This window comes from Achroia grisella, unplaced genomic scaffold (genome assembly GCF_030625045.1).
Source record: "Achroia grisella isolate CSIRO2021 unplaced genomic scaffold, CSIRO_AGI_Agris_v1 utg1724, whole genome shotgun sequence".
NCBI classification, from domain to species: Eukaryota; Metazoa; Arthropoda; class Insecta; order Lepidoptera; family Pyralidae; genus Achroia; species Achroia grisella.
In genome coordinates, this window is record NW_026712673.1 from 90,734 (window position 1) to 162,822 (window position 72,089).

General features: G+C 37.9%; 8 protein-coding genes and 2 pseudogenes across 8 annotated transcripts; 4 read left to right on the plus strand and 6 right to left on the minus strand.

Moving 5' to 3' along the window:
- Positions 1–4,982: 4,982 nt before the first annotated feature.
- Positions 4,983–5,709, minus strand: LOC131841467 (uncharacterized; annotated as a pseudogene).
- Positions 5,710–8,331: 2,622 nt separating this feature from the next.
- LOC131841468 (uncharacterized) lies at positions 8,332–9,060 on the minus strand. Its single transcript, XM_059189787.1, has one exon. It carries the CDS (start codon positions 9,058–9,060, stop codon positions 8,332–8,334), a length of 729 nt encoding a protein of 242 aa, XP_059045770.1.
- Positions 9,061–11,752: 2,692 nt separating this feature from the next.
- LOC131841469 (uncharacterized) lies at positions 11,753–12,439 on the minus strand. Its single transcript, XM_059189789.1, has one exon. It carries the CDS (start codon positions 12,437–12,439, stop codon positions 11,753–11,755), a length of 687 nt encoding a protein of 228 aa, XP_059045772.1.
- A 2,675-nt stretch (positions 12,440–15,114) lies between these two features.
- Positions 15,115–15,843, minus strand: LOC131841470 (uncharacterized). Its single transcript, XM_059189790.1, has one exon. It carries the CDS (start codon positions 15,841–15,843, stop codon positions 15,115–15,117), a length of 729 nt encoding a protein of 242 aa, XP_059045773.1.
- Positions 15,844–18,521: 2,678 nt separating this feature from the next.
- LOC131841471 (uncharacterized) lies at positions 18,522–19,208 on the minus strand (annotated as a pseudogene).
- A 1,288-nt stretch (positions 19,209–20,496) lies between these two features.
- On the plus strand, positions 20,497–21,420 carry LOC131841472 (uncharacterized). The gene has a single exon (XM_059189792.1). It carries the CDS (start codon positions 20,497–20,499, stop codon positions 21,418–21,420), a length of 924 nt encoding a protein of 307 aa, XP_059045775.1.
- Positions 21,421–29,965: 8,545 nt separating this feature from the next.
- Positions 29,966–30,956, plus strand: LOC131841473 (uncharacterized). The gene has a single exon (XM_059189793.1). The coding sequence runs from the start codon at positions 30,057–30,059 to the stop codon at positions 30,954–30,956; it is 900 nt and encodes a 299-aa protein (XP_059045776.1). The 5' UTR covers positions 29,966–30,056.
- Positions 30,957–31,600: 644 nt separating this feature from the next.
- On the minus strand, positions 31,601–36,623 carry LOC131841474 (uncharacterized). The gene is made up of 2 exons (XM_059189794.1): positions 33,677–36,623; positions 31,601–33,630 (listed from the first exon to the last, which is right to left on the minus strand). The coding sequence occupies exons 1-2, from the start codon at positions 36,621–36,623 to the stop codon at positions 31,601–31,603; spliced, it is 4,977 nt and encodes a 1,658-aa protein (XP_059045777.1).
- Positions 36,624–43,893: 7,270 nt separating this feature from the next.
- LOC131841475 (uncharacterized) lies at positions 43,894–46,287 on the plus strand. Its single transcript, XM_059189795.1, has 2 exons — positions 43,894–44,733; positions 44,854–46,287. The coding sequence occupies exons 1-2, from the start codon at positions 43,894–43,896 to the stop codon at positions 46,285–46,287; spliced, it is 2,274 nt and encodes a 757-aa protein (XP_059045778.1).
- A 15,713-nt stretch (positions 46,288–62,000) lies between these two features.
- On the plus strand, positions 62,001–64,226 carry LOC131841476 (uncharacterized protein K02A2.6-like). Its single transcript, XM_059189797.1, has one exon. The coding sequence runs from the start codon at positions 62,001–62,003 to the stop codon at positions 64,224–64,226; it is 2,226 nt and encodes a 741-aa protein (XP_059045780.1).
- Positions 64,227–72,089: the final 7,863 nt, after the last annotated feature.

Below are 72,089 nucleotides of genomic sequence, written 5' to 3' on the forward strand. Positions count from 1 at the left end.
AAGGGATGAAACCAACGCAAGAAAAATGGCAAGCAATCGACGAGTACCCTAAACCCACGACAGTCGAAGATTTACGTCATTATTTGGGTATAATGAATTTTTATTGTTACTAAAGTGGATAACGTCTTAAATTTTACAGTTAACTTTTATAATTTTTTTTGTGTGTAATATATATATATATATTTTCTCTCAAGGGGGGAATATCTATGGGACACAGTCACCTAGATACATCAAAATAATAATTGCATTTAATAATGTCTAATAGTAAGACAAATTCAATATTGTCTACTAGGCACTGCTGTATCTAAACTGTGTCACCCCACCTTACATTTTCCTACTTTTATTTAGTATATAAGATCATTATTTCTATGTACACATTGTCAGTTTATTATCATCTGTAATATACATCGTCTCGACCAGCAACATCTTATTATTCACCCGCAACATATATCAACTGTAAGTCGAACATTTATTTTATATCTACACTAATCAGAAACCCCCAAATCTATTAATAATTCAACTACTTGCCGACGGTAAATATTTCTCTTACTTACTTCATCTATTAATTACTTATTTTAAATATTTTATTACTCACACTGAATAACTAGCTGTGTAGTGCTTATTAGATGAATTCTGGGAGGTTCCCAGAAGTAGTGAAGGTGAGTGTTAATGCATTCTAAAAGGGCCCCTTAAACCTACACACGAGTCACAAGTCTCGGGCACCACTTGTGGTTCTCTCCCTGAATCATCAGTGGCCGAGATGAAGGCTAAATCGTCATCATAACTAGTGGGTTTAATAAACATGTACATATAAAAGTATAATTACTAATTAAGCCGGTATCATAATAAGACTATATTGTTTTCTTATTTAATAAAACTACAATGTAATAATATATAAAATAACTATAAATAAGACATGAGATCTTAACATCTCCAGTCATTTCTATCAATCACCCATTGGGTAATCGGAGATTCATATGAACGATCAATTATCAGAATTAATATATAATTTTGAATATATTTGAATACATGACCAACCATATATGTAATAATAGTATTACATTTTTATTCTACAATCAATTCCTATGGAACTTCTGTTCTTTAATAATTAATATATTTATTATTATTCTCCTTGTTCCAGTCAATTCAACAAAATAAAGTTATTTTAAGGTCTTTGGCCTTAATAACGAATACTAATTACTTGAGCGTGAATGCTCAGCTTAATAATATTAGGACTTTTAGTCCTGTAATTTATATATATACATACATATATAAATATAAATACATACACATAATTACATTCATGGACTTCGGTCCTCAATGAAAATATATTTTATGACTTATACATCCATCTTATGGTTAATCATTTTCTCAATTACCAGGCCTTGGCTTTTATATGTAGGACTCCGGTCCTCTATCATATCGACTATCCACCTAGTGGTTGTCCATGCATTACAATAATCCAGGTCACAGACCTCTAACTCTATTATTTGTCTTGCGTTGTGAGGATAGCCGCTTGGGTTTTATATAAAATAATAAAGATGGACGACGACGATTGTATGTTCTTTATTCGAGCACCGGAAACGGACGACAACATTAGGAAAATAATCTAAGCACAGAGTACAACATAATAAAATAACTTTTTCTAAATATTAAGTATTTGGATACTCTAACATCTTCCCTTTTTTAAAAAAAAACTTTTATTTATTACAGTATTAATATTTTGTCTTTTGAGTATGCAATTTACAAATTAAACTTTTATATAGTGACATTTGATAACAAATTTGTATAAACGAAACGCAATCAACGTTCGACTGACGTTTACTGACAGATGATTACAGTTTACTACATGACTGCTTGACTGACAATTGACTGATTAACTGAAAAATCAAAACATTTGTTATCAATGTTTACAAAGATATATTTTACATTACAAGTTACAAAAAATTAATAAATTGAAGACACGTTTTATATTATACAAGACATTAAAATAATTATTCATCATCGAATCTACAAGGTTTCCTGATTCTTCGACCAAAAGATGAGGATTTGACATTTTCTTGTGTTGACGAATTGTTAAGTGTATTTTGTATAACTACTAATATTCTTATTATTTTGCAGGTTTGGAGCTCGTGATGGAGTTGTTAGACTGGACACATCATTTGGAGTAAAACCTCTAGTTTGTTGGTTATATGCGTCAGGTCATTGTTAACTATAGTAATTGCGTCATTAAGTTTGTCTTGTGAAGCCTGATAATATATTTGAAGATCGTCTGCATATAGATGGTAGGAAGAAGTCAGTAATTTAGAGATTGAGTTTATAAAGACTGCAAAAATTAGACGAGATAAAACGCCACCTTGAGGAACGCCGGCAAACGAATCACACCAAGATGAGAAGGTATCATCTATGTGAATCCTCTGCCGACGCCCATATAAATAATTGCGAAACCATTCAACCACAGATGGAGATATGTTAAGAGAGCGCAGTAATTCCACAAGAATATCAAAATCTATGGTATTGAATGCGTTACTGAAATCAAGCAGGGTAAGGACAGTTAACTGGTTATTTTACATACCCGACCTGATATCATCAGTGATTTTTATGAGTGCAGTTGTTGTACTATGACCAGGACGGAAACCAGACTGAAAAGGGTTCATTAGGTTATTTTTGGTAAGGAAGAGGGATAACTGGTTGTGGATTAAACGTTCGAGGACTTTAGAGAGGAAGGGCAGAATACAGATGGGACGAAATTCGGAATAGGTTGTAGGATTGGACTTTTTGGGAAGAGGGATTATTTGTGCATCTTTCCAAAGTTTAGGATAGCCACTAGTTAATACGGATTGATTAAGGATATGACTAATAATTGGTAAAATTTCATCGAGGATGGGAAGAATCATATTGCGACTGATGCCATCAACGCCAACCGCATTAGAAGCAATTGACATTACGCTCTTCTTAACATCACATTCTATGAATTGATTAAAAACGAAAGGAGAGTAGTTTGGAGTTTGAAGCGATGAGAGATGAGATATTGCTTTAGTTTTGTCGTCTATATTTATAGTGGACGATGACGAAAAGTGCTGATTGAGAGAGTTAATATCTAAATTAGAAGGTAAATTTTTCTGATGGACTTTTCCGACTCCAAGTGATCGAAGGAATTTCCATACTTTGGCAGTTTCCTGATCTGAAACAGAGTTATGGATATGGCGACGTTGTGCATCCCTACACATTCTATTGCAGCGATTTCTGGCTTCCAAGTACTTTAATTTGGTATTATCCGTCGGATGTCGTTTATATTTTGCCTTGGCTATGACTTTTTTGTGCATAAGTGCTTTAAGTTCATCCGTAAGCCATGGCGCTGGGGTATGTTTTATTTTGATAGCTCGTAAAGGGGCATGTACATCATATAACTTGGTTATTATTGAGTTAAACTGATTTATTTTCTCAGCCATACATACAGCAGCTATAACAGGTGACCAATCGACCTCTTTAATGTCACTACGCAATCTCACAGTATCCATACCACCAAAATTACGCTGATAGATTATTTTGGACTTAGCTTTAGGAGGACGGATCTTGAAAGATAAATAAACAAGATCATGGTAAGAAAATGCTTCCGCAGCGCATTGCCCATATTTTTCCACGTGTTGCAAGGAGGTCACGAAAATTAGGTCAAGGAGAGATGGAATAGAATTAGGGAAATGATGCGTAGCTGAAAGAGGAAGTATATGCATATTGCAAGCCTGCACAGCGGATTCCAAGGCAGCAGCACGGCTATCCTTTTTCAGCAGGCATGTATTAAAGTCTCCCATAATAATTGTATGATTAAAAGATGGTGTAAGATCTTCTAGAAGTTTTTCTAAGGAGGAGAAATAGTTAATGCGCATGGAAGGGGAATAATAGACTCCGAGAAGTAATTTTGTGTGGGAAAGTAAAATTTCAATAAATAAGTGTTCACCAGCATCTGTGGGAGGTGGCTGTGCTGACATACTTATAATCGAAAAAGGAATTTGTAAACGTAAATATATGGCAACACCACCACCGCCGCTGCCGGTTCTATCATTGCGGATAAGTCGAAAGCCTGGAAGAGAATAAGATGTGGACAGGAGGCAAGGTTTTAGCCAAGATTCGGAGACTAGTATTGCATGAATATTATGCTGGTCGAGTGACGCCAACAAATCTGAATAATGTGCTGGAATACTTTGGGCATTGATATGAATAACATTGAAGTTCTTAGGTGCGTCCGAAAAATGATCATCCAAAACATCAGACAAAGGTGGAAAGCTAAGCATGTTACTATTACCACTATTACTATTGAAACTGTGTGTTGACACAGATACGTAGTCGTCTTCATCATAGTCACTATCAGTATTACTCAGCATTGTATACATTAATAATAAATAATTATAATAAAAAAAAAAATATATATATAAATATATATTTATATATATATATACAAATAAATATATATTTGTGCAATAATAATAAGTAAATGTGTAATAAACATAAATATATTATCGTGCAATTAAAATTAAAATTACTTAACTGCTTTTACTTATGGGCACTCCACCCGCCGATTGCATGAATAAGATGCTTATTTTAATATAATGAAATATTACTTAGTTCACTTTTATATAACCTATAGAATTAAAAAAAAGAAAATGCTAAAAGGCTGGTATCCAAATATAAAGACAAAATTTGACACATTAAAAAAAAAGAATAAGATTGACATAATTGACATTCGACATTGACATTTCACGTTGACAATATTTTTTTATTTAAAATTTGTCAGTTGAAGTTGTCATTCGGTAAAATTACAAATAAAAGTAATAAATATGAGATTAAATGTGGGTACATCGTCTTAGTCAGTTTGTAAGTAATTTGAACACAAAGCACAACGAATATTAACGCACCAGTAAATTGGCATAGTAATGGGACAACAAGTTGCATACAATCAACAGATTAATTAACTTGCAATAAAGCTATTTTTTTATATTAGCTCGCCTGGTTTTGGATGTAGTAACTATTTCCTTGACTTGTGCGGCTGATATTTGAGGTTCTGGGTCCGGCGGTGGCGCGATCATATGTAATTCTGCGAGGCTGCTAATACGATGTTTCGACCCATCGGGACACAATATATGGATGAAGCCATCTCGTGACCAACACTTCTTGACTCCAAAACGCTGCCTGGCCATCATGAAAGTGTTATGACGCAGTTTAGTTAAAAACTCTGAGACAGTAGTGTTTGAACCCTTCAAATTAGTTTTCGCGAACCATATTTTGTCACGAATAGTAGTATTACACAGGTTTACCAATATAGGACGGGATTTCTCTGAATTCACTCGCCCCATCCTGTGGCATCGGCTAATGCTGTCAGCTGTGAAATCAGCCATTTTCAGCTGGTCAATTACTACGTCTTTAACAACTGAGAATGTGTCTTCGTGTCTGGCTTCTGGAACTCCATGGATAAGCAGGATCCTCTTACGACTGCGCATTTCCTGTCGGTCAACCTCGAGCACAAGCAAGTCCAATTGGTGCTGTAGTGCAGACAGACTCTTGAGGGTTAGTTCCTTGAAAGTTGCAAAGTCGGCAGCTATACCGGTTGTATCGGAGTTCGCGAATGAAGCCTTTTGCAGACGTCTCTCAAATTCTTCCATCCTCCGCCCAAACTGCTCTGGTGTCTTGTAGGCTCAGCTTTTGGTTATACATTGTGAATTTATGTATATCAGTGAGAAATACGTGATAGTGAAAGTTGGCAGGTGAAGTGTACCCTTTCTAATTTATTTTGTACATAGAATATTAACTTTATAATAGCTTGACTATTTTTAATTATTAATATAAGTTGGAGCACTTTAAAACGCGGGTCACTGTTCTACCTCACCAGAAAAAAAGTAATAAACACCTACTCAACAAAATACTAGATTTATATACCCAAATAGTACTTTTAATTTACGATGTTAAACACGATCACAAGTTATAGGTAAAGGTCAAAAGTCAAGACGAGTAATGTAATAGTATTAATTTAATTTAAGGCAAACTAAGCACAGATTTATTTGGAATAAATAATTAATAGGGTGTTCCGGGTACGGAACAGGTCAGATCAAATGTAATCAGAGGTTTCCAAACCACGCTCTGCTACCAAAATGTTAGGGAAAATACTCTCTGCTACCAAAATGTTAGGGAATTTACTGTGGAAGCGTCTGTCTCGTACCTGTATGGTTCTGCGGATTTCTTGGGCTTCAGGGTCTAGAAGATATCTTCGCTAGCTCTCCAGTTTCACAGTAGGTTTAACACAGTTCTAATTTATTTCACAACACAATGCGCGCGCGCGTCAAGGCCGCTGTATGGTCAGTTCAGTACTGTAGGTAAGGGAGGGGAACAGAAACCGCGGGAACAGAAACCGCGGGAACACTAATGGACTCTAATATAATAATCTGTGCTTACAATGGTACAGGGTAGATTTTGAATAGTCATATTTACTCATATTTGATTAGGAGCCTCAAAAATAAGTTTCAAGCTTATAGCTTCAAAAATGACAATTCTTCCATACATCTCCCCTTTCTATCCCTTACAACCCTTTTTTCGCATTAATAAGCCTACGTCCTTTCTCAGGGCCTAGTCTATCTGTGTACCAAATTTGATTTAAATCGGTTCAGTAGTTGTGTAAGCGAGACAGACAGACAGACAGAGTTACTTTCGCATTTATAATATTAGTAAGGAATAAGGAAAGTAAGGAAGTAAGGATAAGGATAAAATATAATTTCTTCTTATAAGTTAGGATAATATACTGTAGAATAAGGTCTGACTTGGCTAGTTTTCATATATGAAATTTACTGTAGCCTTCGCAAGTTCTAAACATGTTACTTGTCGGTTCCTATTTTATTATTAGATCAGTTCTCGCTCGAACGTCAGTGAGTGTGCGCGAGCGCATCGCATATTAAACGTACAATTGTGTATTATAACGAATTCTTTGATAAATTTATATTAGGCAAAATACTTAAACATGGAGTGTCAAAAGTGTAAAAAACCATTGTCTAAAAGAGGAACACATTTCCACTGTAATGGGCAATGCCAAGGTATTTTTCATAAAACTTGTGTGAAGGGACTGGCAGCTGATTTAAAAGCGGGTAGGAGCCGGCTGTTTGTTGTTCAGCAGGCATGTATTAAAGTCTCCCATAATAATTGTATGATTAAAAGATGGTGTAAGATCTTCTAGAAGTTTTTCTAAGGAGGAGAAATAGTTAATGCGCATGGAAGGGGAATAATAGACTCCGAGAAGTAATTTTGTGTGGGAAAGTAAAATTTCAATAAATAAGTGTTCACCAGCATCTGTGGGAGGTGGCTGTGCTGACATACTTATAATCGAAAAAGGAATTTGTAAACGTAAATATATGGCAACACCACCACCGCCGCTGCCGGTTCTATCATTGCGGATAAGTCGAAAGCCTGGAAGAGAATAAGATGTGGACAGGAGGCAAGGTTTTAGCCAAGATTCGGAGACTAGTATTGCATGAATATTATGCTGGTCGAGTGACGCCAACAAATCTGAATAATGTGCTGGAATACTTTGGGCATTGATATGAATAACATTGAAGTTCTTAGGTACGTCCGAAAAATGATCATCCAAAACATCAGACAAAGGTGGAAAGCTAAGCATGTTACTATTACCACTATTACTATTGAAACTGTGTGTTGACACAGATACGTAGTCGTCTTCATCACAGTCACTATCAGTATTACTCAGCATTGTATACATTAATAATAAATATTATAATAAAAAATATATATATATATATATATATATACAAATAAATATATATTTGTGCAATAATAATAAGTAAATGTGTAATAAACATAAATATATTATCGTGCAATTAAAATTAAAATTACTTAACTGCTTTTACTTATGGGCACTCCACCCGCCGATTGCATGAATAAGATGCTTATTTTAATATAATGAAATATTACTTAGTTCACTTTTATATAACCTATAGAATTAAAAAAGAAAATGCTAAAAGGCTGGTATCCAAATATAAAGACAAAATTTGACACATTAAAAAAAAAAAGAATAAGATTGACATAATTGACATTCGACATTGACATTTCACGTTGACAATATTTTTTTATTTAAAATTTGTCAGTTGAAGTTGTCATTCGGTAAAATTACAAATAAAAGTAATAAATATGAGATTAAATGTGGGTACATCGTCTTAGTCAGTTTGTAAGTAATTTGAACACAAAGCACAACGAATATTAACGCACCAGTAAATTGGCATAGTAATGGGACAACAAGTTGCATACAATCAACAGATTAATTAACTTGCAATAAAGCTATTTTTTTATATTAGCTCGCCTGGTTTTGGATGTAGTAACTATTTCCTTGACTTGTGCGGCTGATATTTGAGGTTCTGGGTCCGGCGGTGGCGCGATCATATGTAATTCTGCGAGGCTGCTAATACGATGTTTCGACCCATCGGGACACAATATATGGATGAAGCCATCTCGTGACCAACACTTCTTGACTCCAAAACGCTGCCTGGCCATCATGAAAGTGTTATGACGCAGTTTAGTTAAAAACTCTGAGACAGTAGTGTTTGAACCCTTCAAATTAGTTTTCGCGAACCATATTTTGTCACGAATAGTAGTATTACACAGGTTTACCAATATAGGACGGGATTTCTCTGAATTCACTCGCCCCATCCTGTGGCATCGGCTAATGCTGTCAGCTGTGAAATCAGCCATTTTCAGCTGGTCAATTACTACGTCTTTAACAACTGAGAATGTGTCTTCGTGTCTGGCTTCTGGAACTCCATGGATAAGCAGGATCCTCTTACGACTGCGCATTTCCTGTCGGTCAACCTCGAGCACAAGCAAGTCCAATTGGTGCTGTAGTGCAGACAGACTCTTGAGGGTTAGTTCCTTGAAAGTTGCAAAGTCGGCAGCTATACCGGTTGTATCGGAGTTCGCGAATGAAGCCTTTTTCAGACGTCTCTCAAATTCTTCCATCCTCCGCCCAAACTCTGCTCTGGTGTCTTGTAGGCTCGGCTTTTGGTTATACATTGTGAATTTATGTATATCAGTAAGAAATACGTGATAGTGAAAGTTGGCAGGTGAAGTGTACCCTTTCTAATTTATTTTGTACATAGAATATTAACTTTATAATAGCTTGACTATTTTTAATTATTAATATAAGTTGGAGCACTTTAAAACGCGGGTCACTGTTCTACCTCACCAGAAAAAAAGTAATAAACACCTACTCAACAAAATACTAGGTTTATATACGCAAATAGTACTTTTAATTTACGATGTTAAACACGATCACAAGTTATAGGTAAAGGTCAAAGGTCAAGACGAGTAATGTAATAGTATTAATTTAATTTAAGGCAAACTAAGCACAGATTTATTTGGAATAAATAATTAATAGGGTGTTCGGGTACGGAACAGGTCAGATCAAATGTAATCAGAGGTTTCCAAACCACGCTCTGCTACCAAAATGTTAGGGAAAATACTCTCTGCTACCAAAATGTTAGGGAATTTACTGTGAAAACGTCTGTCACGTACCTGTATGGTTCCGCGGACCCCTTGGGCCTCAGGGCCTCGAAGATATCTTCGCTAGCTTTCCAGTTTCACGGTAGGTTTCACAGTTCTAATTTATTTTAATTCACAACACAATGCGCGCGCGCGTCAAGGCCGCTGTACGGTCCGTTCAGTACTGTAGGTAAGGGAGGGGAAGTGAAAGCACGGGAACAGAAACTATGGGAACACAAACTAACGGACTCTAATATAACAATCCGCGCCTACGATGGTACAGGGTAGATTTTGAATAGTCATATTTACTCATATTTGATTAGGAGCCTCAAAAATAAGTTTCAAGCTTATAGCTTAAAAAATGACGATTCTTCCATACAATCTTTCATCCCCAATTTTAACCCCTTACAACCCTTTTATCGCATTAAAAAATAGCCTATGTCCTTTCTCAGGGTCTAGACTATCTGTGTACCAAATTTAATTTAAATCGGTTCAGTAGTTTTTACGTGAAAGCGAGACAGATAGACAGACAGACAGACAGAGTTACTTTCGCAATTATAATATTAGTAAGGAATAAGGAAAGTAAGGAAGTAAGGATAAGGATAAAATATAATTTCTTCTTATAACTTAGGATAATATACTGTAGCCTAAGGTCTGACTTGGCTAGTTTTCATATACGAAATATACTGTAGCCTTCGCATGTTCCAAACCTGTTACTTGTCGGTTCCTATTTTATTATTAGTTCAGTTCTCGCTCGAACGTCAGTGAGTGTGCGCGAGCGCATCGCATATTAAACGTACAATTGTGTATTATAACGAATTCTTTGATAAATTTATATTAGGCAAAATACTTAAACATGGAGTGTCAAAAGTGTAAAAAACCATTGTCTAAAAGAGGAACACATTTCCACTGTAATGGGCAATGCCAAGGTATTTTTCATAAAACTTGTGTGAAGGGACTGGCAGCTGATTTAAAAGCGGGTAGGAGCCGGCTGTTTGTTGTTCAGCAGGCATGTATTAAAGTCTCCCATAATAATTGTATGATTAAAAGATGGTGTAAGATCTTCTAGAAGTTTTTCTAAGGAGGAGAAATAGTTAATGCGCATGGAAGGGGAATAATAGACTCGAGAAGTAATTTTGTGTGGGAAAGTAAAATTTCAATAAATAAGTGTTCACCAGCATCTGTGGGAGGTGGCTGTGCTGACATACTTATAATCGAAAAAGGAATTTGTAAACGTAAATATATGGCAAACCACCACCGCCGCTGCCGGTTCTATCATTGCGGATAAGTCGAAAGCCTGGAAGAGAATAAGATGTGGACAGGAGGCAAGGTTTTAGCCAAGATTCGGAGACTAGTATTGCATGAATATTATGCTGGTCGAGTGACGCCAACAAATCTGAATAATGTGCTGGAATACTTTGGGCATTGATATGAATAACATTGAAGTTCTTAGGTACGTCCGAAAAATGATCATCCAAAACATCAGACAAAGGTGGAAAGCTAAGCATGTTACTATTACCACTATTACTATTGAAACTGTGTGTTGACACAGATACGTAGTCGTCTTCATCACAGTCACTATCAGTATTACTCAGCATTGTATACATTAATAATAAATATTATAATAAAAAATATATATATATTTATATATATATACAAATAAATATATATTTGTGCAATAATAATAAGTAAATGTGTAATAAACATAAATATATTATCGTGCAATTAAAATTAAAATTACTTAACTGCTTTTACTTATGGGCACTCCACCCGCCGATTGCATGAATAAGATGCTTATTTTAATATAATGAAATATTACTTAGTTCACTTTTATATAACCTATAGAATTAAAAAAAAGAAAATGCTAAAAGGCTGGTATCCAAATATAAAGACAAAATTTGACACATTAAAAAAAAAAAGAATAAGATTGACATAATTGACATTCGACATTGACATTTCACGTTGACAATATTTTTTTATTTAAAATTTGTCAGTTGAAGTTGTCATTCGGTAAAATTACAAATAAAAGTAATAAATATGAGATTAAATGTGGGTACATCGTCTTAGTCAGTTTGTAAGTAATTTGAACACAAAGCACAACGAATATTAACGCACCAGTAAATTGGCATAGTAATGGGACAACAAGTTGCAACAATCAACAGATTAATTAACTTGCAATAAAGCTATTTTTTTATATTAGCTCGCCTGGTTTAGGATGTAGTAACTATTTCCTTGACTGTGCGGCTGATATTTGAGGTTCTGGGTCCGGCGGTGGCGCGATCATATGTAATTCTGCGAGGCTGCTAATACGATGTTTCGACCCATCGGGACACAATATATGGATGAAGCCATCTCGTGACCAACACTTCTTGACTCCAAAACGCTGCCTGGCCATCATGAAAGTGTTATGACGCAGTTTAGTTAAAAACTCTGAGACAGTAGTGTTTGAACCCTTCAAATTAGTTTTCGCGAACCATATTTTGTCACGAATAGTAGTATTACACAGGTTTACCAATATAGGACGGGATTTCTCTGAATTCACTCGCCCCATCCTGTGGCATCGGCTAATGCTGTCAGCTGTGAAATCAGCCATTTTCAGCTGGTCAATTACTACGTCTTTAACAACTGAGAATGTGTCTTCGTGTCTGGCTTCTGGAACTCCATGGATAAGCAGGATCCTCTTACGACTGCGCATTTCCTGTCGGTCAACCTCGAGCACAAGCAAGTCCAATTGGTGCTGTAGTGCAGACAGACTCTTGAGGGTTAGTTCCTTGAAAGTTGCAAAGTCGGCAGCTATACCGGTTGTATCGGAGTTCGCGAATGAAGCCTTTTGCAGACGTCTCTCAAATTCTTCCATCCTCCGCCCAAACTCTGCTCTGGTGTCTTGTAGGCTCGGCTTTTGGTTATACATTGTGAATTTATGTATATCAGTAAGAAATACGTGATAGTGAAAGTTGGCAGGTGAAGTGTACCCTTTCTAATTTATTTTGTACATAGAATATTAACTTTATAATAGCTTGACTATTTTTAATTATTAATATAAGTTGGAGCACTTTAAAACGCGGGTCACTGTTCTACCTCACCAGAAAAAAAGTAATAAACACCTACTCAACAAAATACTAGGTTTATATACGCAAATAGTAATTTTAATTTACGATGTTAAACACGATCACAAGTTATAGGTAAAGGTCAAAAGGTCAAGACGAGTAATGTAATAGTATTAATTTAATTTAAGGCAAACTAAGCACAGATTTATTCGGAATAAATAATTAATAGGGTGTTCCGGGTACGGAACAGGTCAGATCAAATGTAATCAGAGGTTTCCAAACCACGCTCTGCTACCAAAATGTTAGGGAAACTACTCTGCTACCAAAATGTTAGGGAATTTACTATGTATATATATAGGGAAAAGCGTCTATCACGTACCTGTATGGTTCTGCGGATTTCTTGGGCTTCAGGGTCTCGAAGATATCTTCGCTAGCTTTCCAGTTTCACAGTAGGTTTAACACAGTTCTAATTTATTTTAATTCACAACACAATGCGCGCGCGCGTCAAGGCCGCTGTATGGTCAGTTCAGTACTGTAGGTAAGGGAGGGGAACAGAAACCGCGGGAACAGAAACCGCGGGAACACTAATGGACTCTAATATAATAATCTGTGCTTACAATGGTACAGGGTAGATTTTGAATAGTCATATTTACTCATATTTGATTAGGAGCCTAAAAAATAAGTTTCAAGCTTATAGCTTCAAAAATGACGGTATTTCCGTACAACCTTTCATCCCCTCTTTCAACCCTTAACAACCCTTTTTTCGCATTAAAAAGCAGCCTTTGTCTTTACTCATAGTCTAGACTATCTGTGTACCAAATTTGATTTAAATCGGTTCAGTAGATTTCAGGTTCAGGAGTGACAGCGAGACAAACAGACAGACAGACAGACAGAGTTACTTTCGCATTTATAATATTAGTAAGGAATAAGGAAAGTAAGGAAGTAAGGATAAGGATAAAATATAATTTCTTCTTATAACTTAGGATAATATACTGTAGCCTAAGGTCTGACTTGGCTAGTTTTCATATATGAAATTTACTGTAGCCTTCGCAAGTTCTAAACATGTTACTTGTCGGTTCCTATTTTATTATTAGTTCAGTTCTCGCTCGAACGTCAGTGAGTGTGCGCGAGCGCATCGCATATTAAACGTACAATTGTGTATTATAACGAATTCTTTGATAAATTTATATTAGGCAAAATACTTAAACATGGAGTGTCAAAAGTGTAAAAAACCATTGTCTAAAAGAGGAACACATTTCCACTGTAATGGGCAATGCCAAGGTATTTTTCATAAAACTTGTGTGAAGGGACTGGCAGCTGATTTAAAAGCGGGTAGGAGCCGGCTGTTTGTTGTTCAGCAGGCATGTATTAAAGTCTCCCATAATAATTGTATGATTAAAAGATGGTGTAAGATCTTCTAGAAGTTTTTCTAAGGAGGAGAAATAGTTAATGCGCATGGAAGGGGAATAATAGACTCCGAGAAGTAATTTTGTGTGGGAAAGTAAAATTTCAATAAATAAGTGTTCACCAGCATCTGTGGGAGGTGGCTGTGCTGACATACTTATAATCGAAAAAGGAATTTGTAAACGTAAATATATGGCAACACCACCACCGCCGCTGCCGGTTCTATCATTGCGGATAAGTCGAAAGCCTGGAAGAGAATAAGATGTGGACAGGAGGCAAGGTTTTAGCCAAGATTCGGAGACTAGTATTGCATGAATATTATGCTGGTCGAGTGACGCCAACAAATCTGAATAATGTGCTGGAATACTTTGGGCATTGATATGAATAACATTGAAGTTCTTAGGTACGTCCGAAAAATGATCATCCAAAACATCAGACAAAGGTGGAAAGCTAAGCATGTTACTATTACCACTATTACTATTGAAACTGTGTGTTGACACAGATACGTAGTCGTCTTCATCACAGTCACTATCAGTATTACTCAGCATTGTATACATTAATAATAAATATTATAATAAAAAATATATATATATATATATATATATACAAATAAATATATATTTGTGCAATAATAATAAGTAAATGTGTAATAAACATAAATATATTATCGTGCAATTAAAATTAAAATTACTTAACTGCTTTTACTTATGGGCACTCCACCCGCCGATTGCATGAATAAGATGCTTATTTTAATATAATGAAATATTACTTAGTTCACTTTTATATAACCTATAGAATTAAAAAAAGAAAATGCTAAAAGGCTGGTATCCAAATATAAAGACAAAATTTGACACATTAAAAAAAAAAAAAGAATATGATTGACATAATTGACATTTGACATTGACATTTCACGTTGACAATATTTTCTTATCTAAAATTTGTCAGTTGAAGTTGTCATTCGGTAAAATTACAAATAAAAGTAATAAATATGAGACTAAATGTGGGTACATCGTCTTAGTCAGTTTGTAAGTAATTTGAACACAAAGCACAACGAATATTAACGCACCAGTAAATTGGCATAGTAATGGGACAACAAGTTGCATACAATCAACAGATTAATTAACTTGCAATAAAGCTATTTTTTTATATTAGCTCGCCTGGTTTTGGATGTAGTAACTATTTCCTTGACTTGTGCGGCTGATATTTGAGGTTCTGGGTCCGGCGGTGGCGCGATCATATGTAATTCTGCGAGGCTGCTAATACGATGTTTCGACCCATCGGGACACAATATATGGATGAAGCCATCTCGTGACCAACACTTCTTGACTCCAAAACGCTGCCTGGCCATCATGAAAGTGTTATGACGCAGTTTAGTTAAAAACTCTGAGACAGTAGTGTTTGAACCCTTCAAATTAGTTTTCGCGAACCATATTTTGTCACGAATAGTAGTATTACACAGGTTTACCAATATAGGACGGGATTTCTCTGAATTCACTCGCCCCATCCTGTGGCATCGGCTAATGCTGTCAGCTGTGAAATCAGCCATTTTCAGCTGGTCAATTACTACGTCTTTAACAACTGAGAATGTGTCTTCGTGTCTGGCTTCTGGAACTCCATGGATAAGCAGGATCCTCTTACGACTGCGCATTTCCTGTCGGTCAACCTCGAGCACAAGCAAGTCCAATTGGTGCTGTAGTGCAGACAGACTCTTGAGGGTTAGTTCCTTGAAAGTTGCAAAGTCGGCAGCTATACCGGTTGTATCGGAGTTCGCGAATGAAGCCTTTTTCAGACGTCTCTCAAATTCTTCCATCCTCCGCCCAAACTCTGCTCTGGTGTCTTGTAGGCTCGGCTTTTGGTTATACATTGTGAATTTATGTATATCAGTAAGAAATACGTGATAGTGAAAGTTGGCAGGTGAAGTGTACCCTTTCTAATTTATTTTGTACATAGAATATTAACTTTATAATAGCTTGACTATTTTTAATTATTAATATAAGTTGGAGCACTTTAAAACGCGGGTCACTGTTCTACCTCACCAGAAAAAAAGTAATAAACACCTACTCAACAAAATACTAGGTTTATATACGCAAATAGTACTTTTAATTTACGATGTTAAACACGATCACAAGTTATAGGTAAAGGTCAAAGGTCAAGACGAGTAATGTAATAGTATTAATTTAATTTAAGGCAAACTAAGCACAGATTTATTTGGAATAAATAATTAATAGGGTGTTCCGGGTACGGAACAGGTCAGATCAAATGTAATCAGAGGTTTCCAAACCACGCTCTGCTACCAAAATGTTAGGGAAAATACTCTCTGCTACCAAAATGTTAGGGAATTTTCTGGAAACGTCTGTCACGTACCTGTATGGTTCTGCGGATTTCTTGGGCTTCAGGGTCTCGAAGATATCTTCGCTAGCTTTCCAGTTTCACAGTAGGTTTAACACAGTTCTAATTTATTTTAATTCACAACACAATGCGCGCGCGCGTCAAGGCCGCTGTATGGTCAGTTCAGTACTGTAGGTAAGGGAGGGGAACAGAAACCGCGGGAACAGAAACCGCGGGAACACTAATGGACTCTAATATAATAATCTGTGCTTACAATGGTACAGGGTAGATTTTGAATAGTCATATTTACTCATATTTGATTAGGAGCCTCAAAAATAAGTTTCAAGCTTATAGCTTCAAAAATGACAATTCTTCCATACAATCTTTCATCCCCAATTTCAACCCCCTACAACCCTATTTTCGCATTCAAAAGTAGCCTATGTCCTTTCCCAGGGTCTAGACTATCTGTGTACCAAATTTCATTTAAATCGGTTCAGTAGTTTTGGCGTGAAAGCAGCGAGACACAGACTTACTTTCGCATTTATAATATTAGTAAGGAATAAGGAAAGTAAGGAAGTAAGGATAAGGATAAAATATAATTTCTTCTTATAACTTAGGATAATATACTGTAGCCTAAGGTCTGACTTGGCTAGTTTTCATATATGAAATTTACTGTAGCCTTCGCAAGTTCTAAACATGTTACTTGTCGGTTCCTATTTTATTATTAGTTCAGTTCTCGCTCGAACGTCAGTGAGTGTGCGCGAGCGCATCGCATATTAAACGTACAATTGTGTATTATAACGAATTCTTTGATAAATTTATATTAGGCAAAATACTTAAACATGGAGTGTCAAAAGTGTAAAAAACCATTGTCTAAAAGAGGAACACATTTCCACTGTAATGGGCAATGCCAAGGTATTTTTCATAAAACTTGTGTGAAGGGACTGGCAGCTGATTTAAAAGCGGGTAGGAGCCGGCTGTTTGTTGTTCAGCAGGCATGTATTAAAGTCTCCCATAATAATTGTATGATTAAAAGATGGTGTAAGATCTTCTAGAAGTTTTTCTAAGGAGGAGAAATAGTTAATGCGCATGGAAGGGGAATAATAGACTCCGAGAAGTAATTTTGTGTGGGAAAGTAAAATTTCAATAAATAAGTGTTCACCAGCATCTGTGGGAGGTGGCTGTGCTGACATACTTATAATCGAAAAAGGAATTTGTAAACGTAAATATATGGCAACACCACCACCGCCGCTGCCGGTTCTATCATTGCGGATAAGTCGAAAGCCTGGAAGAGAATAAGATGTGGACAGGAGGCAAGGTTTTAGCCAAGATTCGGAGACTAGTATTGCATGAATATTATGCTGGTCGAGTGACGCCAACAAATCTGAATAATGTGCTGGAATACTTTGGGCATTGATATGAATAACATTGAAGTTCTTAGGTACGTCCGAAAAATGATCATCCAAAACATCAGACAAAGGTGGAAAGCTAAGCATGTTACTATTACCACTATTACTATTGAAACTGTGTGTTGACACAGATACGTAGTCGTCTTCATCACAGTCACTATCAGTATTACTCAGCATTGTATACATTAATAATAAATATTATAATAAAAAATATATATATATATATATATATATACAAATAAATATATATTTGTGCAATAATAATAAGTAAATGTGTAATAAACATAAATATATTATCGTGCAATTAAAATTAAAATTACTTAACTGCTTTTACTTATGGGCACTCCACCCGCCGATTGCATGAATAAGATGCTTATTTTAATATAATGAAATATTACTTAGTTCACTTTTATATAACCTATAGAATTAAAAAAAAAGAAAATGCTAAAAGGCTGGTATCCAAATATAAAGACAAAATTTGACACATTAAAAAAAAAAAGAATAAGATTGACATAATTGACATTCGACATTGACATTTCACGTTGACAATATTTTTTTATTTAAAATTTGTCAGTTGAAGTTGTCATTCGGTAAAATTACAAATAAAAGTAATAAATATGAGATTAAATGTGGGTACATCGTCTTAGTCAGTTTGTAAGTAATTTGAACACAAAGCACAACGAATATTAACGCACCAGTAAATTGGCATAGTAATGGGACAACAAGTTGCATACAATCAACAGATTAATTAACTTGCAATAAAGCTATTTTTTTATATTAGCTCGCCTGGTTTTGGATGTAGTAACTATTTCCTTGACTGTGCGGCTGATATTTGAGGTTCTGGGTCCGGCGGTGGCGCGATCATATGTAATTCTGCGAGGCTGCTAATACGATGTTTCGACCCATCGGGACACAATATATGGATGAAGCCATCTCGTGACCAACACTTCTTGACTCCAAAACGCTGCCTGGCCATCATGAAAGTGTTATGACGCAGTTTAGTTAAAAACTCTGAGACAGTAGTGTTTGAACCCTTCAAATTAGTTTTCGCGAACCATATTTTGTCACGAATAGTAGTATTACACAGCTTTACCAATATAGGACGGGATTTCTCTTAATTCACTCGCCCCATCCTGTGGCATCGGCTAATGCTGTCAGCTGTGAAATCAGCCATTTTCAGCTGGTCAATTACTACGTCTTTAACAACTGAGAATGTGTCTTCGTGTCTGGCTTCTGGAACTCCATGGATAAGCAGGATCCTCTTACGACTGCGCATTTCCTGTCGGTCAACCTCGAGCACAAGCAAGTCCAATTGGTGCTGTAGTGCAGACAGACTCTTGAGGGTTAGTTCCTTGAAAGTTGCAAAGTCGGCAGCTATACCGGTTGTATCGGAGTTCGCGAATGAAGCCTTTTTCAGACGTCTCTCAAATTCTTCCATCCTCCGCCCAAACTCTGCTCTGGTGTCTTGTAGGCTCGGCTTTTGGTTATACATTGTGAATTTATGTATATCAGTAAGAAATACGTGATAGTGAAAGTTGGCAGGTGAAGTGTACCCTTTCTAATTTATTTTGTACATAGAATATTAACTTTATAATAGCTTGACTATTTTTAATTATTAATATAAGTTGGAGCACTTTAAAACGCGGGTCACTGTTCTACCTCACCAGAAAAAAAGTAATAAACACCTACTCAACAAAATACTAGATTTATATACCCAAATAGTAATTTTAATTTACGATGTTAAACACGATCACAAGTTATAGGTAAAGGTCAAAAGGTCAAGACGAGTAATGTAATAGTATTAATTTAATTTAAGGCAAACTAAGCACAGATTTATTTGGAATAAATAATTAATAGGGTGTTCCGGGTACGGAACAGGTCAGATCAAATGTAATCAGAGGTTTCCAAACCACGCTCTGCTACCAAAATGTTAGGGAAAATACTCTCTGCTACCAAAATGTTAGGGAATTTACTGTGGAAACGTCTGTCACGTACCTGTGTGGTTCTGCGGATTTCTTGGGCTTCAGGGTCTCGAAGATATCTTCGCTAGCTTTCCAGTTTCACAGTAGGTTTAACACAGTTCTAATTTACTTTAATTCACAACACAATGCGCGCGCGCGTCAAGGCCGCTGTACGGTCAGTTCAGTACTAGATAAGGGAGGGGAACAGAAACTATCGGACTCTAATATAATAATCTGTGCTTACAATGGTACAGGGTAGATTTTGAATAGTCATATTTACTCATATTTGATTAGGAGCCTCAAAAATAAGTTTCAAGCTTATAGCTTCAAAAATGACGATTCTTCCATACAATCTTTCATCCCCAATTTCAACCCCTTACAACCCTTTTTTCGCATTAAAAAGTTGCCTATGTCCTTTCTCAGAGTCTAGACTATCTGTGTACCAAATTTCATTTAAATCGGTTCAGTAGTTTTGGCGTGAAAGCGAGACAGACAGACAGACAGAGTTACTTTCGCATTTATAATATTAGTAAGGAATAAGGAAAGTAAGGAAGTAAGGATAAGGATAAAATATAATTTCTTCTTATAACTTAGGATAATGTACCGTAGCCTAAGGTCTAAGTTGGGTAGTTTTCATATACGAAATATACTGTCGCCTTCGCAAGTTCTAAACATGTTACTTGTCGGTTCCTATTTTATTATTAGTTCAGTTCTCGCTCGAACGTCAGTGAGTGTGCGCGAGCGCATCGCATATTAAACGTACAATTGTGTATTATAACGAATTCTTTGATAAATTTATATTAGGCAAAATACTTAAACATGGAGTGTCAAAAGTGTAAAAAACCATTGTCTAAAAGAGGAACACATTTCCACTGTAATGGGCAATGCCAAGGTATTTTTCATAAAACTTGTGTGAAGGGACTGGCAGCTGATTTAAAAGCGGGTAGGAGCCGGCTGTTTTGTAATAATTGTCAAGATGATGATATGGATCAGGAATGCGGAGATGATGAAGAAGAAGAAACAACTATATCGAGTACGGTGTTGCGGGATATTAATAAAAAGATAGAAATAATCCGAGACGTAAAAAAACAGCTCGAAACACTAACGCAAACCATAGAATTCCTCACGGAAAAATACGATCATTTGCGTTCGGAGCATCAAAATACAAAGGAGAAAGTAACTAAATTAGAAAAGCAACTGACAAATATCAACAATAAATGTACATATCTTGAGAAATACAACGGTGCATTGGAGCAAAAAATACTAGACTTGGAACAAGCTGGACGTAAAAATAATATTCAAATCTACGGAGTGGAGCAATTACCTAATGAAAACCTGAAGTCGTTACTTCAAAAATTAGCAGAAGTCATGAAAGTGAGCGCCGATGACATAGAATGGGCTAGAAGGATACCATCACGTAATTCACAGAAGTTGCCTTCCATTCTGGTTGGATTCAAAGCTGGCGGAGCGGAAACCAGGGATAACTGGCTCGCGAAACGACGAAATAACATTGAGCTAACCAGTAACAATGTGGCAAGAGGCTCTCGACGAGATAAGATATATATCAATGAGGATCTCACCAGAGAGGTACGGGAGCTGTTGTGGAAAACGAAAGTGGAGCTGAAAAGTGCCTATAAATTCATATGGGTCAGTAACGGAAAAATTTTAGTGAAAAAAGACGAAAGTGCTAAATCCGTAAGGGTTAAGTCTGAAAGTGATTTAAGTGAATTAAAAGAAAAGTGAATTAATAAAAGTGTGTGTTAAGCAGGTACCTAATTACTTAATTACAATTCGCCCCACGAATAGATTTTGATGAAATAACTTATAATGTTCAAGAAAGTACTACAAACGACTTAAAGTCGTGGATATTGTCATTAGTCAAGAAACAAGACTTCTATTTGTTTCATTTAAATATAAGATCGCTAAGAAAAAACTTTAATGAGTTGATATCTGTTATTCAAGATTCTTTGCATTATTTAAATGTCATTGTAATAACTGAACCAAACATAAATTATGATATATTGGGCATGTATAGCATTGTAGGGTATGATGTAAATAGCTATTGCCGTGCGGGACGGCGGGGCGGCGGGGTGCTGGTGTACACGCGAGCCGATCTATCAGCGCAGCTATACCGACCAATAACCGAGCTACGCACCGCAGAATGCGTAATAGTTATGTTTACACATCATTATAAAAAATACTACGTTGTCTCAATATACCGGCCACCCCGGAGCAACAACTATAACAAAGTGATTGATTTTATAACGGAACTAAATGATTTACTTCAGGAATTACGTAGCTTTAATGTCATAATTTGTGGAGATATAAACATAAATTTATTAGACACGGCAAATGGGTCTGTATTAAATTACTGTAACATGTTATCCGAACACGGGTTCAGTCAATGTATTAGTAACGTAACGCGACGCGAAATAATGAACGGTGTCAGTACAGAATCCTGTTTGGATCATATCTATACACGAATGGATAGCAATTCTATATTTTCTGCTGTAGTGCACCATAAAATTTCCGATCACTATTGTACAGCGATGGCGTGCACCAGCAGCTCTTCGCCGTCACCGTCGCCGGACGTGTCGGCCGCGCTGGAGCCGGACTCACCGGTTAACCGGCGTATTATTATTGATAACGTTACAGTGCGCAATAAATTAAAAGCTACTATGTAGTATAATAAATAGTGTCTTATGTATGCCACCTACCCTATTCTATGTACATAGTCCTCTCTTCTAGGTCGTCAGTAAGAGATTGCATTTAGCGATAAGACCGCCTTTTGTAATTATTTTACTATTTACTGTATTTTCCTATTATTTTATGTATACACAATAAACAGTTTTATTATTATTATTATTATTATTATTATTATTATTATTATTATTATTATTATTGTTGGTTGCGCCATATAACATTACATTTTTGTTTATCATTGTATAATTATTATTAGTAATAGTTTGTTCAAATAAATAATTTAGCGTGGTACGAAACGTTAATTTTCTAAGGATTGGCACTACACTAATTCCTTTATCCTCTCCTATTCCCGCACATACCTTTGTTTTAAGTGCGAGCGAGAAGATTCGCTTGTATCGAAAGTGACATATCGCGCTCGCGCGTCACTGTTAAATTGAACGCTGAAGTTGACATTGAATTCCCGCCTTGATCGCGCTTAAGATCAAGTTTTTTTGTAATTCGTGATAATTACTAAACATTTTAATCCACCGCATCGCTCTAGTGTGTTTAAGACCATTGTGTTTGTGCCATTGTTGTGAAGCAAGTAGCTGGGACCTGGAGACACCGATAGCCGCCGCACTGCAACCTACAATTCAAAGGTACTGTGCCTCCTTCCTTACCAGAACTGTCTTTCTTTGTGTTCCATCCTCACAAGCAGTTCTCAATCACCAACCTAACAGTGTATCGTGTCAATCCACGTACCCGTCAAATTATTTAGATACAGTCCACTTAAATCAAAATCAAACAATATTTATTTCACCCGCGCCGCCATTATTTTAGTGGTCCATTTCGAGCCGAATATTGTAATTATTTGGTTAAACCACACTAGATATTTTATTTCTAGGTATATTTCGTACAAACGCATACAATTAATTTGTATTTTACTACATCATTTTCTTTATTTCGTTATATCGATGTTTCTAGAATCTCGTAGGTACATGTAGGTACAACTACTTACCTGATAGATTCATATCAAATTCCGTGTCAACTCAATTTCGCATCGTAAGTAATAGTAGGTATTTACGATTTGTTGTAATACTCCCGCATTGTTTTAACCTAACTATAGGTAAAACAACTTTATTTTTGTAGTCACCGCATTTATATTCGTAGTTATCAATTACTTTCGCGCCATTGTAGGTAGTCTATCTACCTACATATTGATATCCTCAGGCCCCCTTAGGGTAGGCTGAGACGCATACGATATTATAGCTTAATATTATCGCTTTCTACCGGTCTACTATTGAATAGGTTAGCGGCATAGACTTTGAATTTAGTTCGCTGTAATAAACAAGACATTGCTTACGCTGTAATAAACAGACATCGCTTTGTTTAATATAAATATTTGACAGATTCCTATCACGAGTACGTTGTGGTTTATTATTTCGTATTTTAATTGTAAGTACATTGTGTACTGCCGGCTCTCATTGCACCGCACCGCACCGCACCGCACGTAACTTGTGTAGGTATTTATCTGTTCTCCACCGCACCGCTTTCTTATATATTTATTAGTACAAACAAGTTTTTGTATTTATAGGTTGTTCATCATGTCGGATGTCAATCAGTTACCCCTGTTACTCGCTAAAAAGGATTTAATGTTTTCTCGCATACAAAGTATTACAGATAGGACTCATAATCTTTCTAGTGAATATGAAAGAGAAACATTCTTGTGTGAGATCGAAACAGTTGACAAATTACGCTCGGATTTCGAAACTATGTTAGATAAAATAAATACTTTAGAATCTAAATTGAATCCTAAATATGTTATTAATTATCAACCGCTCATGGCATTTGATGATTTGTATTGCCGTATAAAACGAGCCGCAAGATCGCTAGAGGTACCGCCTGATGTCAAACATCATCAGCATAATAGGGATGAGGACAGGCCTCGTCTGCCCCCTACCAATTCCGGAATACTCAGGAGATCTGAGATCCTGGTCTTTATTCTATACAGCTTACAAAAGCATAGTTCATGACAATCCTAGATTGTCAGATTCGGAAAAATTACATTATTTGATGGGTAAACTGACAGGTAAAGCTCGTTCTGTATTTGCCGGTATAAACCCTTGTTCTGAAAATTATAAGGTCATTTTAGATGCTTTAATTAGTAAGTATGAAGATAAGAGATTGCTCGCATCATCATACCTAGATCAAATATTCGAAATGAAGCCCTTTCATTCATCAAATATAAATAATTTAGAACAATTTCTCGATAAATTCGCAACTTCAGTATCCGCGTTAAATAACTTAAAAATTAATAATCTTTCGGATTTTATATTTTTGTATACCGCGTTAAAGAAATTAGATTCCGAAACCGCCCGCGCTTTCGAACTAGATAAACGGGGATCCGACATCCCATCTTTCGATACATTAGTGTCATTTGTGCGCGATCACATTAAAATATTGCAACGCACTTCTTCAAGCAACCAAGAAGTTACTAAGAAAGTTGTCGGTCGTCGTATGGATGCGGCATCGAAAGTTATGCAACATAAATCTACATACTCTTATACTACAACCGCTAATCCGCAGCCTAAGTGCTCATTGTGTAACATACAACATGAACATTTATATAAATGTCCAGGTTTTCGAAATTTAACGCCTAATGATCGTTTCCGATTTGTTAAATCTAATTCCTACTGTATTAATTGTCTAAGTAAAAATCACCGTGTATTTAATTGTAACTCAAATAGTCGATGTCACAAATGTGACTCAAAACATCATACTATGCTCCACTTTGAGCATAGTAATGCCACCTCCACCGCGAACATACTCAGTGGTAGTTCGGTCACAGCGACTACGTCACGCGCAGTGGATCTATCGTCGCACTCGTCGCACTCGTCGCACACGCAGCCCGCTGTTGGCGGCGGCGGCGGCGGCCGACCGGCTCCTTGCACGGACCGCGCCCCGCACTCACCCCCGCCGACACCCGTCGTATCCCGCGCATCGGAAGACGTAGCATTATGCACGTTATCAGACAATGTTAATAAAAATATGCCTCGCGTACCTACTACCGTATTGTTAGCCACCGCTCGTGTTTTAATGATCGATAGAGACGGTAACGAACATTATATTAGAGCATTATTGGACAGTGCTTCTCAAAGTAATTTTGTAACTAGGGATTGTTGTAATCGCTTGGGATTGCAATGTATACAGAATACAACCTTTTCGATTAAAGGTATAGGAGGGACAACAAAGGCCACACAGGGTTCTGTACATATAAAATTCTTTTCACGGTTTAATCGTAATATTAAATTTGATATGGAATCCTTAGTTGTAGATAAAATAACCGAACGTTTACCGACTGTTAGTGTCGATATTTCATTATTTTCAAATTTTAAAAATTTGCCTTTAGCCGATGATAGTTACGCTACTCCTGGGAACATTGACATGTTAATCGGTGCCTCAATTTTCCCGCATTTAATATTGTCCCGTAAGGTTAAAGGTCAACCCGCATACGTCTCGCCGTATGCTATTGAGACCGTATTAGGCTTTGTTATTGTAGGTTCAGCTCCCGCTAGATCAAATACCGATACTTCCGTGTCTAATATGTTAGATAATTGTAATTACACTACCACCGCGCATTGTTGTGTTACCGAACCCACGATGGAATCCGTTCTATGTAGATTCTGGGAAATGGAAGAGGTGAATGTTGCACCGATTCTCAGCCCGGACGACAAGGAGTGTGAAGCTATTTATGCTGGCACTACCACTCGCGAGGACGACGGTCGTTATACCGTCGCGCTTCCCTTCAAGGGTAATGCACATTCTCTTGGCGACTCGCGTCGATTAGCCGAGAAATGTTTCTTTTGTCTCGAACGCAAATGCAGGCTTCGCCTGAACTCAAGCAAGCCTATGATGACGTCATTACGGAGTATTTAGATAAGAGTTATATTTCACCCGCACCCGTTAATGATGATAGTAATGCTCCTTCGTATATAATACCGCACCATGGAGTTATTCGAAAAGATAAACTCACGTCTAAATTGCGCGTCGTACTCAATGCTAGCGCTAAAACTAGCACGTCCGTATCTCTCAACGATCTTCTTTATAATGGTCAGAATTTACAACGCAATTTATTTGATATTATAGTTAACTTCAGATTATTTTCAGTAGCTCTCTCTGCCGATATTAGGCAAATGTTTCTTTGCATTCGTATTAGAGAGAGTGACCGCAGATTTCAACGCATATTGTATAGATTTTCGCCTGACGAACCTCTCCAGGTTTATCAGTTTAATCGCGTTTGTTTTGGACTCAAATCGAGTCCGTTTCTTGCACTGCGTACTATTAAGCAGTTAGCCACCGACGAAGGCGAATCGTTCCCAAAAGCTAAGGAAGCGGTTCACACCGGTCTGTACATGGATGATTTAGTATATTGTCTAGATAGTGAAGATGAGGCTATCGTCACAGCTGCTGAGATCATCTCACTCATGAAGGCCGGACAATTTGATCTTGTCAAATGGACGAGCAATTCGCAAGTAGTTTTAAATTCCATTCCGTCAACACATCGACTTTCGTCGGTCGTAGAATTCGATGTGTCTGATACGCATAAAATTCTGGGTCTGTGCTGGTCTCCTAGCTCAGATTTATTTAGTTTAAAAATTTGCACGCCCGCTGAAAAGTGTACAAAACGCACCATTTTATCTTGTGTCGCAAGATTGTGGGATGTAATGGGTTTCGTAGCACCCGTTATATTATTTGCCAAACTTCTTGTCAAAGAGTTATGGTTATGCAACTGCGATTGGGACGACGCCCCCCCTGAAGTTATCGTCAGACAATGGTCACGTTTCAGGGATGAGCTCCCCAGTCTAGATCAAATTAAATTACAGCGCCATGTTGACATCACAAAACGCAGTGTGGTGAACATCATTGGCTTCGCAGACGCTAGTGAAAAGGCTTATGGTGCTGTTGTGTACTTCCACGTCGAGAATGATGGTGTGAGTACTGTGCATCTTATAAGTGCAAAATCTAAGGTTGCACCCCGCAAGGTCGTGTCGTTGGCCCGACTCGAACTTTGCGCAGCGCTTTTGCTCGCTAATTTAATTAATAATATTGTTACCGCTGTTAACAACCGCTATCCAATTAAGGCAATACACGCATTTTCTGATTCAACAGTTGCTTTATGTTGGATCCACGCATCGCCCCACAGGTGGGATACTTTTGTCGCGAATAGAGTTTCTAAAATTCAATCTCTGCTTTCACCGCACAATTTTTATCACGTGTCTGGTTCGGACAATCCAGCCGACTGTCTATCGCGAGGGCTTACTCCTGCCCAAATAATTCACCACCCCCTATGGTTCAACGGCCCGCAGTGGGCTAAATCCACCTTTTCGGAATGGCCAGTCACCACTTTCAATCCTTCTGCTGTTATGGACCCGCCTGAGGAGAAGAAACTCTCCTTTGTTACTCGTACACCGCCAGAAGAATCGGTTTTCATCGCTCTGGCAAATCGCTTTTCTTCTTGGTTCAAGCTTCTTCGCTGCGTAGTTTATGTCTGTCGTTTCGCAAAATTATTAACACCCGCACATATTTTAAATTTTACTCCGTTGAAATATTTGCCCGCCGCAGAAATAGCTGACAGTTCTTTGATTTCACGCCACGCATTATTAGACAGATTAGTGCAAACGTTCTGGAAGCGATGGAGAGCGGAATACCTGCACACATTACAATCTCGCGAAAAATGGAATACGCCCATCAATCAGATTACTGTCGGAACTGTTGTAATTGTACGTACTGAAAACGCGCCACCACTTCATTGGCCTTTAGGGGTTATTGAAGAGGTCTTTCCGGCTTCTGACGGCGTAATTCGAGTTGTTCGTGTAAAAACTGCAACCGGCTCTTATTTGCGCCCGGTTGTACGTCTGTACCCCTTACCTAGACATTAGTTTTAGTTAATACGAGTTCTAGGTTAAGGTTTAGTTTATTTTAAGTTTCTATTTTTACTTTGAAGGCGTCCCTTCAAGGCGGGGGAATGGTTGCGCCATATAACATTACATTTTTGTTTATCATTGTATAATTATTATTAGTAATAGTTTGTTCAGATAAATAATTTAGCGTGGTACGAAACGTTAATTTTCTAAGGATTGGCACTACACTAATTCCTTTATCCTCTCCTATTCCCGCACATACCTTTGTTTTAAGTGCGAGCGAGAAGATTCGCTTGTATCGAAAGTGACATATCGCGCTCGCGCGTCACTGTTAAATTGAACGCTGAAGTTGACATTGAATTCCCGCCTTGATCGCGCTTAAGATCAAGTTTTTTTGTAATTCGTGATAATTACTAAACATTTTAATCCACCGCATCGCTCTAGTGTGTTTAAGACCATTGTGTTTGTGCCATTGTTGTGAAGCAAGTAGCTGGGACCTGGAGACACCGATAGCCGCCGCACTGCAACCTACAATTCAAAGGTACTGTGCCTCCTTCCTTACCAGAACTGTCTTTCTTTGTGTTCCATCCTCACAAGCAGTTCTCAATCACCAACCTAACAGTGTATCGTGTCAATCCACGTACCCGTCAAATTATTTAGATACAGTCCACTTAAATCAAAATCAAACAATATTTATTTCACCCGCGCCGCCAATTATTATTATTAAAAGCTACTGATTTCAGTCATATTTTAAATTTAAATTGTCCTATAAAAATTTACACAGAGTTATATAATATTTTTACGGCCATTTACAACACTTCTTGCAAAACTATTTATGTTAAAAATACTAATAGAGGAAGAAAGAGTTGGATAAACACTAAAATAAAAAATATGATAAAAATAAGAGATCAATTATTCATTACATGGTTTAATGATAAAAATAATATGTTAAAAAGACTAAACTATACAAGATACAGAAACAAATGTAACAAATTAATTTCAAAAACTAGAAATGAATATGAAATAAAATGTATTAATGAATGTAATGGCAATGTTAAAAAAATTTGGGAAAGAATTAATCATCTCTTAGGCAATAATAAAAAATCTATAGACGATATTATATTAAAAAATATGAAAGATGATGGTCATACTTCCCAAATTGCTAGTAACTTTGCCACAACATTCCAGTCGGATGTTGAAAACATTAAACACGTATGTAACGAGACATGGATTCCTAGATCTAGTTATGTGAGTGAATCATCAGTGTCTATGAGGTGGAAGCCAGTTACGCAGTATAATGTCCAAAAAGTAATTAAACGTCTAAGTCACAGAAAGGCAGCTGGCCCCGACCACATACGCATGGTTGACTTAAAATATATTATAAGAGAAATTAGTCCTGTAATATCCAAGTTAATAAATTTGTCTATTTCTATGTGTACGTTCCCATGCAAACTTAAAGAATCAATAGTGCGCCCGGTACACAAAAAAGGAAATTGTAAAATTTATTCTAATTACAGACCAATAGCCATATTATCAAGTGTAGAAAAAATAATCGAGAAGTGTCTGATTGATCAATTGAGTAGTTATCTTGGTAATAATGAAGTAATAGATAAGTGTCAGTATGGATTTCAAAAAGGGAAAAGTACAACTGCACTTTTAGCAAAATTTACAGATGATGTTAATGGATTTCTTAACGAAAAAAAAATAATTGTTGCCATTTTCTATGATTTCAAAAAAGCCTTTGACACCCTCCAGCACGAGACTCTTCTGAAGGCAATGGAGGAGTGTGGGGTGAGAGGACCACTTAACAGCTGGTTCCGTGATTATCTCACAGCGCGCACCTACCGAGTTAGAGTGGGAGAATCTCTTAGCGAACCGGCAACAGATGTGCTGTGTGGTTTACCGCAAGGATCGGGCTGTGGACCTGTTGGGTATCTTATGCACGTCAACAGCTTATGCCGGGTACTACGGCATGCCACAGCGTACATGTTTGCGGATGACCTATGCACCATTCACGCCAGTGGCGATATAGCCGAGATCTCGCGTCTCGTGCAGGAGGATGTAGACAACATTGTAAAATGGTCTCATGACAATGGCATCATACTTAATATAGAAAAAACCAAAATGTTAATAATAAAATCACCCTATTGTAGTGTACCGGACATACACTGTAGTATAATCACTCATAGTTACGATTGTTTGCACAAACAATGCAATTGTATCTGTAAACCTATAGAAAGAGTAAATTGTGTAACTTACCTTGGTATGCAAATAGACGAAAATTTTAATTGGAGATATCATATAGAAAAACTTTGTGATAAAATGCGAGTTATGTTGTGTAAATTCTATAATTTGCAATTTAAAGTACCACAAAAAGTGTTAAGGTGTTTGTATATGGCTCTAATAGATTCTATGATCGGCTATGGTCTTGAATGTTATGGTTTAACCTTTAAAACGTATATAGAAAAAATTGAAATAATACAAATAAGATTTTTAAAATTAATTGTAGGGGAAAAACTAAAAATAAGATTTAAAGACAACTACAAAGAATTATTTAAAATTTGTAACGTTCTACCTGCATCAGAAAAACATAAATACTTATTAGCTACTGTTTTACTCGAGGCCAAGAAATCAAACAACACCAAATTGGATAGTAAACAAAGATATATTCGGTAAATCGAACTCAATAATTACAAAATTCCGTACAGTGGTCATAATCAAAGAAAACGAAACTATAGCGCGTTGTACATTTCACCTAGCGCCATCTAGTATAAATATTGAGAACTTTAATTGATATTGGTCGAACATTCCGCCCACCAAGAACTAGTGTTCTTAATCACCGCCCACCATGACATTTATACACAACTAATAAAGTAGGCAACCAATTATTTTTTAAAATGAATATACATATCTAGAGAAATAGAACTAAACATCGTAATGAATACAACAAATATCTTCGCTACATACTTCGTACATCAGCAAGAATCTAACACTAAATTATACTCTATTAACAATGTGACTAAAACAAATGAAACAAACAAAAACAAACAGCGCATTAACAAATCCTTACTAAATGCCAAACAATTAAAAGAAAACAAACAAAGCACAATTACACATATTAAACAATTACAGAAAATCAATTTTAAAATACACATTTAGACATGCAGACTTATAGCTATATAACAACTTATTGAACAACTGGCAAAATACAAAGTTTCGATACAGGTCTTTTTATACAATTTTCTTTACAACGCAAGGTGACAACTCTAGTTATATTGTCTGGACCAGGGTGCTTTTCCTCAATTCGACCGAACAACCATCTACTTGGGGGAAGATTTAATTAAAACAACTTGGCCTATTTGAGGTTCAGGAGTAACTTTCGTCCATTTATACCTGTTGCAAAGTGTTGTGAGATATTCTCTTGACCACTTACGCCAAAAATTTTGAGTAAGTTTCTGCATGAGTTGCCATCTACGCAACATACTGCTATTATGGTTCATGTAATTATTTTCTGGAACTGTAATAAGCGGTTCCCCAATCAAGAAATGGCCTGGTGTGAGAGGCAAACTATCCTCCTGACTAGTGGGTAACCTATACATAGGTCTAGAATTCAAGCATGCTTCCACTTGGGCCAACAATGTGGAAAGCTCCTCATAGGTTAAGGTGGTACCATCAAGTACACGTTTCAAGTGATACTTTGTTGATTTAACCCCTGCCTCCCAGATACCCCCGAAATTCGGAGCGCGGGGAGGTATAAAATGCCATTCGTTTCCTGTATATGCTAAACATAGAGCAAATTCATCTAAAATACTCGACTTTTCAGCCTTAAATAAAACACGTAGCTCTTTTGATGCGCCCACAAAGTTCGTGCCGTTGTCGCTCCAAATCTCCTGACAGTGGCCTCGACGAGCCACGAATCTCTTGAAAGCTGCAATGAATCCTTCACTCGTCATATCACTTACCACTTCCAAGTGGATTGCGCGTGTCACCATACACACGAAAAGGCATACATAGCCCTTGAAGCATCGACATCCGCGACCCTTGGATATTCTAACGTTGATAGGACCGCAGTAGTCAACTCCACTTCGGCTAAATGGACGGCTCGCTGTAACACGTGAGCTTGGTAAATCACCCATGAAGGGTTGTTGGCACGAGGTACTATATCGAATACATGTAATACACTTCTTAATATATTGTCTAATTATACTCCTCACGTTGATAATCCAGTACCTGGTACTGATATAATTATGCATTAATTGTGGTCCGCCATGCAGCGTTTTCTCGTGAGCATCTGCTACAATTAACTTAGAGATATGATGATCACGCGGCAAGATGATAGGGTGTTTCGCATCATAATCTTCTTGACTATGCTCTATACGTCCACGTACTCTCATTATATGTTTATCATCTAGGAATGGACACAAAGACAATATTTTACTACCTTTTGGGATGGATCGACACTTCATCAACTGTTCAATTTCAATGGGAAAGGATGAGCTTTGGCAGTGTTTCAGGCAAATGTTCAGACTATAATTTAATTCAGCAGCTGTAAGATAGGAAGGTAACAATTTTCTATGTTTCAGTTTATTAACGATCCTCAAACAAAAAGCAATTACTCTTATCAACTTATTGAGTGATGAATATTTAGTCCAGACAGGCAGTTCGTCATTACTTCGATCTGAGACAGCAAGGTAAGATTTAATGGCTTTTTTCTCCAAATCAGTAGACAAATTCTCAATTAGAGGAAACTCGTAATAGGATTCATGCAACATCTGCGGTCCATGCCACCATAATCCATGCTCGATCAATTCCCCTGGCCTCAATCCTCGAGACGCACAGTCAGCAGGATTTTGATTAGACTCAATATGTGACCATTGACTGCTGTCTAAAACCTCTAATATTTCAGTTACGCGGTTGGCGACAAACGTCTTCCAACGGTTTGGTTCGCCTTTCAACCAGGCTAAAACTATGGTTGAATCAGTCCAAGCACGTAATTGAACCTTGGATACATTCATGACCGATGACACTTCCGATAACAATTTTGCCAAAAGTACCGCGCCACAAAGCTCTAAACGAGGTATGGAGATCTGCTTAATGGGAGCAACCTTAGTCCTCGCTCCTATCAAGTTAACATGAACTTCTCCAAACTTGTCTTTAATACGAGAATAAACGACTGCACCATATGCATCGTTGGAGGCATCACAATATCCGTGGATTTCTATGTCAGTGGTATCATATGTTGCGTGCATCCACCGAGGTAATTTGACTTGATTAAGTTTTGGCAATTCTTCTCGAAATGAAATCCATTTATCTAGCAGATCAGATGGCACTTCCTCATCCCAGCTAAGTCCTGCAAGCCAAAGCTTTTGAATGTATATCTTCGCTTGAATAATAACCGGTGCAATCAAAAAGGCGAGATATATCGGATAAAATGACTCTCTTTGTAATTGGCTGCTTTTGTGGATGTAATTTAATAACGTACTCAAATTCATCAGATGAGACATTCCATGACACTCCTAAAATTTTGACCAAATCATCTGTCTTAATCACCAAGTTTCTGTCTGCTTTGTTGTGTTGTTCTTCTTGAATTTCTTGCATAAGTTTCTGACTATTACTTGCCCATTTCTGCAATTTAAATCCACCTCTTTCTAATAATTCGACCATTTGATTGTATATATCAACTGCTTCCTCTTCCGTCTGACAACCTGATATAAGGTCATCCATATAAAAATCTTGCAGTACTCTATCAGCTGCCAAAGGGAAGTGCTTGCCTTCATCCTTGGCGACTTGTTGAAGTGACTTTACTGCAAGATAAGGCGCAGAAGAAACTCCAAAAGTTACTCTCAGGATACGGTATTCCCTGAAGGGCTCGTTTGAATTGTGTCTCCACAGAATTCGCTGAAATCTGGTGTCTTCGTCATGTACCTTAACCTGCCGGTACATCTTGATGATATCTGCCATAAAGCAAATTGGATAAGTACGCCACTTCATCAATAGATGTCTCAACTCTCCCTGCAATCGTGGACCGGTAAGTAGGTCATCATTCAATGATTTACCATTATTCCCTTTACACGAAGCATCAAACACCAGACGAACCGCTGTGGTTGATTTATCTAACCGAACAACAACTAACAACGGTAAGTAAACGGCATCTGCTCTAACCTTTTCTCTTTCTTCAGTTATAAGTTCCATGTGATTCATATCTATATATTCTTCTATTACTCTTGAACATTCCTTTCTTAGAATTGGATCCTTTTCTAACTTTCTTTCCATAGTCAGTAATCTCTTTTTAGCTATTTCTTTAAAATCTCCTTGTTCGCAATCAGGATTATTCTTGCGAAACGGAAGTCGCACAACATAACGACCTGATTCATCCCTGGTTGTAGTCTTTTCATAATACTCTTCACAAGCTTTATCTTCTTCTGACATGAAATTCTGCTCTTTACCAGACTCTAACTCCCAGAACTTACGCAATATCTCATCAGAATTATCCAGCGAATGCATGCTAACTATGCTGGAATGGTGACATTGATGGTTTACTTCTACTCTACCGGATAATATCCACCCCAGCTGTGTATCTTGGGCAGTGACACAGCCCTTTCTAATAATATTATTCGTTAGGATCATTCCATAAACATCCGCCCCTAGCAACAAGTCTATCTTACTAGGTGTACCATAACCGGGATCCGCCAGAGTTAAACCTGATAATTCTGGCCAATCTTGAATATTAAGTTTTTGAGCTGGTAAACTGGATGACAAAGCGTTCAAAACATAGGCCTGAATTTCATAACTAAACGAGGTATAAATGGACTGTATCTTAAAAATGACCATATGTTTGATGGATAAGTTAAACTGATCTCCACCCAAGCCAGATACTATTCCCTTGAAAGGAATTTTACGAAGCCCTAATAATTGAACAACACGCTCCGTAACGAATGAGGCTTGAGAACCCTGATCCAGTAATGCTCGCAGTGTATAACAATCTCTATTAGTGTCTACGTGTACTAAAGCCGTAGCCAACATTACTTGACCAGGTGATGATATTGAGCCATTAGCAAAATGTGTTGAAATTCGACTTGATTCTTGAACCTCCTCTCTCTGCACATTTTCTTGCTCTCTGTGCTCGGATTCATTCGTTTGATTTAGTTCCATATTAGACGATGAACTCGAATTTCCCTCAGGGTGCAGTAAAGAGTGATGTCGCCGTCCGCAACGCCTACAAGTGGTACGTCTCTTACATCGGCTCACTGGATGATTACTTCCAAAACAGTTGAAGCATAATTTATTTTTCTGAATAAATTCATGACGACTTTCATAACTCTCATTACAAAACTTTTCACATTGGAATAATAGATGACTTTCTTTACAAAAGGAACAGGAGATTGCGGTAACACTAAAAACTTTTGGTCTCTCTACTTTATCATCATTTCTCTCGTTATTATGAAGACATTCCATAGCCAAAAACCTGCATTCTAGGAATTTATTGAATTCCTCTAACGTTGGTAATATGTCTGAGTGGTCACTGATCCTGTGCTCCCACTGAACTCTAGTACTATTATCTAGTTTTAATGACACAAGATGTATAATGATAATGTCCCAAGAAGATGTATTCACTCCTATATTAGATAATGCACTCAGGCAATCATTTGTTGTGTCCAGTAACTGCTTGATTCCGTTTGCAGACTCTGTCATCAACTTTCTTTGACCGACCAGTCTCGTGAGAATTGAATTAGCAATATAGCGCCTATTATTATATCTCTTTTTTAGCTTATTCCAACACTGTGTATAATTAGCGTCTGTGATTGGGATATGACGTAATATCTGTTCAGCTTCTCCACTGAGGTGTGCCTTTAAGTAGTGCAACTTCTGAACTTCTGCTAAAGATGTATTACTGTCGATCATAGAAACAAATAAATCATGGAAAGACTGCCATTCCAAATATTTTCCTGAGAAAATTGGTAAAGAAATTCGTGGTAAATGAGCAATACTACTTCCAGAAGGCGAGTTTGAAGATTGATCTTTACTGTTCTCCTCTTTTTCCTTTGGTTCATCTTTTTTTAATAATGCCATAGAATCTTGGAGTGCACATTTAAATTCAACATATAATTCTTCAACTTCATCAAATAGACTTAGTTTAAAATAACTTATATCTTTGTCTGTATCTACGGCTTCTTTTAAAATATTCCGATGATTTTCTTCAAACTCCCGCCAATTATTATTTAAAATATTTAATCTCTCTGCAAAATATCCATATGAACTACGACTTTTTGACTTTTTATAATTGCTATAATTTTTATTTATTTTATCTTGAATACTTTTCTGAATTTTCATTAAACCTTCCATTTTTGTTTTAGTAAAATTGCCAATTGAAAGTTGAAAGTCAATTAATAACCGTTTGCACTGAGTCTTAAACGATACACTGGGTGAGTGAGCATAAAAAAATACAAATGTCTATTCACAATGTCGCACTGATTACTAAAGTTCAAGTTATTAGAGTTAGTCCAATAATCACTGAATGTTACAATATTTAAAATCACAAAATTTTTTTAAGTTTTTTATTAGAACCCGAAAATTTTACAAGTGTTTTTTGCATTTATTTCGCTGTGTTTTCGGGCATAGGTTCCCCGTCTCACACAATTTTGGCGAAATATTCTAAGTCCAGTTCACTAATTATTTTTCTAAGTCCCTAAGCTACTCCTAACCAATAATAACTTGATTGTACTTACAGTTCGTCCCAGCTACTTACGACACTAAATCACTAGCTCACTCACCACCGAACTTCACTTCACTAAAGTACCACTAGAGGTCGCCACTGTCCGGGTCGAAGGCCAATGTTTTACTCGAGGCCAAGAAATCAAACAACACCGAATTGGATAGTAAACAAAGATATATTCGGGTGTAAATCGAACTCAATAATTACAAAATTCCGTACAGTGGTCATAATCAAAGAAAACGAAACTATAGCGCGTTGTACATTTCACCTAGCGCCATCTAGTATAAATATTGAGAACTTTAATTGATATTGGTCGAACAGCTACTAAAAACCACAGCAAACAACACCATATGACGAAAACAAGCCATCGTATAGAGACTAGGAAATGTGTACAAGGGAAATACGAAACCCCACCCCTACATCTAAATAATTATTATGGATATCGATTGTTACAATTAAAATTGCCTGAAATATTTAATAAAATGCCTCAACATATCAGAAATCAAAATAGATATAAATCCTTTTGTATAAATTATAGAAACCATTTATTAAAAACATATAACCTAGAAACTTAATAAACAAAAAAAATCTTGTCCTTATTTAATAGTATTTAATACTTAAATATTGTAAAACGGAATACTGTATTTTATGTGTACGTTAAGAGGCCTTTCACATTTTTTGGCGTAAAATCGGGGTCTTTGGGGTTCTGGTTCTAAGAAATTAAGAGTCGGATATACATTTTGATTCCTGAATTATATAGATAGATATCTTATCTTAAAAACAACATCTTTGAAATGTTAATTTTCTCTTTATTAGTCTTCCTAATTTCTCAAATAGTTTATTCAAAAACGCTAAGAGACAGAAGTTTGGGGTCGTCGTTCATTAATAAACAAACATAAATTGATATGATATCTTTACTAAAACTTGATAATTACTTTATAAATTGAGACAGCATCGTCCTTTTTTTTATTTTCAACTTAAATATCTAAAAAATTGATCATAATTAAACCCGAAATTTCAACAAAACTTTGCCATAATCATTTCTAATTTTCTCATAAATACAACGAAATTTTTGCATAAAAAAAACATAATAATAAAGTTAATATACTTGTAAATTAGAAATATAAAATAAATATATAATTTTCTAAGAAAAAAATAAACAATAATAATAATTGAAAGTTGTATAAATTCCGTTGCGCCAAAAGTAAATTCTCAGTGCTGCACTAGCGCTCGTCGAGGTAGGATCTATGCTATTTTTTACGACACCGCTACGATAAGACATTCGAAACATTTGTCAGTGAACATTACTATAGTACGACTAAACAATTTTGATAATTTAAGTAATATTTAATTAATTTTGCTAATACATACTTTCATTTCTACGAATATTAATTTAAAGTTGTTGTTTAATATATATATAATATTTATTTTAGCATGCCAAGACAAAAGTACAGTTATGCTACAGATAAAACCTACCTACCCTGCTGCACTATGAAAAGCACAAGAGCATGGTATTTCGTCACACTAATGGCAATTAATTGTTAAAAATAAAAAAAAACATTATAGTATTTTTAAAAAAAACTGCTTATCTGAGAGAAAAATGTAAGAAAATGTAAATGAATTTTACTTTATGTTTATTTTGTAGTTTTTTCTAAATTAAAATAGGGTTATTGTTTATAAAAATACCATTATTATTTTTACGTACATTTGTCTTGTGTTATATCATCTAGTATGCAATGTGGATTGTAAATAAATTACCAAATTATATATAAATTATATTCCTTTATGTTTAGAGATATTTTATCCAATTTACTTTATTTTATTTTACACAATACAGATATTTCTAAATTGCAGCCATTGTGTTATTATACTCGTTGGACTTTCATTACTGTACAGTTATGTCAAATAGTCAAATAATTATGTGTGTTTGGGTGATAAGTCAACAACATTATAAATGTTTTTATTTAGAGACCAGCTTTCAGCTAGTAGCTTCGCCCGCGTGAACATGGAATATATAGGTTATCGCGCGTTTAAAGATCCGTGTACAGTATTGGGACGTTATATATAAACCTTCCTCTTGAGTCTATCTATTCTGTCTATTAAATAACAACGAATCAAAATCTGCGTAGTTTTTTAAGATCAAAACATACATAGATCTATTACATGTGTAGAAGATATTTTAACTTTAAAATGGTATTGGCAGATCAGTTGGAATCATCGGTATTCTTGGTATATAAGCCCAGCTAACGTACCGGTTATACTGGTCTACAATTAAATTGTCTTTCAATTCTTTAGTAAGCAACATATCCAATGGGACGCCATTGCACATGTTCGGCGGGCTTAAATTTCATGATTGGATCATGCTTTTGAGAAATTCCTTTCTCAAGTTTGAGCAGTTAGTGTGGGAAATTACTATCTGTGCTTCCATAAAAATGAGCTCTCATATTTGTCAGTAGTTTTAAACTTTCAATTAAAGTCCATAAGGGAGACGATGTTAATGACACAGAGAGTCTTTCAGAAATCTCCAGCAAAAGTATAAAAGTAATCCCGCCAATGAGAGCAGAGGTGTTTCTAAGGTCTTTTAAGATTCTGTCCAAAATCTCTATAGCTCATGGTGATTTCCTTACATATAAGCAATGAGGCGTCTTGTAATAATCTATAAAAAGTTTTGATATTAACACGTAATTATTTATCAAGAATCAAGAATCGGCCAACCAAGAACGAGAAGCTGCAATATCAGCCAATCATGCGGCGACGTCAATGATGCAGGAACAGCAATGATAGCAGTTGAAGCTTTTTTTATACAACTTAGAATGGCAAACAAGCTGACGGCCCCCCATGCATTGCCATTCCTGAGAATGTGAGGTTTTATTCCTGAGGTGTTATTCCCCTGTACCCTGTAAATTCACTGCCATATATATATATATATATATATACACAGATAGTCTATATAGATAGATATACATATACACAGATAGTATACCCTGAGAAAGGTCATAGACTACTTTATAGTGCAAAAAGGGTTGTAAGGGATTGAAAGCGGAGATGAAAGGTTGTATAAAAGTATCGTCATTGTTTAAGTGAAACAATGAAACTTTTTTGGGTTATAAGCTAAATATATTTCCTTTATTTGGTCAATTTCATTATACCACGTTGACGAAGTCGCGGCCACACCTAATATACATATAAGAAATCGAAACAAAGCCATGAAAATACAACTATTATATATAAATAAAATAATTATTTGCCCAAGTTTAATATTTAGAACAAGTGAATGTGGCAATAATGCATCCGACTCTTTTAATAAATTATCTTGTATTTATTAATAAATAAATTTAATTAATATATAATAAGAATTAATTAGTACATTTATGTTATAGTAATTTCATCTTCCTGTCCTTATCCCAATTATTTGTTACTCATATTACTTAAGGTTTTGGCTTTTAGTTATACAATCGGCCAGCATCCTGACTTCAACCCTCTAGGAATAATATAATAAAAAAATATGGTCATTATTAGCACTTTGATAATTAAGATAAATCACGTTATTTAAAAAAATCCAATAAATAGTTTATGTTACTCAGTTAAGTAAAAACATATCACATTATTAATTAAAATATTACAAGGATCAAAATGGTTCATACTAAATCCACACCGATTGCGCTACAAGGTTATTTGCGTCTGTGTGCGTGTATTACTGTGTGTGTGCGTAAATCCATAAGATTAAGGGGGTCTTCCTATGTGACGGCCTGTTTTTTAGGGATATTTTAGGATTTTTTTTCTACGACCAGTAAATATTTAGAGCTTCAAGTTTTTTATCATTTATTAACACATATTTGGACAGTATAAATATAAAATTTCAGCTAAAAATATTCAGTCAAACTAGAGTTACAGCGCTCTGAACACCCCCGCCTCGAAAAAAAAAGCTCCCACTTCCTCCACGATTCCGGCTGATCGGCTTATCTGAAAAAAAAAAAAAAACGGCGTTTTAATTTGTAGGCTTAAAAGCACGGAATGACCTATAATCAAATGAATATAAAAAAAATTGGATTTTTGATAGACATTTGAAATAAAAGTTGCAAATTAGGCGTTTTTTTTTTGTTTTTTGCTATAAAAAAATCGAAGTTTTGAAAATTTTCGATTGATAATAGTTCATTCCATGCGTTTACATATATTGAGTGTGCCCTATAAATTTCAAGTAATTCGGTCCAGCCGTTTCTGAGATACAATGGAGGAAAGTTTGAAAAACACAGTTTTGAGAAAAACGCGTTTAAAGTTTCAAGTCCGTTAAAAACTATTAAAATATCAACTTACTCTCAATCGGCGATGCCTGGTCCATAGAGTATTCCTTCCTCTTCCTCGTGAAACTCTTTTAAAGCAGATTGTTCAGCTCTTGAGTCAATCCTGGCTTGTTTAACGACATCACTTACGCGCCGCTCAGAGCGTAAGATTCGCTTTTCATCCCGTTTCTCAACATACGCTTGGGCTTCACGACCAACAGGGCATCCCATAATCGACATAACTTTTAAAATACCTTGAAAACCTTCATTAAAGATAATAACTGCTAAGTAGCTAGCAATTTCAACAACTTTGGGACCAGAATGAAGATGTTTAGGAGCGAAAGTCCAAATCAAAGAATTCAAAGATTCGTTATTGTTTTGTGTCTCTGCTCCTAAACAACGAATTAATAATTCGTCTTTCGATAAATCTTCGAAAACCGGTTTGATAGCTTCTTGGACTTGCGGAATTAGAGGTGGTTTATCGTGATGAAATTGGTCCAGTTCATTATTAGCTTCAGCCTTACGCCATTTACACCAACTGTCTTCGCCTTCTGGACAAAATTGATGCTGAGGGTTTTCATCAGAAGAACATTTGTGATAGTACGTTGCCCAAACTTCCTTTCTTATTGTTTCCAAAATACTTTCATAGATGGTGCTGTTTTGATTTGTATCACCGTATTTTAAATGTTTATTTTATATTTTCAAATAATAAGTACTTACTATATTATTATGATAAATTAAACATAAAAAAAGTTTAAGTAAATATAAAACAGCTGAACAAGAAAATAATATTATTACAGTAATACTTATTTAGAAAGTGTTGCCATATTAGAAATAAATGCATAGATTTATTGATTTTTTCGACTAATCGATAACAGGATATTACAGCGCATTATTCGATGGTGCTTTTAATCAGTCTTTGCAAACAGTAAAATTTTATCATTTTGTATTATACTCTTATTTGTGGAACGAATTGCAATGCATAATTTTTACTCGACGACGGCAAAATAGAGAGATTTTGACAGGTATGCAAGTACTATATACTTATCTGTTCGCTCATAACTTCGAAACTTGGAAGAGGGGAATATTAATTAGATTGATCTGATACAAGTGTATTCTATTATATCAACTTCCACGCGGTCACCCTGGTAATTATAGAAATTAATGACATTAGTGACATTGTTCTTCTATTAAAAAAATAAATACCTACTTATTGTAATTTAATGAATGAGAATAATGACCAGGTCGTCCGCTGGTCCTTACGGACCGCCGGGTGCGGGCCTCGAGCGTAAGCTTTTTGCCCGGGCGTACTGCTGGGGTGTGCCACCCCAGCGTCGTTCGTTTACCGGCCGGAAGCCGGTTCCCTTCCAGCAGCCGGCTGAGGGAATCGTGAGTGAGGACTCTATAAGTCGCTCGCCGAGCCGGCTTAACGCCGCCACGTCACGTAAATGACGTGATCACTCGGTGGAGAGTAAGTCGCTCGGGAGCGCGCGAGTGGCGTCCGGTGGGCGCACGTGGCGAGGGGCGAGGTCGCGCAGGTGCGCTTCGCGCCCGCTGTCCGCGCGCGTCTACCGGACGACGAACTGCTCCACCGATGGGACCTTAAGGTCGCGCGCGATCACGTCATTACGGACGTACCGTCCGGCATTTGTGCACAGACGGAAGGCAGCGTTTTGTTGGACCTGCAGTCTCCGTCGCTGGAGGCCGAGCACAGTGCGTACCATGCGAGGGCGGCATATGTGAGCCGCGAATGAATGTAGGTCTTATAAATGCCTACTTTCGTCCGCAGCTGCAGCCTGGATTGCAAGACCGGTCGCAGCATAGCGCGCGCGGCCTTGGCTTGGGTTACAGCCCGGTTTACCTGCGCCGTCATACGCAGCGACCGGTCGATTTCGACCCCTAGGTAACGCACTGTGCGTTCCCACTGTATGGGCTAGCCTCTCAGTGAAAGTGGCGGCGGGTATTTGCACCCGGGGTGGGTAAGCAGCGCCACCGTTTTGCCCACGTTAACGGTGGTACGCCACATATCCAGCCACTCGGGGAGCAGGTCCAACAGCCGCTGCATTTTGCGAGCGGCTGCGTAGGCTCGGCGAGACGACGTGAGGAAGGCACTGTCGTCGGCAAATAGAGCGAGGACGACATCCTCTCTCTCCCTCTCGGAGCTCATCCCTCAAGGTGGGGATGTCGTCTGTGTACGTCGCGTAGAGCGCTGGCGAGATGCAGCTGCCCTGCGGGACTCCGGTGGCGATTGGGCGTGTGGTAGAGTCACAGTTCTCGACCGAAACGTAAAAGCTCCGCCCCGAGAGGAAAGAGCCACTACTCGCACGTATGCTGACGGCGTGTTGGTGTCGAGCAACTTCGACACCAAACCGTCGTGCCACACACGGTCGAACGCCTTCTCTATATCGTCTGGCGAGTAGGAGTAGGCACTTCTTTTGTCTCTTCTGTTTTCGTCTTTTTCTTTTCTTTGTTTTTCAATCTTTCCTGTCGGAGGAGTAACTTCGGCCGCAAGGGCACCAACCTTTGGGCACCAGCCGCACCCAAAGTGTATTAGGCCGCAGTCGGTAGCAGGAGGCAACGCCGGCTGTGCAACCTTTCCCCTACACTCGTGGGAACAAAAATGGAAGCTGCAAAAAACAAAAACTTCGATGTTGGGTCCGTGAAGGACGGAGAGAAGATGGTGTCCGCGAAGGACGGAGAGAAGGTGAGGAAGGTGGTGTCTGAGAAGGACGGAGAGAAGGCGGGGTCCTCAAAGGACCAAGAACTGATGGACAAAGCGATAGGTGGAATGAGCGCAGAAGATGCGGCAGCGTTTGGCGAGCTAGCACTCGAGCTGGAGTTTGCGGAGCAGGAACTGGAATTGGGGTCCGACCTCTCCAGCTCCTGTATGTCGCTAGACGACGACGGGAGGTCTTCAGTTGAGGGCCCCCGTAGATCATCAAGACGGAAGAGGCGTCGTACGGATGCGGACTCAGAGTCTGATTGCAGTGGGCGAACAACCCCTGTCACAAAAAGCCCTGTGGCATGCGGGGACATCCGGAAAATGTTCGGGTACCGGTTCCACGGTGAGAACAACTTCCCAGAACCGGTGGCAATGCCGCCGAAAAAGAAGCCGGCAGATGCAGCAACTACATCTGTTACGACTAAAGAGGCCCCCTTAGGCCTTAAGGAAGCCAGAGTCTGCCTACAGCGGATGACCGACACGGACGATGACACGGCCTATTCCCAAGCGCCGTCGGATGGCATTCGGGAGGCTATATTGGCCCTGGAAGAAGCCGAGAAGACAATGCCAGAGGCGGAACCGGCCAAAAGGATAAGGAAACCCCCAGCACGTACGGTTTCCCGCAAACCCTCATTCAATGAGGAGACGCGGGCCGCTGACGAGCTCGGGGAGCACCTAGAAAGGGAGGCCAGTCGGGTGCTTGATGCTATCCGAAAGTCGGCCAATCTAACAGGGACAGTAATAAAAGACGTCAAGGACTCCGTTGCCTCAATTTGTTGAGCGGCGGAAGTCCTCAAATCGCGATCGGACACGGTAGAGTGCGCACGTTTACGTGCTGCCAACTCCCGTCTCGAGAAGGAGGTGGCGGAGGGCAAGGCGAAGATTGCCAGCTTCAGGCAAGAGTTCGCCCGTCTCGACGCAGAACTGGCAGCCCTACGCGAGGAGGTGGTCCGATCGCGATCGACTGGCGAGAAAATACCGGCAGAGACAGAAGCACATATGAGGAATTCCCGGGTCTTCGAAAATATGGAGGAGAGATTGGTCAGGCGTATGGGGGAGATGATCGATGGCCGTATGGCAAGCATCGAAGGACGCCTCCTCCCGCCCGAAGGAAGTCCACCCGCCAACGATGACGGAAGCCGGGGCTCAGTCCCTCAAGGTAAAGCGGGTGGCTCACGGAAAGACGCACAGGGGTCAGCACCCCAGGCCAAGGGCGGCAAAAAGAAGCCCAAGAAGGCAGCCCAAACGGCCTCCCAACCGGTAGAGAGAGGCTCCCTCCCGGTAACCCCAACGGCAGAAACCTCTTGGGCCACCGTCGTTAAGGGGAAACGGGGGAAAATGGTGAACGTCACGGAGGGCCAGGCGACACCATCAACGAGCCGTCAGGGGCCAAAGCTAGGCACATCAACGCCGGCGAAGACCACTGCGCCAGTCCCGTCGAAGTTAAAACCGTCCCGCTCTGCGGCGGTGGTAATAACCATCGACCCGGCTGCGGAAAAGGAAGGCGTGACGTACGCCAACATCTTGTTGGAGGCGAAAAACCGAGTCGATCTTCGGCCACGCGGTATTGAAGCGCTCAGATTGCGCCAGGCCATTACCGGAGCCAGAATTCTGGAAATCCCTGGCGCAGAGAGTAGTGGGAAAGCCGACGCCCTGGCGTCGAAGCTCCGGGAATTTATCCCGGAGAATATGGCAAAGGTGGCCAGGCCCGTCAAAACTGCGGAAATGCGCGTGATGGGCCTGGACGACTCTGCTACGACAGAGGAGGTGGCGGTGGCAGTTGCCCAAGCTGGGGATTGCCACCCGGATGCGGTGAGAGTGGGTGACATCCGCCGCAACTCCTTCGGGATGGGGACCTGCTGGGTTCGCGGCCCCGTGACGGCCATTAAGAAGGCGACCACCGCGAAGCACATTCGCATCGGGTGGGTGTCGGCACGGACAGAGCTCCTGCGGCAAAGGCCGCTGCTATGCTTCCGATGCCTGGAAGGAGGACATGTGAGCAATCAGTGCTCACACACCCAGGATCGCAGCGGTCTTTGCTACCGTTGCGGGGAAGAAGGTCACCGTACGGCAACCTGCACAGCTGATCCGCGGTGCGTCGTCTGTGCCGCGCTGGGTCGTCCGGCGAACCATTGGGTGGGTGCGAAATCATGCACCCCGCCCAAAAACAAGAAGGCGAAACGGCCAGCCACTCAGGCCCCAGGCCGAAGGAGCGTTCAGGAGGAGGGGATGGAGACGGGTCGGGAGCCTAGTCCCCCTCCTGGCGATCAGGGAGGCAGGGGCGGCACGTAGTTGCCCCTCGGTCGCCACCGGGCCGGGGTGACGACCGCGGGGGCGCACAGTGGGCCCAAATTGAAAATTGGTGGACATAGGCAACAAAGTTCCAATATCGATACGATTCTTTTTTTATATGACGTGTTATGATATTCCTGACAACTTTTACTCTTGTAAAATTTCTTCTAAAGTTGATAGTTTGTCTGAAAAAAAAATAAATTATGTTTTTTTTGTATGGAGCGAATCACGTTTTATTTTTTTTCTTCAATTGTACAAATATGTTGGGTGTATGGCGTTGGTATATAATAGTTAGGGTCATTCTCTATCCACTAAAAAATAAATCAGCCGCGGTCACTTGCAGCCGCGCGAGTAATCGTTCGGTAAAAAAATAATATTTTGTATGAATTTTTTTGCCATTTAAAATAAATTCAAAGTATATTTTTTGTCTCATTTGGCTGTTTTTGTCTTCTTTTTAGTTAAATATATAGTTTTAATAACACATAGGTATTTAGTGCTAGCAATTCTGGTAGAATTTTAGTTATTTTTGCATGACTCATTTGTTTGTGCGCTCGGCTAAGCGCATAACAAACGAGTCAACAAGAAATGTTTGTCTCTGATTGGCTGTAAACTTTTTAACTACCAGCACTTTATCTATTGTTGAATAAATATCGTAATAAGTTTTTGGTTATACTAATTTTGTTAATGATAGGTGAAATAGTTTGAAATTGTACGGACAAGACGTTGATAATTATTATCTACATAATCCAACTTATGCATATTATAGTATAAGTTATCGTTCGTATGATCAATAGGAAATTGGAAAGTAATAGTAGCCCTGATGGGCTTTTGTGGGAATAATCGAGAGCTGGATCACTTTATTTCTGGTTCCAGAAGTGGGTCCGGCAAATTTTCGGACTCTGCTACGAGGCATTTTTCTTCCTCCATAATGTCACTGTCACAGGGAGGCTCGGTAGTCTGTAACAACTGAATTGCTTCAGGTATTATACCCATTATGAACCTGTTTCGATATTTTAGACCTTATGTAGGATATGTGGGTATCAGAACTGATTAGAAGTCCATGGAGGATGTCTTCGTTTGCCCGTTTTACGAGTGTAGACGTTTTAGAAGTCCTTATTACGTGCTTCCGAAGCTTTTTCTGATGAGTTATCTAAAATGAATAAGTATATACATTTTAATGTCAAAAAGTCATCGAGTCAACTAATACATTAAACTATTTATTTTTTAGTTACCGATTGGCAAAACACCAAAGTGGTCACAGATGCACCGTGCTTTAGAAGTTTATGTACACTAACTGGCATGTAATAAATACCATACCATACCATACCATAAATAGTGTTGCACGTATACATCAGCTGTTTCTCTACAGTATCTTCTAAACTTTTCACAGCCAATGTTTTTCCCTGATGGTTTGGCTTGTAGGATAACGGAAAATCAGATTTTCGTCAATTCCCGTTAATTTGGATGATATTTTGTAATCTTGGAAAAAGCGCCTCGCAGTATTACTGTCATTAGTAGTTGCAAAACCCTTAAAAGGGAACAAAATACTGTAATATACAATACACATATATGTAATACGCAAACAACATAGAAAGCAATCAGCATTCCAGTTTACTCACGAAACTCTTGTTGCGTGGTATTTTTTTAGCTTGTTTCAAAGCCTTTTGTTCTCTTAGCAGTCCATCATTGAAAATCCAGATTATAAGATATATGGAGAAGACATTCCATACACCGAATCTTCATATGCAGTGACGAAATTCACTGTTTGTAAATTTCTTCACGAAGTGGTCTGGAAGTCAAAGTGTCTAAATTATTCATCTTGCTCGGTTTTGCCGAGCAAATGGTACACGTTACATATGATGGTACTTGAGCAATAATATTGGCCACTTTTCCATCAATCATGGTCATATGCAATTTCATGTGATTATATTTCCACACTGTGTAGATATTCGTTCATCAATTTGTTTTTTCCTCTCAGACTCTTCAGACTTTTAAAATCTGTCTTCGAAGTGAAAGTGAACTTCACTGATCGACAATACAGAGTTGAGCAAGGTGTGGGGTTAGTTACTCTACAACGAAGAACCATCAACCCCCCATTTCCAGGTCAACTTGAGTTTTTCATTTTTTGACCTATTCACAGAATTCATATCTAGTAAAATCTTCTACACAGTGTGCTCCAATAGCGCTTACAATTTAATTTGAGTTCCTTTTTCGGTAATCTCCATACTCTCTTGTGGTGGATAACATCTTTTCTTGGAATTTACGAGCTTTGGATACGATGGAAAGGTAGCAAAGTTTTCTTCTGTCAGAAATTCTTGAAGAGCTTAATACTTCCATGTCGAGAGCGCAAGTGATGCATAAAGAGCTAAACACTTATCTTCAGAGACAGTACTTAAGCTCTGGATTTTTAATAATCGCTCGTGTACTTTAGATAGCTTTTTTGGATTACTGGTAAGGTAATTGACCAGTTTTGCCAGATTCGTTTTGCCGTTGTCTTTCAATTTTGTTAAGTATCAGTGTTGCAACTCTCCCTAGGAATTTTCATCTACTATGGGAGTAGAACGCCTTTTTTTTACTTATTACTTAAGTCTTCGAACGGTTTCCGTGCTCCTTTTCTGTAGATGTTCCCGCTTCCGTAGTACTTACTGCAAGATTAGGAACATAGGAATCCATATCTACTGCTCAAATAAGCTGCGTCCAAAAAGCCCAACTCATTTCTCAGGTCACACTGTCACAAGCATGCCAGTTGGTGTTTTTTTCAACCACTTGCGATTACTTACACGATTCATAAAAGTTTTTTGAGTTCTACATGACTCTGTCCACTTTTTATTTAGATTTAGACACAAAAAAGTCTACAGAACTCCTTGATTATGTTCTTGTCTTCTGCAGAAACTGCGGTATTCAAAACAGAAATTATACATTCATATAGATATATAAAATTTTTCAGATCACCGCCATTCTTAATTTCACAAAAATATCTAGGTTGGTACAAATTCCAGCCATAGTTCTAATATCAATATAAAAATAAAAGTATTTCACTGTGTTCACAAATAAGCTACAAGAGCGAAACTAGATGTACTTAATTAATGTCTTTGTATTTATAGTCAGTGTTAATTACTCAAGTAGTGGACATAACAGTGACTGAAAATGATTCAGTCAATCAGAGACAATTATTTTTCAGTGACTCGTTTGTTATGCGCTTAGCCGAGCGCACAAACAAATGAGTCATCAATCACAATGCAGGCGCCACCGATAACATGCTATAATAACTAAACCTCTACCAGAATTACTAGTTGTAAGTACCTATGTGTTATCAAAACTATATATTTAACTAAAAAGAAGGTTAAAACAGCCAAATGAGACAAAAAATATATTTTGAATTTATTATATAGGCAAAAAAATTCATACAAAATATTGTTTTTTTACCGAACGATTATTCGCGCGGCTGCAAGTGACCGCGGCTGATTTATTTTTTAGTGGATAGAGAATGACCCTAACTATTATATACCAACGCCATACACCCAACATATTTGTACAATTGAAGAAAAAAAAAACGTGATTCGCTCCATACAAAAAAAACATATTTTTTTTTTCAGACAAACCAACTTTGGAATCAACTTTAGAAGAAATTTTACAAGAGTAAAAGTTGTCAGGAATGTCATATAAAAAAAAATCGTATCGATATTGGAACTTTGTTGCCTATGTCCACCAATTTTCAATTTGGGCCCACTGTGGGGCGGTCCCACCCCACCACACTAGGCCCGAAGAAGTCGCGCGCATGTCCCCGCGCGCCTTCCCCAGGGAAGAGGAGGGGAAGTAGTGGGTTCCGCTAGGGAACCCGCAGAGATGGGGCCCGCTGCTAGAGTGGGCCACCGCCGCCGGAGTTGCCGTTGACTGTCATCGATCCCGTGACTCCAGCTTAGGCGTTGGGTGAGGGACATCTTGGAGTTTTTAGTGAGTAGGAGTCTCACAGTACCCGCGGGCTTCCCCCGGGGCCGGCGGGTCTCCATGAGGGATTTTCTCCAAGTCAAAAAAAAAAAAAGGTCGGTTTGTGGTCCCGCGGGCAGTCGCAGTCCGCTGCCAGGTGGTCACCCGCGCAGCGGACGCATTTGAGTGGACGGTGGCAATTTGTCGAGGCGTGCCCGAACGCCTGGCATCGGTGGCATTGCGCGAGCACCGATGCCGGCTTCCACGCCTCGATGACTACACCTCGCATGCAGAGGAGCTCTGTGACAGCATATAGCCGAGCGAGCTCCTCTTTCGCCATGGGGTCCAGCTGCGCGTGGAATATGCATCCGGGGCGGCCGCGGCGCGCCGGATTGCCGCGCACCAAGCGTACGCCGAACCCCCTGTGCTCCAGGGCCTCCACTATGTTGTCAATTGGGGTATCCGCTGGGAGGCCCCTTATGGCTACCTTGGTCGGTAGCTCCGTGGCCTGGCTGTAATAATACCAGCTGATGGTGGGGTCCCGCTCGCTAGCCTCCACCAGGTATCTTTGTATTGCACGGAATTCCGCATCCGACTTTGGGAGGAATCGGAATCCCGTGCTAAAGGGGCGGGCATCGGGCGCCTCACCCAGGACCCTCGCCAAATTCGCAAAGTGGCGGGTCCAGTTCGGCAACCTCTCAGCCACTATAGGCGGATATTTAGCCGCCGCAGTGGCTGGCCCTTCGCTTCCCGAGAGTTGGGGGGGGGCTGGCACGACCGGTGCTGCCGCCGGAGTGGCGGTTGAGGACGACGGTCCTGCTGCTATCGCCGCAAACGACGGAGGACTCCTCGTCCTTGGTGAGGGGACGGGCGGCGGGACTGACTCCATTATCGGGTCAGTAGCAATGCCCGCGTATGACGTTACGTCAAAGTCACCCCGGTTCAAGGTGAACGAGCGGGGTGAGGCGCGGGGCGAGGCGCGGGGTGTGGGGACAGGGGACTGCGGCGACGAGTAGGCGTCGCCGTAGTAGCACCCATCAGCCTCTTCTTCCCCGCTTTCAGATGAGGGAGAAGTTGAGCGCGGGGGCGGCAGCGGCGATCGCCGCATTGCACCTGTCTGGGGGAGGGGCTGGTTGCTCCTGTCCACTAGACGGAACTGGGGCCTCGGAGGCGACCACTCTAGGTCGATGTCGGACGGGGGGACTCCTCCATGTCCCTCCTCTTGTCACCTCGAGCCGGCGACGACGGCAACGGCGGCGTGCGCCTTTTCGAGGGGCCAGGTTGTGCTCCCGTTACCCCCTCGCCTTGTTCCCGGTCGGCGGCATCATTGCCGCTTCGAGGGCAGGGGGGTACCCTTGGTTGCCGGGCGAGCGTAGAATGTCCCCAACTCGGTGGTGGGGACGAGCTTGGTCGGATCCGTGAGGTCCCGACGCACAACTGTGCGTGGGTTACCCCTATCGGGGGGTTTCCTTGGGGCCTTTCCCCGTTGGGACATGCTCTATGGGTCTACTCCTACGTTGGGACACGACACGACCTGAACAATCCAGGCCGCGCCCTAACCAATCTTACGCAGGTGCACTTGTCCTCCCCGTGAGGCGATACCTGCAGGATTGGAGAGGGTAGTGTGGGGGTTGGAACCCCACTGCGAACCTTCTACGAAGGTGAGTTGTGGCCCTGAAGGCTAGCAGTCACTTTGGTGACAGTCGCAGTTGGATTGCAGCGACGAATTTGCACCAACAAATTCAGTCTGCAATCCTAGCGCGTTGGACACTTATCAAAGTCGTAAACTTATCAAAGTTATCGTAACGCACTGACGGTATCTTCACTCTGTCGACCTGCGCTAGTGGACAGTAGTTGCGGGGCTCACTCTGGAGACTCGACGGCGAACCGGAAAAATTTTTACAAATATTCATAAGAAACTTTACAAATACTCGAATTTTACCTTTGTAGAAGAATATTTTCAACCTTACTAATTTGTACAAGGTTTTGAAACGATAATCATTCATAATACTGTGACATATTACTGATCCTAATACCTACTATTTATGATCATTAGTTTTTTAATATCTCCATTCGAGGGTAGATTATTCATAATTTATATTATTAGATTTCATCACAAATAAAATATCGATTTAAAATCGAAGGTTGGTCCATATTTTTTTATTATATCGAAATGACAACGAATACTGGCAACACAAATGAAAGGTTAAAAATATAAAATAATGATTGATTGAGAAAATACTGAAAATTGTTTGTCAAAATAAAGTACTAAACAGGAGTATTATTTTTATATTTTATTAAAACTGAATGAATATGATGTATGAATAATATGTTTATTGTGCTATTAAGGTTACAGTTTAGTTACTTTCATGTAAATTCATTCATGTAAGTTCATGAAAATGTAACATATATGATATTGTTTTCAGATTTTCCTGACATCAACAACTTAATACTGAACAAAGTTTAAACAAATAAGAGATGATATTCTAAATCTCCTAGTCATTCAGATGAAGATAAAGAACATTTTTACTGTAAATAACAGGAGTTCCAAAGAATAAGAAATATATATATATATATATATATATATATATATATAAAGGAATACTTACTTAGCATCCCTTTAAGGTTTGCTTTTAGGCGCGTTATTGAGCGTCAATTGCTCTCATCGACTTCCAATAGATGGCGCTAATTGTTAAAGAGGAGTAGAAGTATGGTGGATTGTAAAACAGGGATTGTGAGTGACAGTAATTGAAAATAACAGTGTTTTGGTGAAAAGGATCGACAAATAAACATTAAATGTCGTTTCTTTGTTCTACAGGTAATTGCGGTGACTTGTGTATGATTTATAGTTTGTTTGTATCAAAAATTGTAAAACTTTCAATAAAATTTCTTTGTTCTACAGAGCAACGCATGGTTTAATTTGTCGAGAGAACTAATATACAATAGATAATTGACTTATAAAACGACATTTATTGTGAAAGAAAATGGAGAAACTACAATTTACATTCGCAGTATTAGCAGCATCTGATGGGAAAACCAATGTGATTTGCATAACCTCAATCGAGACACCCGATGGACATTTATTTGATATTCCGGATGAGTTAAAGCCGGCAAGTAAACATACTGCCATAACGACTACCGATTATTTTACAAAAATCAAGAATTCCCTAAAGAAAAGACATCAAACACGAAAAATATGGATTCCTTTAACACAAAATTTGAGAAAAATTTACTTAGATGAATGTGAAAATATACAATTTAGTGACCAATACTTAGATGAAATTACACTCGAAACACAGCCTTCCGTTAAGAACACTAGTTTATGTTCTGAGAATAAAACAATTGTAAAAATAGCAGAGAAATTTTTAATCGAGAAGTTTTCAGGAAAAAATTCAAATGTGACACAATGGATCAATGAATTTGAGAATGAATGCAAACGTTTCGACATATTAAAGGATGCAGAAATAATTGAGACTTTGAAGTATCTACTTGAAAAACAGTGTTTGGACTGGTACACCAGTATGTTAATAAAATATACGATAAATGCAGGATGGGAGATATGGAAATCAAATTTTTGTGAAACATACGAAAGCAAAGGTTGGTCACAAGTAAAATATGCTTTCACTTTTAAATATCAAGGAGGTTCATTATTAGAATATGCCACAAAAAAAGAGAGATTACTATTAGAGATAAATAAAAATATTGATATCCAAACATTGATAAATATTATTGTTATGGGTTTACCAGATTACATAATGTATAAAATGGATAAAGAATTGATAACAACAACAGCGAGTCTTTTTAAAGAAATAGGCAAACATGAACAGACAATCAATAAAAATAATTATAATAGATTCAAAAGAAACTCATTTGATAATAAATTAAGAGTAGATAGTGTAGTTAAACCCTGTAAAATATGTGAAAAATTAAATAAAGGTAGACGTTTTCACTCTGAAGAAAAATGTTGGTTTAAACAAACTGATGATTATGAGAACAAGAGAAGTTATAATAGGAATGTAAACAACACTGTATTGGAAGTTGAATTAAAAGATAAAGAGCCAAAAAACGTAGAATTACACCATTAATTGAAGTAAAACTAACATTGGAAGGAAAATTAGACATTTTTGGTATATATGATTCCGGCTCTAATATTTCTTTAATTAATTCTAAATTATTGCGATTAAAGAAAGAAGGAAAAAATGAGTACAACACAAACTTAATAACAATTAATGGTGTAAAAAAGACAAAAGGTTGGACAACAATAAAAATTAAAATTTTTAACATGGAGAAGAAAATTGATGTTTACATTGTAGATGGAAAAAGCTTCAAATATGATTTTCTAATTGGACTTGATATTATAAAAGAATTTAATTTAACTCAAAACGAATATCTGGAAATCAAACAGAAACCAGAAGTAAAAATTACAAATGAAAAAAAATATTTTAAAGACAATCCTAATGAAAATGAAGAAAAAAATATCTTTGTAAATTTTAATGAACATGTCAAAGAAAATGAATTTATTATGGATTTGAGTCATTTAAATAGTCAACAAAAATCTGAAATAAATAAACTGATAGATAAATATAAATCAAGCTTTGCTAAAGATAAATATGACATTGGAACAGTAAAAGATTATGAAGCACGCATTGATCTACTTGTGGACAAATATTGTAGTAAAAGACCTTACAGATGCTCTATCGAAGATAAGCTAGAAATAGAAGGACAGGTAAGAAAATTGCTCGGGAAAAATCTCATAGAGGAATCATACAGCCCATTTGCAGCACCAGTAACCTTAGCTTTCAAAAAAGAAGATAATAAAAAATCTAGACTGTGTATTGATTTCAGAGATTTAAATAAAGTGGTGGTACCTCAGGCCCAACCGTTCCCTTTGATTGATGACTTAGTAATGAAAACTAGAAACTGTAAGTATTTTTCATCATTAGATATTAACTCCGCATTCTGGTCAATTCCCCTGCGAATTGAAGACAGAAAGAAAACTGCTTTTGTTACACAAGGACACTATCAATGGACATGTTTACCCTTCGGTTTAAAAACTTCCCCAGCCATATTTCAAAGAATACTGAGTAACATATTGAGACGGTACAAATTAACTGATTTTGCGGTAAATTTCATTGATGACATTTTAATATTTTCAAAATCATATGAGGACCATATAGACCATTTATCACAGCTTTTAAAAGCAATACAAAGAGAAGGCTCCCGACTAAAATTCACAAAGTGTCGATTTGCAACAAATTCAGTAAAATATCTTGGACATATAATAAAGGATAACACAGTAAGACCTGTCAGAGACAACTTGACTTCAATAAGGAAATTTCCAACACCAAAGAATCAAAAAAATATTAGACAACTTTTAGGAAAAATAAATTTCTACCATGAGTATATACCTAACAGTTCAATAATTTTAGAGCCACTACATAATCTACTAAGGAAAAATCAAAAATACATATGTTCAGAGAGCTGCCAAGAAGATTTTGAAAAAATAAAACAATTACTATGCTCACAACCAATTTTAGAAATATTTGATCAAGACCTGCCCATAAACATATACACAGATGCTTCATTAGAAGGCATTGGTGCAGTGTTAAAGCAAACTCAACCAAATGGAAAAGAAAAACCAGTAGCATATTTTTCAAAAAAATTAAATGAATACCAAAAGAAAAAAAAGGCTATTTACTTGGAATGTTTAGCCATTAAAGAAGCTATAAAATACTGGCAATACTGGTTAATAGGCAAGCATTTCACAGTACACTCTGACCACAAACCATTGGAAAATTTAAATATGAAGTCTAGGACGGATGAAGAATTAGGAGAATTATCCTATTATCTATCACAATATGATTTTGAAATAAAATATACACCTGGAAAGTATAATTTAGAAGCAGACTGTTTGAGTAGAAACCCAGTAATAGAAGCGAATAAAGATACACATGAACAGTTAAAAGTAATAAACTTTATAACATTAAGTGATATACAAACAGATCAACAGAAAAATGAGATTGTTCAAAACTATAAGAACACTTTTATATATAAAAACAATATATATTATAAGAGAATAAAAAAACAAGAGAAAATTCTGTTATCAGAAGAGTTCAGTATAAAAATAATAAAATTGATACATGAAAAGATGTGTCATATAGGTATAAAACAAATGCAAAAAACAATTGGAAAACTGTACACAGCAAAGAATTTAACTAGAAATATTACTGATTTATTCAAACAATGTGAAATATGTATAAAGAATAAGACTAGAAGACAAGCTAAATATGGTTTAATGTCGTATTTAGGACCTGCCACAAAACCATTGGAAATTGTCTCAATAGACACAATTGGAGGATTTGGTGGCTCACGATCAACAAAGAGGTATCTACACCTTTTAGTCGATCATTTCACACGATATGCCTATATAGTAACCTCAAAGACACAGAATGCAAAGGATTTTATAAAAATTATAAATAATGTACCGAATTGTAATGACATTGGCATAGTGCTCACCGATCAGTATCCTGGACTTAACTCAAAAGAATTTAAAACATTTTTGAATGAAAAATCGATCACATTAATTTTCACTGCAGTAAATTCGCCTTTTTCTAATGGACTTAACGAAAGACTAAACCAAACACTTGTAAACAAGATAAGGTGCAAAATAAATGAAAAACCAAATACTAAAGCATGGACGACTATTGCTCATAATTGTGTGGATCAATATAATAACACGGAACACTCAATAACTGGATTTACACCAAGGTACTTATTAGATGGCACTGATATTTCATTCTTACCAAAAGAACTTAAACTAGATATAAAACCAGATGACTGGATTAAACATAGAAAAATTGCATTAGAAAGAACTATCAAGTCACATGAATATAATAAAAGAATAATAGATAAAAATAGAACAAATCATAATTTTAAAACTGGGGATATGGTATATGTTGAAAATGGTCACAAATTGAATAGAAGAAAATTGGATGAGATAAGGATTGGCCCATTTAAAATAGAAGAAAAACTATCGCAATCAATATACAAAATTAATATGGGTCATAGAAAGATGGAGTCAAACCTATACCATATTACAAAACTTATTCCGGTTTCCATACGTTAAAATTATTATCGATTCTGGGGGGGGAGATATAAAGGAATACTTACTTAGCATCCCTTTAAGGTTTGCTTTTAGGCGCGTTATTGAGCGTCAATTGCTCTCATCGACTTCCAATAGATGGCGCTAATTGTTAAAGAGGAGTAGAAGTATGGTGGATTGTAAAACAGGGATTGTGAGTGACAGTAATTGAAAATAACAGTGTTTTGGTGAAAAGGATCGACAAATAAACATTAAATGTCGTTTCTTTGTTCTACAGGTAATTGCGGTGACTTGTGTATGATTTATAGTTTGTTTGTATCAAAAACTGTAAAACTTTCAATAAAATTTCTTTGTTCTACAGAGCAACGCATGGTTTAATTTGTCGAGAGAACTAATATACAATAGATAATTGACTTATATATATATGATGGCGCTGCTATCACAGTAAACATTAGCTCCCTATATTTTTGCTTTTTAAAAATAATATACATCGTCAAGACCAGTTAAAACTAGTCAAAATTATAGAAAGTAATCTAAATTCTTAGTGACAGTGTTATCTAAGCCTTGGACGTATTTAAAATGAACTTTTAACGAAGTGACAAGTCTCAATATTATATGTATAAAAACTTATACTAATTAGTGATTGAAACCTGTGAAAGTAATTTATATTTATATGTGGACCTGTTTACTGTAATTGTGTTAAAAACTGACAAAATATAATCCTGATCTATAATATAAAAAGGAATTTTACAATTAAATCTTGTTAAAAGTGAAAGTATTAACGTTAAACAATTCAAAAACATTGTAATCAATATAGACACACAAATTCGACAAGTTATTCCATAAGCTTGTTGGAATATTCCGCAAGTATACGATTGATTTGACTACATGGCATTGTCATCCGTGGTTCAAGCCTCGACACAGCTCATTTAATTTTTTTCATTGTTCTTCAAAATATTGCTTATTCTTGATGAACGAATGTGCCTAAAGACTAATAATAACATTCATCGTTCGTAATAACAAACATAATTAACATTTCGTAACAGTATGGAGAAATCCCACCTCACCATCTTAGTATTAATAGATTTCTCCAATGCCTTCAACTGTGTTGACCATGACTTACTCCTAGCATTGCTCTCTCGTCTTAATTTCTCTCCGTCGGTACTGGAGTGGTTCTCTTCATATCTTCGCGGACGCCAACAAGCAATCCGTGCTGGGCAAGATCTCTCTGGCTGGAGTGATCTAAACACTGGTGTTCCGCAAGGCGGTATTCTTTCACCACTTCTATTTTCTCTCTTTATCAATCTCATTACACCTCATCTTCAATGCTCTTACCACGCGGACGACCTACAGCTTTATGCTCAGACTGAACCAAATGAAATTTCTACTGCAATGGATAAACTCAATAGGGATCTTGAGAGCATATCGAAGTGGTCACGTCGCTATGGTATTTCAGTTAATCCAAAAAAATGCCAGGCTATTATAATAGGCAGCTCAAGATGTATTATAGTAGGTATATATTTATATTTATGTATGTATATTTGTAATTATTTTTAAGAAAACCTATTTACCTATGTTAGGTAAAATTATAGGTTAGTCCTTTCCCACCACTGCCCATCAACCGCTTTCTGTTCTTACCTAATGGTTAGCTGGTAAAGGTAAAGCTTAAATGACATTAAGCTCGTCAAATTGTACAATTTTTAAAAGTGCAATAAAGAATAAATAAAAAAATAAATAAAAATAATTATTATGTCTCAGACAAAAATAAAACTCGGGTGTTGCGATCGACTGACGTCTTCGCCTAATATTCTAAACTGTCAGTATTGCAAGCTCAAGTACCATTTATCATGTGTGAATATTAACAAAAATATAAAGGATATCTCTGAAGATTTCAAAACAAAATGGATGTGCCCGGGCTGCTCTAGCAGACTGCCCAAATCAGACAATACAAATACACCAATAAGATCTAATGCACACCAACAAGGAAATGAATGTCTGTTAAATGTAAATACGAGACGGGGTGGGCAAATGGTAGTACCACATTCCTCGTCCGAGGTAGCAATTGACAGCATTCGTGAAATACTTAGAGAGGAACTAAGCAACATTTTAAATATTCTTTATTGCACTTAAATACATTTATAAGTAAATTAATTACAGCTAATGTTAACAAAGGAGGACTTATCTCTAAAAGAGATCTCTTCCAGTCAACCCAATAGAGCGTGGCATAGGAAGTGTTGAGTGGGTTAAAATGTGCAAATTATATTTTTTATGAAAATGTCAAAATAATTAAAACTAAACATAAAAATATAATGTCCAAAATACAGATACTAATACAATATACATAAAGATAAATATATATATATATATATATTAATATATAATATGTACTTGAATACGTAAACAAATAAAATTACATTTATAATAAATATATAATAACCATAAATATATACTAAATCAAACAATAAATACTACAAAGATATATATACAATGATGACACTAATCACATAGCAGTAGAAAGGTAATATGATTTTAACTTTTTCTTAAAAGAACCACTAGATGGACTTTTTTGAATCTCCAAAGGGAGATTATTCCATAGCTGAGCAGCACGAAACGAAAAGGAGTTACCCATAAACTGAGTTCTACTAGTTAGGAAGTTTAAGGATCCTCGAGTGGTTTTGGCAAAGGCGTTTGGGACGGGAAGAGGGGGGTAACAATTGAAAGCGGGAACGAAGGTAGGCGGGAGCATTAGGATTATTAAGAATATTATAGAGCATGGATAGGATATGCACATTATGCCGAATACGGATTGGGAGCCATTTTAAACGGGCGCGGAAATCGGAAACGTGGTCATATTTGCGTAAACTGAAGATAAATCTTATAGCTAAATTTTGTAAGCGCTCTAGTTTATTTAAAAGCTCCTCAGTCATATCTAAGAAGCAAACGTCGGCATAGTCAAGAATGGGAAGTAAAATGGATTGCGCGAGCATAATTTTGGTGCTGAAGGGAAGAAAATATTGGAGACGTTTGAGAGAGTGATATGAAAAGTGTATTCTTCTACTAATTTCGTTGACATGGGAAATCCATGACATAGTACAATCCAAAATAAGTCCTAAATTTTTAACCTTGTCAGTGTACGCTATCTCAATGTTGTTGTATATTATTGGGGGTACCAAAGACCAATCCAACTTGCACCTTAGTCTGCTACTACCAACAATCATGGCTTGGGATTTGGACGGATTAATAATGAGACCGAAAGATCTAGCCCACGATTGAATACTCAAGAGATCACAGTTTAAAGCTTCTACTGTTTGAGTCACTTCCGACAAGGAGAAGTGACGGTATAACTGCAGATCATCTGCATACAGATGGAAGGGAGAAGTAATGACTCGAGAAATATTGTTAATAAACACTGAAAATAGTAAAGGAGAGAGTACACCGCCTTGAGGTACACCAGCAGTTAGAGAAGTCCAGTCTGAGGAACCATCACTGGTTCTAACACACTGCTGGCGACCGAAAAGAAAAGAAGAGAACCATTCTATAACAGAATTTGAAATGTTAACGGCACGGAGGGCACCAAGGAGAATATCGAAATCAACAGAGTTGAATGCACTGCTGAAGTCCAATAAAATAATGGCAGTCAATTTGGTGTCATCCATAGCCTGCCGTATATCCTCTGTAATATTAAGAAGCGCCCCAGTAGTGCTGTGGAAGGGACGGAAGCCTGACTGGAAAGGACATAACAGGTTATTGGTGGAGAGATATGTATAAAGTTGATTATGGACAACGGATTCAAGAGCTTTGGAGAGTAAAGGAAGAATAGAAATGGGACGAAATTGGGAGAGACAAGTAGGATTACTTGTTTTGGGAACTGGTATGACATAAGCCTTTTTCCATTGTGATGGAAAGACATTGTTGCTGAGTGAAAAGTTAATAATGTGAGTAAGCACTGGCAAAATGTCATCCAACACAGGAAGGATCATATCAAGGCTTATGTTGTCACTACCGATGGATTTAGAGGAAAAAGATAGAAGGATTTTCTTAACAGCATCTACTGGTATTGCACTGAAAGTAAATGAAGGGCAATTGAGTGGAGCAAGACTTGAAAGAGTTGAAATAGAATTAGCTTTAGTGAGATTGCTAAGAGTGACAGGTGAGGAAGAGAAGTGCTTATTTAAAGCATTGAGGTCCAAGTTACTTTTAAAAGAATCAGTAGACTTGCCCACTCCTAGTGATTGAAGAAATTTCCAAATTTGAGACTGATTAAGGTTTTGTATAGTTGAATGAATGTATCGGCGTTTAGCATCCCTACACATTCTGTTGCAGATGTTGCGAAGCTTTTTATACGTTTCAAAATTAAATTGTGATCTCTCTTGTTTATACCGACTTTTAGCTCTGTCCCGCTTGGCCATATTTCTCTTGATAACAGGAGTAAGCCAAGGGGCAGGAGCATGTTTAACGCGTACTGGCCGGACTGGAGCATAGGTATTGTAGTGGATATGTTGTACATTAACATATAACTATTATTGTAGAACTTTAAGGTAGGTCTATTAGTTAAATAAATCAGTTGTCATCCAAACGTTGTTTGATTCGATACACATATAACATGGTGTCAGGTGTGAAAACTAATTTTAGTAAAGTTAAAAAATATTAATATTGTTTTGCTTATGGTCATCTTGTGTGAATAATGACAAGTGAAAAGATGAGTTCAAGGCGCGATGATAGCGTATTTACGGCGATACAACAACCGGCACCGATGCAACAAGACGGGAATATGGCGACCAATTGGCGTGAATGGAAAATGGCATTCGATTGTTTCTTAATTGCTTCTGGAAAAGAATCAGCTTCGTCAAAGGAGAAGTGTGCACTTTTCATGCATGTTATTGGAAAATATGGAAGAGAAATTTTTGAAGAACTAGATATACCGGATATTGAATTTGATTATGAAAAATTATGCATTACGTTTTGTGAACACTGCGACCCAAAGAAAAATGTTAATTACGAACGGCACATATTTTTCGAAACATATCAAGCTGAAGATAATTTTGATAAATTTATTGGTGCCTTAAAAATAAAAAGCAAGAATTGTGAGTTTGGATTATTAAAAAACAGTTTAATATTAACTCAGTTGATACGTGGAATTAAAGATGCCCAAATGAGAGAAAAACTGTTGGCAAAATCATCAATGACCTTGGATGAGGCAATACAGTGGTGTCGTGCAGCGGAACGTGCTACAGAACAGGCAGCGGCGTGTTGCAGTCGACAACCGAACATCAGTGTGGAGCAGATGACGAGGCAAACGAGGACTACTTCAGCACAACGCCAGTGGTACAACTCAGGTGCTAATGCCAGGACTCGCGGCGGTGATGGGAGGCTGGCTACGTCGGGGAGGCGCGCGTTTGGACTACAACCGCAGTGGCGCAGCGGTGACAACGGAGCGGCTGGCCGCGGCCGGTATACAGGTTCACCTGTATGTACTAAATGTAATTTACTGCACAAGGTTAGTGATCGCTGTCCGGCTTTTTCAATGAGATGTTATCGTTGTGATAAAATCGGTCATTTCGCGAAATGTTGTAAAATAAAATTTACACATGAAGTGACAGAAGTAACTGACACCCCTGAGTACAAAGAGAATAATGAGTTGTTATTGTATAATATTAGTATAGACACTTTGTGTAAACAGTACGAGTCGTGGTATGAAAATGTTATAGTGAATGGTGTAAACTTATACTTTAAATTAGATAGTGGCGCCGATGCGTCTGTCATGTCTTTATTTTCTTATAATAATGCAGGATTTAAGGAATGTCAACTTAGTAAGTGTGCCACAGTATTAAGAGAAATAAGCAAAAATAAATTGCCCGTGATTGGTTATTTCGATGCTATGATACAATATAAACGACGTAGTTGTAAAGAAAGAATTTATGTGTTAGAAGTTAACTGCAATAATTTATTAAGTTTAAGGGCGTGTGTATGTCTAGAATTAATATTGCGGTCTAATGAATTATCTATAAACGGTATGTACATTGATGAGTCAGTCTTTCAGGGTATGGGTTGTTTGCCGTCTGTTTGTAAAATCGTTATCAACGAAACCGTACCGCCCGTGGTAAATGCCACCCGTAAAATTCCTATTAAGTTGCGTCCTAGATTAAAACAGGAACTTGATAACATGGTAAAACAAAATATAATAATTAAAGAAGAGGGCCCAACCGACTGGGTATCGAATATTGTAGTAGTAGAGAAGCCTGATAAGTCATTACGTGTATGTTTGGATCCTAGGAATTTAAATAGAGCTATTAAACGAAGTCAATTTCTGCTGCCTACACTGGACGAAATTGCTAGTAATCTGTCTGGAGCTAAGTATTTCTCTAAATGCGATGCTAAGAAGGGCTTTTGGATGCAAAAATTGGATGATTGTAGTTCTAAGCTTTGTACGTTTAGCACGCCGTTCGGAAGGTATAGATTTTTAAGAATGCCGTTTGGTATTAATTCAGCTCCGGAAATATTCCATAATGAAATGTATAAAATATTTAAAATTGAGGGTGTCGAAGTTTACATAGACGACCTATTAATATGGGGTAAAACTCGTGAGGAACATGACTCACGATTAAGGGAGGTAATTCGTAGGGCTAAAGAAAACGGTGTAAAATTTAATAAAGAAAAATGTTTATTTGGTTCAAAACAAGTAACGTTTTTAGGTCATATTTTTAGTGCTAGTAGGATGCAACCAGACAATAATAGGGTCAAAGCTATACTGGATATTCCAACACCTATAGACAGAAAGGAACTAGAACGGTTTTTAGGCGTAACTAATTATTTGTCCCGATTTATACCTAATTATTCAGACATTGCATCTCCTTTGCGCGAATTATTAAAAAAGGCAAAAAGTATTATGACCGTGGTACACGAAATTTAGTGCCAGTGTATCCCCACGAAAACGTACGCATGCGGCAGAAAAATGTATGGGTAAAGGCCAAGGTTAAAAAACAAGAGCATGGTAATCGTTCATACTGGTTGGAAACTGAAAATGGTGGAAGGTACCGTAGAAACCGTACGGATATTTTAAAATTACCTAATTCGAAAAGCGATTGCGTAATAAATCGTAAAGAGAATAATTATTATAGTAAGTATTTAGATTGGGACGATAGTGAGACGGTGCCATCAACGAGTTCATCCTTTCGCATAACGGGACACGGCAACGAGGCCAAAACTCAGGAGGACAATACTCAGGGTGTTCAGGCACAGGTAAAAACTACGAGCAGCGGCCGCGTAGTAAGGTCACCCGAACGATTTGTTTGTCAATAGAAATATACAAGATGCGTAATAATACATACATATATACCTTCAACATATTAGGTAGCTCTAATTATGAATACTGATTCATCTGTGTGCATACAGTATATTATCGTATAATAAAAAAAAAAAAAAAAAAAAAAAGAAAGCAAGTGTTGATTATAATGTGTTGCATGCATCAATTCAAATTAATTAAATTCATACATATTGTTATTTCATCAATGCTTAGTCTAATATTATAGTTATACTACAGCTCATTGATTACAGTTGATTTTAAAACATGTTTAATAACTATTTGATTTTAAAATAATAAGATTTTAATAAAAATATGGGATAGTTAATAGTTTGTATGTTTTATAAATATTTGTAGCCACATTGTATACAGTGTATTCCTAATTTACATAAAAAAAAAAAATGTCTAGTGAATATAACTTTATTATTGTAGAGGGAAGATGTAGTGGGTATGTTGTACATTAACATATAACTATTATTGTAGAACTTTAAGGTAGGTCTATTAGTTAAATAAATCAGTTGTCATCCAAACGTTGTTTGATTCGATACACATATAACAGGTATCGAAAATTTTTATAAGCTCACAGTTAAATATATCTATCATTGAATCAATGTCGTCCGAAAGTAATAAGGGAGACCAGTCCACTCTTCTCATATCCTCTCTCAAACGATCAAGATCCATATGCCGAAAATCGCGAAGTAAGTGAACCTTACCCTTATTTTTTGGAGGACGCAAGTTGTATGAAAGATAAATTAAGTCATGTTGAGAGAAAGGAGAACACATTTGTCCGTGAGAGATAGTAGTATGGGGATGAGAAACTATAATTAAATCAATAAGGGAAGGTCTACTGTTGTGAAAGTAATGGGTCGGTTTCGCCATGGGCAAAACATAAAGATTAAGCGCAGATGTTAAACCCATAAGCTTGCCAGTTCTTACATCATTCTTCAAGAGACAGGTATTTAGATCCCCCATAACAATTACGTGATCAAAACGAGGGATCAGTGCTTCAAGAACAGTCTCCAATGAATTAAAATAATCTATTTTATCATTGGGACTGTACAAAACACCCAGTAACAGTTTTTTGTGATGAACTGTTGTAGTGATGAAGAGATATTCCAATGAAGCGGTTATTTGTGGTTGAGATGCACAGACTATTTCTGCACAACAATCGCTGCGAAGGTAAATCCCCACACCGCCACCCCAGAGGTAGTACGGTCATTACGAAAAAGTTTATAGCCCGGAATGGCACAGCAGGTGGAGGGAAGAGATGGCTTAAGCCATGTCTCAGAGATAAAAATACAATCGACTATGCCGGCGCTGAAAGATGTGAGAAGATCGGAATAATGAGCTAATAAGCTCTGAGCATTAATATGCACAAGGGAGAGGTATTTGGAGTGGTCAGCAAAAATAGTCCGCAGTTTGTCATCAAGAGGATTACTATCGGACATAGAAGAATTAAAACTCGATGCAGTGTCAAAATCATCAGAAGAGCAAGAAAAGTAATCATCATTTACATCCATAAATATATATGAATACAAGAAATACAAATAATATATATAAATATTAAAATTATAATAATAATAAAATACAAATTGTAATAAAAAAGAACAATTACAGCTGGCTCATTAACTGCTTAGGTTGACTAGAAGAGCTTAACATAAAACTAACCTAACAATATATTAGTTTTAAAAAAAAAAAGTATACAAATAAAACAAAAAAAAAGTTGTTTACAAAAACTACAGTAGGAAAACCAAGTGACTATATCCATCATAAAAATAAAAAATAAAATAAATGTATGTAGTGACTAGAACTAACAAAACGCAGTACAGATATTATTATGTCAGTTGACATTGACATATGCAGTTGACATGACAGTTCATCAAAACAAACAGAACTGTATTTGTAATTGTAATTTGTACTTACAAAGAACTGATATAATAATAGACGTGAGTCGGTAATTTAACAAAAATCAAGACATTCATAAATTATATAAATATACCCTAAACCAGAGTGAATATAAAAATTAAATAGTGACAATAAACCGACCGAATTAAATAGTATCACAACACCAACACATAACTAGCTGTTTATGAGTTTTTAGGGTGCTGCAAGATGAGTGTTTTCAACTCACCCATAGATGTTATTTTCTTACGCTCTTTGTTAGGGAGAAGAACAACTATATTACCGTCTGCTGACCAACATTTCTTCATGCCGAAATGGTTACGAGCCGCAACAAAGACATACTGCCTTGATCTTGTTAGGAACTCGGAAACGGAAGTTTTGGAGCCCTTTAATATAGTTTTAGCGTTCCAAACCATTGAACGGGATTGTAAAGATGTGAACCGCACAAGAACAGGCCGAGCAGCCTCCCTTTTAGCTCCCAATCTATGACATGACTCGATGGCATCAGGACGAACACTGTCTAATTTCATTTTGTCGTTGAGCAACTCCAAGATTACTTGAGAAGTATCTTCGCCAGAAGTCTCAGGCACACCATGAAAAAGTAAGACCTTCCTTCGGGAATGGGTATCCAGACGGTCTTGAGACTGTTGAAGCATCTCCACCTGTGCCTTGATAAGTCCAAAACTCTTCCAGACAAACGCTTTAAATGAGGCAAAATCGGCGGATAATCCTTTCACCGTAGTACCTGAGGAAGACGGAGCCTGTTGCTGCATGCCCTTCTCAAACTCTTCCATTCGGGTGTTGAACAAGGTTGATAAGTCATCCATGTTTTTTAAAAGTTGCTCAGCTGTGGTGTCCATTGTAAAGTTAGTGATGAAAAGTTATTTCATCACTAACTTTACAATGGACAAATTAATTCTTGTCATTTTAGATAGTTTTAAAAGAAACATTATTGAACAGTTTGAGCTAAAAACCAATGAATTACTTGATAGTTTTGGTCGGATCACGGATTCATTGATTACAATTCAAAACCAACAGGAGGCTATAAAATTTGATGTGAATTCTAATACTTCAAGAATTAATGACTTAGTATCTGAAAATACAACCCTGAGGAATACTGTATTGGATCTTAATTCCAGAATTACGAGTATTGAACACCATTCAAGGGCTAGTAATTTAGAATTACAAAACATACCCGAACATAAGACAGAAAACCTATTTACAGTTGTAAAGCAAATTGCTAACACTACAAACTGTAAATTGAATGAATCGGATATTCATCTATGTACAAGAGTTGCTAAACTAAACAAAAATAGCCGGCGCCCTAGGTCGGTCATCTTAAAGTTTGCATCACCAAGAATACGAGACAGCTTTTTAGCAGCCTTAATTGCCTTTAATAAAAAAGCAAATAATTTCTGTTTGGGAAACTACTCTGCTACCAAAATGTTAGGGAAGCGTCAGTCATTTACCTTTATGGTTCTGCGGATTTCTTGGGCTTCAGGGTCTCGAAGGTATCTTCGCTAGCTTTCCAGCTTCACAGTAGGTTTCACAGTAGGTTAACACAGTTCTAATTTATTTTAATTCACAACACAATGCGCGCGCGCGTCAAGGCCGCTGTACAGTCCGTTTGTTACTAGTTAAGGGAGGGGAAGGAAAGACGCGGGAACAGAAAACTAACGGACTCTAATATAATAATCTGTGCTCACGATGGTATAGGGTAGATTTTGAACAATTTCAGTGAAAAATTGAACACAGGGCACATTGGGATAGGTGGTGATAGAAAACCAATCTTTGTAGTGGAGCATCTCTCACCTACCCAAAAAGCCATTCACGCAGCTACACGTAACAGGGCTAAAGAACTGAATTATAAATTTGTATGGGTTAAAAACGGAAGAGTTTTCATGCGTAAATCAGAAACATCTGAATATATAATAATAATATAAATAAAGTTAGGTGTCAACAACTTCAACTTAAAATTTATATCGGACAGTGCAGCCGTGCTAAAAGCACTACAGAACAGGAAATCAAACAACAGATTAATAATCGAATGTCACAATATCATGGATAAAGTGGCAGAGCACAACGGTGTAACCATCCAGTGGATAAAAGGGCATAGTGGATCATATGGAAATGATGCCGCGGACGAATTGGCGAGAAGAGGATCAGGCATGACGGTAGCAGGCCCCCTCCCGCTTCTGCCAATACCATTCTCACAATTTCGATCCTGGATTCGCCAAAGATCCACTGAGATACAAAACCAAAGATGGAAACAAACCACCGATTGTAAACAATCAAAAGTGGCAATTCCCAGAACAAATCAACGAATGACAAAACGCCTAATAAATCTGGACAGGCATAACATAAAAACAATGATAGGGACAATGACGGGCCACTGTCCCTTAAACAGACATTTGTACACAATAGGTGCTACAGACAGTCCCCTATGCCGGGGCTGCTTTGTAGCCGAGGAAACGGCCGCTCACGTAATCCTGGAGTGCGAAGCGGTGACCACACAACGAAATCAAATCCTCGGAACGGTGAGGTCGCTCCGAGAAGCCTGCGAAGACACCAGGAGACTTCTGCGCTTCTGGGAGGAGCTTGGCTGGCTACGTTAGTAGCCTGGCTCTACACGCACAACGGCCCGAATGAGAGGCCAATTGCGGAAAATGGAGTCCAACCTACATTGACAGTAATATAAATATCAAGAGAATTGAGGATTTGTCCCAGGTGAACTGATTTTAATTTTTAACTGTAGTGTATTGTGACGTCAAAGTTTTCAGTAAATAATTGCATAGTCATACGACTTCATCGGTTTTTATATAATAATTTACTTTTATTTGTTTTGATATTGTTAATTTATTAATTACTGTAATTACATACATCTTTTATTTTATCTAATAATTTATAATTTTTGACTGTTCAATTGTGCATCTGTATGTCATCTGAAAACTTTAAAATCTATTATCAAAATGTGAGAGGACTAAATACTAGTGCGGCAGAGGTACGTCAACAAATCTTGATTAATAATTACGATATTTATATATTTACGGAAACTTGGCTCAATAGTGGATGTTTTAATTCTGAGATATTTGATAATGGCTATGTCGTGTACAGGCGAGATCGCGGGACTTGCTCTATGTCCAACTCAATAAGAGGGGGTGGTGTTTTGATAGCGGTGTCCAATCGACTGAGTTCCATACGAATTTCAGAATGGGAAAGTGTCTGTGAGGATCTCTGGGTCTGGGTCTACTTTCTTGTAGTTCACTGAGGAATAAACCCATTACTATTAAGCTATGTACTGTTTACTTACCACCACCAGTTAAAGATACAACATTGGAGATATTTGTTGACAAATGCAATAGAATTTTAGAATCATCTACTGATTGGGATTATACTATAATTGCCGGTGACTTCAACATGAGCGGTATAGGTTGGCACCCAAAATACAGCGATAGTAATGTCCTCTACGCAGTTCCTGCAGGTTACAGTGAACGTGAGCTTTTATGTAAGTTTATCGACTTTTTAACACTTAACGACCTTAACCAATACAATTGCGTTACCAACTATCAAAATAAAACATTAGATTTGCTATTATGTAACGACGAAATTCTGAATGTCTCTGAATGTTTAAGTCCTGTAAGAAATATTGACAAGTATCACCCGGCTCTGAAAATAGAAGTTAATATTAAAATAAGAGAAGTAAGTCCAAAAATACACATACCTACTAGGTGTAATTTCTATAAAGGGGATTATAACGCCATTAACACGTACCTTAAATCGATATCCTGGTGGGATGAATTTGGCTCCTGCAACTGTATTAATGAAACGGTGACAAAATTTTATAATATATTACGTGACGCCATCAGATCTCACATTCCTATGACAAAAAATCGCAATGGTTCATATCCTGTTTGGTTTTCACCTCACCTAATACATCTCATCATCATCATCATCATCGCAGCCCGGAAGACGTCCACTGCTGGACATAGGCCTCCCCCAAATATCTCCACGACGATCGGTCCTGCGCTGCTCGCATCCAATGCCTTCCCGCGATCTTGACCAGATCGTCGGTCCACCTTGCTGGAGGCCTTCCCACGCTGCGTCTTCCGGTCCGTGGTCGCCACTCGAGGACTTTACTGCCCCAACGGCCATCTGTCCTACGAGCTATGTGCCCTGCCCATTGCCACTTCAAAGTCGCAATTCTTCGGACTATGTCGGTCACTCTGGTTCTTCTGCGGATCTCCTCATTTCTGATTCGATCACGCAGAGAAACTCCGAGCATAGCCCTCTCCATTGCCCTCTGAGTGACTCTGAGCTTGTTGATGGGGCCCATAGTTAGCGACCACGTCTCTGTTCCGTAAGTCATCACTGGCAACACACATTGGTCGTAAACCTTCGTCTTGAGACACTGCGGAAATTTGGACGAAAAGATATATCGGAGCTTCCCGAACGCTGCCCATCCGAGTTGGATTCGACGATTGACCTCTTTCTCGAAATTGGATCTACCTAGCTGGATAGTTTGCCCTAAGTATACGTAGTGATCGACAATTTCGAGTGTAGAATCTCCGATTTTTACGGGAGCAGGTACGACATGGACGTTTGACATAATTTTCGTCTTGTCCATGTTCATTTTAAGACCTACTCCTTGTGAGACTCTACTGAGGTCTTCGAGCATTTTGCTAAGGTCTTCCAGGGTCTCAGCCATGACCACGATATCGTCGGCAAATCGAAGGTGATTGATGTACTCGCCGTTAATGTTGATGCCCAGCCCGCTCCAGTCCAGAAGCTTGAAGACATCTTCCAACGCAGCGGTAAACAGCTTTGGCGATATGACATCGCCTTGTCTGACACCTCGCTGCAGTTGGATAGGCTTCGAATTCTGGTCGTGGAGGCGAACTGACATAGTGGCGTTTTCATACAAACATTTCAACGCTTCGATATATCGATAGTCAATTTGGCACCGCTGGAGAGACTGTAGCACAGCCCACGTCACGATCGAATCAAAGGCTTTCTCATAGTCCACAAACGCCAAGCAAAGTGGCAGGTTGTATTCTTCGGTCTTCTGAATTACCTGCCGCAGCGTATGAATGTGGTCTATGGTACTGAAGCCTTTTCGGAACCCGGCTTGTTCGGGAGGCTGGAAGTCGTCAAACCTGCGCGCGAGACGATTCGTGATGACTCTCGAAAACAACTTATAAACATGGCTCAGCAGTGTTACGGGTCTGAAATTCTTCAGAAGCGATTTGTCTCCCTTCTTGAAGAACAGAACCACCACACCCCTTTGCCATGCTTGAGGCGTTTTGCCCTCGAGGATGACGGAGTTGAATAGCTTCTGGAGGATTCGTAGAACAGGTCTACCTCCAGCCCTCAGAAGCTCAGCAGTAACTCCATCATCGCCCGGCGCCTTGTTGTTTTTAAGTTGTTTAAGAGCCATACCAATCTCGTACAGGCTGACGTCCGGGATATCTTCGGTATAGTGTCGGGTTAATTTGGCTCTAGGGTCGTGTTGTTAACAGGTGCCCGTGTTGTCGTGTATAACTGTCCATAGAACTTCTCAATTTCCCTCAAAAG

Bases quoted from the DNA above. Each gene is read 5' to 3' on its own strand.
- LOC131841468 (XM_059189787.1), bottom strand. From the start codon at position 9,060: ATGTATAACCAAAAGCCGAGCCTACAAGACACCAGAGCAGAGTTTGGG.
- LOC131841469 (XM_059189789.1), bottom strand. From the start codon at position 12,439: ATGTATAACCAAAAGCCGAGCCTACAAGACACCAGAGCAGAGTTTGGG.
- LOC131841470 (XM_059189790.1), bottom strand. From the start codon at position 15,843: ATGTATAACCAAAAGCCGAGCCTACAAGACACCAGAGCAGAGTTTGGG.
- LOC131841472 (XM_059189792.1), top strand. From the start codon at position 20,497: ATGGAGTGTCAAAAGTGTAAAAAACCATTGTCTAAAAGAGGAACACAT.
- LOC131841473 (XM_059189793.1), top strand. From the start codon at position 30,057: ATGGAGGAGTGTGGGGTGAGAGGACCACTTAACAGCTGGTTCCGTGAT.
- LOC131841474 (XM_059189794.1), bottom strand. From the start codon at position 36,623: ATGGAAGGTTTAATGAAAATTCAGAAAAGTATTCAAGATAAAATAAAT. The intron at 33,631-33,676 runs GTTATTATTCAA...TTTGGCTTGCAG, and splicing joins TCGCCTTTTTGATTGCACCG to GACTTAGCTGGGATGAGGAA.
- LOC131841475 (XM_059189795.1), top strand. From the start codon at position 43,894: ATGGAAGCTGCAAAAAACAAAAACTTCGATGTTGGGTCCGTGAAGGAC. The intron at 44,734-44,853 runs GTAATAAAAGAC...CGTCTCGAGAAG, and splicing joins CGGCCAATCTAACAGGGACA to GAGGTGGCGGAGGGCAAGGC.
- LOC131841476 (XM_059189797.1), top strand. From the start codon at position 62,001: ATGACAAGTGAAAAGATGAGTTCAAGGCGCGATGATAGCGTATTTACG.